Genomic DNA, 72,089 nt, shown 5'->3' with positions numbered 1-72,089 from the left:
GGTGAGGTTGCGCACCACCCCAAGCCAGACTTCAGTCTTGGCCATTGTGGAAACCCAGCCCTTGCCTTAAGAAGTTGTCTGAAGTATCCAATCAGGTTAAGCTAATCAAGGGAAACTAAGGGGAAACTAATCAAGGAAAGAAGCAACTTGGACTTAAGGGCAAATTTCCTGGCACTTAGAACAATTAACCAGTGGAACAGCTTTCCTTCAGAAGTTGTGGAGTGTTTCATCACTGGAGGTTTTTAAGAAGAGAATGAACAGCCACCTGTCTGAAATGGTCCGGCCAGCTTCAGGGTTGACAATAGGGTCTCCTGCTTGAGTAGATGCTTGGATCCCTTGGAGGTAACGGATAAACATCAGACTATCATTGATATAAACCCAGCCTTTTGGATTCAGGAGTGCCTTGTTCATTTGTTAACATATTCTTCTTGAATACTTAATACAAAGATTATCCATAGGCATGTGTGTCACAGACAGGGTGTGCCTAGATCTAAGGTTCTTTGAATGGTAAAATACCCATTGTTTATATGGTTCTTTATTATTCCATAGGCGTAACTATCCATTTGGAAACCTGCTACCATCATATTTTGCATTGGGCATCTTTTTCTTATCTAAACTTTAGGAACATGCTGTGTCCTACAGAATAAAGTCCCTTGGAATAAGGCCTTCGGATCACCCTTGAAAGCACCAAGATACCATTCCAAAAAACACTTAGTAAATGGCTGTCGGGCTCCATTAGCAATGATAGATAAACTGAGCCCATCAGCACATTTGCAGCAGCCGCTGAAGCTTGACACTTTATACTTCCGGGATTGTGCATTGGCAGAGCGGGATGGTTGATGGTGACGAGAGGGAGAATCCGGAAACCCCCTGTCCTTTGGGGCTTTTGGAATTGACTGTAGTGCTGCAATGGATGATGGGGAGGAATCTGAGTATATAGTTTACTTGTGAGTAGGTAAGGTTCATAGGCGAAGGATATATTGCAGAGATAGGAAACAATGGATATATTAGGTATAACTGGATGATGACCTAAAGGGTAAGTGAAGGGCTAATTAGGGGCGAGTACAGGAGATAGGAGCCTTTAGTTGGGTGTGTTTATCCCTTTAAATAGCATTGGAAAGCAGAAGCTTCAAATGCTAACCTAGACCAGATTGTATGCTGTTCTTGCCGGATGGGAAGTTTGTTGTTTGACATTAAATACCTTGAAACCTGCTTTCTGCTGTTGTATGGTGGTTTGTGTGCAAATCTGCTTTCCAAAGACCGGCTGAGAATGGCACTTTAAGACCTGAGAGATCCTTGGTGCTCTATGAGCTTGATTGTTTTCTTAGAGGTTTTTCATTGCCCAAACATGTTAACATCATCAATACCAGAGGATGTTACTAGCACTGTTACCAGCACTAGCACCGATGATGTTACTAGTATGAGTAATGAAACATCTGCAAGAAAACGATCAAGTTCAGAAAACACCAAGGACGCCTCATTTCAACCCTGAGCTACAAATATTCTCCTTTATTGGTACTTTAAGCTCTGAGCAGGAGCTTAGCTTGAAGTTTCTACTTCATTGAAATTTATAACAGATAGCAGATAATCAGAGTTGGAAGGGACCTTGTAGGTCATCTAGTCCAACCCCCCGCCCAAGCAGGAGACTACACCATTTCTGACAAATGGCAGTCCAATCTCTTCTTGAAAGTCTCAACTGATGGCGCTCCCACACTTCCGAGGCCAAGCTGTTTCATTAGTTAATTGTTCTCACTGTCAGAAAGTTTCTCCTTATTTCCAGGTTAAATCTCTCCTTGTTCAGTTTCTATCCATTATTCCTTGTCTGGCCTACAGGAGCTTTAGAAAATAGCTTGATCCCTTCCTTTCTATGGCAGCCCCATAAATATTGGTAGACCTCTATCATGTCTCCCCTGGTCCTTCTCTTTACTAGACTAGCCAAGCCCAGTTCCTGCAACCGTTCATTGTACGTTTTAGTCTCCAGTCCCCTAATCATCCTGGTTGCTCTTCTCTGTACTTTTTCTAGAGTCTCAACATCTTTTTTATAATGTGGTGAGCAAAACTGGATGCAGTACTCAAGGTGTGGTCTTACTAAGGCTTTATAGAGTGGTATTAGTACTTCCCTTGATCTTGATTGTATCCCTCTGTTAATACAGTTTAGGATTGCATTAGCTTTTTTGGCTGCTGCTGCACACTGCTGGCTCATATTTAGCTGGTTGTCCACTAAGACTCCAAGATCCCTCTTACAGCTACTGTTATTGAGCCTGGCTTCACCCAGTCTATATGTGTACTTTGGGTTTTTTTTGCCTAAGTGTAGGACTTTACTTTTCTCTACATTGAATTTCATTTTATTAGATATGGCCCAGTGTTCTAGTTTGTCAAGATCCATCTGGGTCTTGAGCCTATCTTCTTGGGTGTTATCTATTCCTGCCAGCTTAGTATCATCTGCAAATTTGATAAGTTCCCCTTCTATTCTCTCATCTAAGTTGTTAATGAAGATATTGAAGAGTACTGGGCCTAAGACAGAACCTTGTGGCACCCCACTGCTTACTTCCCTCCATGTAGACTTAGACCCATTAAAGACTACTCATTGAGTATGGTTTGCCAGCCAGTTGTGAGTCCATCTAGTGGTGGTGCTATGCATTCCACTTTTTTCTAGCTTACTAAGAAGTAGGTTGTGGTCTACTTTGTCGAATGCTTTGCTGAAATCTAAATATATTATGTCCACAGTATTTTGCTGGTCTACTAATTTAGTCACTGTGTTGGAGAATGAAATAAGATTGGTTTGGCATGATCCGTTCTTAACAAACCCATGCTGACTGCTAGTTATTACTTTACTTGTTTCTAGATGTTGGCAGATCTGTTTTTTTATTATCTTTTCCAGTATCTTCCTGGGTATTGATATTAGGCTGATTGGTCTTTCCTGGGTCTGTTTTTTCCCCTTTTTTGAAGATGGGATCCACATCAGCTCTTTTCCAGTCCTCTGGTAATTCCCCAGTGCTCCAGGATTTTTGAAAGATATGGTGCAGTGGTTCTGAGATGACTTCTACCAGCTCCTTTTAAACTCTGGGATGTAATCCACCAGGCCCTGGTGATTTGTTTTCATCAAGATCAGACAGGTGTCCTCTTACTATTATTTTGCTTATTTTTACTTTTATTTCTGGTCTGTTTACTATTTATTATTTATATAGGTAGTCCTTGACTTATGTCCACAACAGAGCCCAAAATTTGTGTTGTCAAGTGAGTTTTGCCCCAACCTTTCTTACCACAATTGGTAAGTGAATCACTGCGATGTTAATTTAGTAAATTTATTTGGTTGTTAAATGAATCTGGCTTCTCCATTGACTTTGCTGGTCAAAAGGTCACAAAAGGCAATGATATGACCCTGGGAGATTTTAATCATCATAAACATGAACCAATTGTCAAGCATCTGAATGTTGATCACATGACCACGAGGATGCTGCAACAGTCATAAGTGTGAAAAACAGTCATCTCACTTTTTTCAGTGCCATTGTAACTTCAAACAATCACTAAATGAACTTTTTTAAGTCAAGGACTGACTATTAGACTGTGACACCTTGCCACTTGGGACTTCTTCCATTTGAAGAAAGAAAGAAAGAGAGAGAGAGAGAGAGAGAAAGATGGAGAGACAGGCAGAGACAGGCAGACAGAGACACACACAGAGAGAGAGAGGGAGAGATGGGGAGAAACAGACAGACAAACAGAAAGAGAGAGACACAGAGAGAGAGAGTGGGAGAGGGAGAGAGAGAGAGAGAGATTATTTTAATTTTTGGAGGTGGCAGAAGACTGGTACAATTTTTTGCTATCATTTTTTTCATTACTCTAAAGCCGCCCAGGCTGTTTACACTTTCCACTTTGAATACCCTCCTTAAGTTCCAGCATGATGTCTTCTCTTGAAGTCTTCAAACTGCAGGAAGATGAGAATGAAATGCAAGGCATTTGCAAATATCCCTTGTCCGGCATACAAGTAGATAAGTGGAGGAGCATCATAGTCCACCCATTCACAAAAAGAATTCACCCAAATAATTATTTTTTCTTTGAAAGCATCTTCAATTGAAAATTCTGTTTTCACAGGCTGAATAAGAAATTGGTAAATATATATATCCTTTGGAATCCATTGGAAATTAATACATTAGTGAGTGTGTTAATTTCCAATGTATTAATTTCCAACGGATTCCAAAGGAACACAATTACCAACCTAATCCTAAGGGAGACCACCCCCCAAAAAACTGAGACAGGACAATGGTATCACCCTCCTCCCCTACATCAAAGGCACCACAGATAAAATCAGCAAAATTCTCCACAAACACAATATCAGGACAGCCTTCAGCACTGACCAAAAAATAGCCAACATCCTGAGAAACCCCAAGGACAAAATCCAGCTAGAAAACCAAGGAGTTTATGAAATACCATGCAACAATTGCCCAGCCACATACATTGGACAAACCAACAGGAGAATAAATGCACGCATCGCAGAACACAAGAATGCAGTCCGAAAAGAATAAAATACTTCCTCCCTTTTTCAGCACCTTACAGCCACAGGACATGAAATTAATTTTGAGGGAACCAAATTAATTTCCAATACTGAACACTTCAACAAGAAAATAATCAGGGAAGCCATTGAAATAGAGAAACACTCCCATAACATGAATAAATGGGATGATACCTCCCACCTACCAGACAGCCCTTATCAACAAACGAGTCCCAGCCACAAAAACCAACACCGGACCCAAAACAACATATGATGCCACCACCAATCTCCCTCACCAGACTCAAACCCAAACCCATCCCATAGATGAAAGGCAACCACCATCCAGAAACCAGACCACGGCTCCATCACCAGCTGCCACACACACCGACCCCCAAACTAAGCAAACTGACACATGCTATGAACACATAGCCAGACCTCAAACTCGGAGCCAAACCAAAACCCAGAATGTTACATCACAGACATCCGCTCAGGATATCACATTACGGAACTCAGGAGGTTACACCACAAAACCTCAGGATGTTACAACATAGCCAACGACCCAGAAGATAACAGCACAAGACCCAGGATGTCACAACAATAGAACTCAGAAGGTCATCACACAGCCCAATACCCAGGTCATTACAACACAGGAGGATGATAAACACACAGCCAGCACCTCTGCCACACAGGTTCTTGTGAAAAAGCCAACCAATCTGCAAACATCAAGTCCATCAACCAATCAACAAATAACACCACAGCCAACCAGCCCGCTTACAACAGAACCAGCACACCACACCTCCCCACCAGTAATTGTAGAGAGACGGCAACTCCGATCACGCTTTGCTCACACAAGCATGAAGCCGAAAGCACCAGCCTGAAGATGGTGAGTGGGACCTCGTCGAAACATATATAAAATGAGAACTCAGATTATTGTGGGCAATATGCTGACTCTGTAAAACCGCTTAGAGAGTGCTGTAAAGCACTATAAAGCAGTATATAGGTCTAAGTACTATTGCTATTGCTAACAATAACCTATTCCATAAAGGTAGAGTTTTTCAGATTTCTTAAGTGAATATTTCTGGTGTTTGAAAAAAAATATACACAACAATTGGATAACCTTGAACCTTGATCAGTGTTTGGAGTTTATCTTGTTGGATTGACAAGGTATAAAAAAGTAAGTTTATAAAACCAAAGTATATAACCTGGTTTTGTGCTGCTATAAAGAGTTAAACTCAACAGAGTAATTTCCTGATAACAATAATAATAACATGCTTTGTTCTTCAGTTTCTTTTCATCTTGGCAAAAGTGTTGGTGTGCATCAGTGATATAAGGTATAAGTTAGCTAGGGCAATTACCCATTACTATTGAGTGGCTGAGTGGTCCCTTGAGCAAACTCAAGCATAATTTGTGCATAAGATATCTTAATGCTAAAGATGTAGGAGCTCCTTTCCTCCTGCTTCTGTAGGAGAAGCGGCGGGGGGGAAGAGATAACTTTATTTTAACTCCTGGTTAGTGCTTGGTCTGTTAATTCAACTTAACTTTTTTCCTTCTTGACTTTTAAACCCTTCTTCTTGACTTTTGTTTCCTACACAGAGATTCGTGTAACAAGGAAGTCAGAGGTCACAAGAGGTTATGCCTAGAGAGGAACAGAGCAGTTTCTTTCTTATAAGAAACATGGCCACTAGTCTCAAGAGATAAGTAAAGCTTCACATTAATTGATTTATCCTGGTTCTCTCTAGGTCAGTGTTTCTCAACCTTGGCAGCTTTACAAAGTATGGGCTTCAATTCTCAAGAAGCCCACATTTCTTCAAGCTGCTAAAGTGTTATTTACAATTAGTATGTGAAATAACTTTTTTAAAAAAATCAAATGTGTTTGCTGTGGTAGATATTTCACTAGCATCGTTTAACACAGAGAGCCGTGTGCTTAATCCCTGCTATTTTATCTATAACTCACATCTTTCTTATTCTTCAATATAGTGGACATGTGATAGTTTGCAAGGTGGAAAATGCAACATTGTGATACAAGTTCCACTATTTTGTGCATGATTCAACATGACATACATGTACAAAAGGAACAGGGCTTGCGTTGGGATGTTGCATCTGTCACTTCCTCACCAGCAATCAATGCCCAGATGAGCAAAGATTAACCTCTTGATTAACACTAGATCAACAATCAAGAAGTAAATGATACCCAATAAAGGAATTACCAGCTCAGACAAATAAGCTAACAGTAAACAACAGTCTAAACAAGGAACCACCAAAAACACTTCTTTGAACATAATAGGGAAAGCCACCTCCACTGCTTTCTAGTACTGATGTTATTACCTAGTTTGGTAAGGAAACACCTGCAAGAAATCAAACTCAAAGAGAAACCCACAGTTACCCACATTACTATTGTTTATTGGGATTAAGAATTTTTGTTTTTGTAATATTTTTTACTTTTTGAAATTCAAAGCTGGTCTTGGTAAAATTGAGATAAGTTATAGGTAGCATAGAAATATATAATGTAAGGAGGCAGTAATACCATAGAGATTGTGTAGTCCAAGCCTGCCAAGGGGAAAAATCTATTACTATAACACACCTGAGATAGTTATCTATTGAAACATATTCAGCAAATCAAAATCTACTCTCCCAAGGAATTTGTTTCATTGCTGAGCAGTTCTTACCATTATAATGTCCAAACAAAATCTATTTCCCTGTAATTCAAATTATTTATTGATGTTTTTTCTTATAACAGCACTGAAAAAGTCTATCCTATCTCCCCAAACTGTCTATAACTCACAACAATTCTTCATAAGTTCATAAAATGTCCCTTATCATTTGGTTGCTCCATTTTGTTCATGCCCTTCCTAAAATGTGGGCAGAGCAGGATAAAATATTATTAGTATATTTAGTAAATTATTCTTTTTTCTGTTCAAAAATTTTAATGTTAATTATATAAAATGACAGAGTCCTTTGTAACATGGAATGTTAGAAGAGTAGCATATTTTGCTAAGTATACATAAATTTTAGCTACGTTAAGTAGATAGGAACACAAACTGTTGGGGGATTTTTTTGCACTAGATGAATTTCTATCTAAATAGAAGTGTTTCTATTTTAATGCATAGATTTACTAAACTAATTGTTGAAGAAATATCAGAAGAAGACTGTTTCCTAATTTTCTCAGTGGCAGATGGAATGATCAATGTTAGCACTCTGAAACTGATATCATCCAACTATAGACTCTCCAAAATAAGTACATAATTATTCTCAACACTTTTGTGCTAAACCAATAGACCATAGAATTGCTAGAAGTGATTTACGTCACACTGGATTTCTGGCTTTTAATTTCCCACCATCTAAATTATATTCTCATAGTAATTTACTAGATTACGTATCATAAATGCTTTGCTAGATCTGAATTTAATTTAGATTATATTTGGTATTTTATTAATTCTTCCTGGTATATACTTCATATACTGGACATGCTTTAAGACAGATGACTTCTAGATTACTCGTTCTTGGTTACTTAAAATGAAAGCATGTGAAATAAAAGCTATTATGATTTCAAAACATGCTCCTGTGATGGTTATTGCTCCATTTGATCAACATTTACATACATTCTTTAAAAGCATCTTAAATCTATCCCTGTTGAATGATACATTCTGTTAACAGATGGAAGATTCTCTTAACAGATGGAAAAGGAAATGATAGATTTTTTTCATCTTAACTGAGACTTGGTTGCCTCCCTATCTTTGATATGGAATACCAGCGCAGCATTCATTTAGAGTCTTCAGAAATGGAGTGACATTTAAGTTGAAGTAATAAATAAATAAATATCACATGCTTCCTATAAAAAAAGTATCTACAACTGGTTAAAGTTTTAGAGCAGAAATTTTTATTATGTTGCAAAAGACATCAACATTTAGAAAAAAGAGCAAAATCTAAAAATTGTTTGGCTTCTAGACTTAATCAAGTTAAGCAATATAATATTGTATCACTTCTCAGAATACGAATGGACATGTTCTTTACTAGTTTCATTAATCAATGTGTTTTATTTTAAATGGTGTAATGCTACTTTTTAATCAACAGAAGATGAATTAGATTATTTTTTAACAGAATGTGAGCTTATTACATGTGTCAGGTTACTTAGTTAATTTCTTTCAAAAAACGAAGAAATCACAACTTTATGTAAAACTATGGTGCTAGCCTAAATCATTGATTGGTAGAGATGTATATTGGATTTTAATCTTGCTCTTGCTCTCTTCCTCCCTCCCTCTCTCTCCCTCTCCTTCTCCCTCTCCCTCCTTCCCTCTCTCTCTCTGACTGTCTCTCCTCCCCACACCTCTCCAATGTATAGTGGTCTTTCCAATAAACCCATGCCTTTCAATCAATCATATAACATCTGTATTTGGCAAGAAAAGAAGCTATGATTGACAATCCAGGCACAATTATTATGTAAATATGGAACAGATGTCCACAAGATTCAAGGATGTGAAAAGAGTGGCCAAAAGTCCATTGTTTCAAAAAGGCAGGAGGAAAAATCCTAGAATTAAAACTCTGGAGCAGACACATACGTACATCTTTACATATATATCTTTATATGTGTGTGTCTTTCTCTATAGTAAAACAACTTGACTATTCATACCAAGTCTTTTGAATGTCTGTGGTTAACTAGTTGACCAAGAAGGAACAGAAGTTCTGAAGAGTATGCATTAATATGCCTTAGAGTGGGATGTCACCATGTTGGAAAATAATTCTTTATTTTCTAATCACAGAGTGGGTATTCAAAAAATGAGCAGGTCATTCAGAAATACAAGGAAGAATGAAAATGGTAGTTAATTGAATGATAATAGGTTTGATTCTCCCTTCTCCTGAATATATGGTTAAGCTTATGTATACATAGAAATAGAAAAGAAATTAATTTAAAAGCCGAATTATTTGATAGATGAAATAGTTCAGAAAAAATATGAAAATGGGAAAAAAAGTAATATGGGATATATGGACGATGAGAGAATGTGAAGACATATCTTTATTTGTGGTGTCAAGAGTAGATCTTAGGAGGAAAACTCCTAAGGAAGAAAAAAAGGAGAGGAGAGGCAAAATAACTACAACAAAGAAAAAAAAAACAACCCCCCTACAATCAAAATAGAACAATTGTAGAAAGAAAAGGCTTGATTTTAGAAGTTAAACATACATAGCAGAAAACCAAAGTAGCAGAACTGGTATATCTTTGTAGAATGTTTATCAAAGACAAGATAATACATAGTAGAAAGGTGGTGGATGATTTCTGATCTGCAGCAAGGAATTAATGTTTATTAAAATAATTGAAAATGTATCTGAATAAGAGTATGCTTTTGTTTGCGTACTTTGTTATATATTTTGTCTGTGTACTTTGTTATTGCATAGGCTGAATGCAGTCTGAATAAATATCTAAAAACTTCATGTGTAAAGCAGAAAATATAGAGTCAAGAAGGAATGCCTGCTGAATAAACATGGATTAATCCACAAATGAATGACCAGTATGAAAGAAGTGTTTGGAGGTTGATTTGGTCATTTGTAGAGCGGGAAAATGCCCTCAATCAATCCACTGATTAAGTGTTTTCATATGTATTGGTACTCCAAAATAAATCTGATGAAAGCAGTATAAGTAAGTACTCCTCTTATTGTTGGAGGAGCAGGCACAAAAACATCCAGGAAGGTGATTGAAGCCTGGGAAATGGATCCCTCATCACTCAACAGGATTTATCACCAGCTTATCAAGTATTTAGGAGGTGAGGGCTTGGCAGCACAAGGAAACAACAGCCAACATTTTAATAGCCAGCCGTCAGAAGAAGAAGAAGAACTTTATTGTCATTGTACAAGTACAACGAAGCTGTGGATGCACCCCAGCAACTGTTTGCAATACAATAAAACCAGAGTATTTAAAGATGAAGATAAAAAAAATAGAGTACCTGCTTCTCCATTTGCAATTAGAGAGTACAATATCTACGAATATACACAAAATATACATCCAACACTGACTGTGGCGCTTTGCCGAGTGTAATACATAAGAGATGGATTGTACTGTAATATGTTATTATACATCTGAATGAGGTATTGCGATTTGACATCCTTTCACATCTTAATAAGGTAGTGACTTTGTATTTATTTGCAGTTCAGACGGCCCAGGGAAAGAAACTATTTGTTAGTCTAATGGTGTGGGATTTTATTGACCCAAAGCGCCATCCAGATGGCAGCAGATCAAAAAGATAATTGCGAGGGTGTGAGGGGTCTTCTATCATGGCCTTGGTTCTGCTTTGACAGCGGGACCTGGCTAAGTCTTCCAGGGAGGGCAGAGGGCAACCAATGATCTTTTGAGCTGTGTTTATCACCCTCTGTATCAACACCAGTGGTGGGATTCAATTTTTTTTACTACCGGTTCTGTGGGTGTGGCTTGGTGGACGGAGTATGGCTTGGTGGGCATGGCTTGGTGGGCATGGTAGGGGAAGGATACTGTAAAATCCCCATTCTCTCCCCACCCCACGAACCTGCTTTCCAGCTCCGTTCCCCTCTACAGGGCAACAAAAGAAGATCCAGCTGATCATCTGGGACTTGGAAGCCAGAGAATAGATGGGGGAGGGGCCAGTCAGATGTGGTATTCCGAACTGCTCAAAATTTCTGCTACCAGTTCTCCATAACTGGTTAGAACCTGCTGAATATCACTTCTGATCAACACCCTAATCAACATCAAAAAAGCCACATACAACACACATCATATAAATATCACACATAGAATAGCCCTAAGCACACACTCTCCAGAGAGAAGTTCCTTGAGGATGGGCTCCAGCATGAATCCAAAAACTCAGATGACTAAGCCTCTGGTTCCAATGACTGACCCTAACTGGATTCTGCAATGTTATCCTTGAATACATATATTTGCCTTTGTTCTCTCAAGCATGTATAAAGTATTTACTACGGTGTAAATAAATACTATGGGATTTTCTCTATGGGGATTTCTTCTGAGTCAATTTACAGCTTTGCAAAAAGGCTCATATAGCACTTTATAAACTAACATAGGGATAATTTTTTTCCTCAGGTTTTTATAAAAGAAATTGGATTCCACTAAGATTTCTAGTACGTTAAGGGCCAATTTTACATCTATGCTGTGGGCAACTATAGAAACTTCACTGCATAAAAGCAGACATAATGTTGAGCACATCAAAAGCTGAAAGATTTTATTCCAAGCATTCCTAGCACAGGTGCAACTTCTACCAGAAACTCTACATAGTTGATGTCTATCTGTGCAGTATTAGCTACATTGGCTTAGATAGATTTTTGTGCTGATTCAGTATGATTCTGTACAAGAATCTGAACTACTAACTGTCAAAGCAAATAGGCAGAAGGTAAGAGTCAATGGAATTCAAAGTGGGCTGAACTTAGATCTCTTGTGGCCATGAAGGGATTTGAGACTGATGACATGTTTGACCCTTCCTTTGGATTCAGCCTGCTCATCTCCTACACAATCTTTGTGAAATGAACCTACACTCAGACTGTCCCACTTATTAGGAGTGATTGTGATATTGCATTGAAAAATTACTATAAGTTATCTCTCCTCCTTCATTTCAGTAACAGAACCTAGAATAGTTATAGCTCTAGGGAATAACTTGGAAAATATAATTTTCTGCTAAATCATTGATTCAAAAAGGAAGTGTTGTTCCCTCTTTGGAAGTTAATCAGATACTGAAAAGTAATTCTCTGGAAAGCTTTCCAGGACAGCTTTTTTTCCCTCACACCAAACCCATCATCAATATGGTTCAGCTCTGAATTCTCATCAATTATTCAAAGACATTTAAGCAAGCTAAGCAAATATGTAAAAATGTTTCAGATATTTCGTCTATATTTTTAAGCATTGTAAAGTAGCATTGTAAAGTAGCTTCATTAGCTTGATTCTTTAAACCAGTCTAGGAAAAAAATGGGAAGGAGAGCAGAGGAAGGGTTTTTTTAAAGAGTTTGATTGATCACAGCCAAGATGATCCACCTTGTGAGAAAATGCCCACCCTTAGGAAAAACCAAAACATGTGGAGATTTTGTAAACAAAAGAAAGAAAGAAAAAAAGTTCTTTATTGGCATGGAACAAAATGCAGTAATGACTATAAGCTCTCAGCCAAAGACATTGAGAGTCCTAAGCATTTAAAGAAATAAAGATTGCATGAAAAAGGACAGGATGCAAAAGCTCTCATAAGGATTTACTTATGATTTTAAGATGAAAGGGCAACAATTAAATAACATGAACTTTCATCCTTTCTACTCCTTAAAAAGTTCCTACAGTCTACATAATGCTTAAAAAATACTGTAATTCCAGGATCCATATTCCTTTATTCCCTCCATTACTCAGTGAGTAATGATTTTCATCATACTTTCCCATAAAATATCATGACAGAGTTTTGTTATCTGTCCGCTGAATAATTCCTCTTCAGGGTCATTGACTCACTGGACACTCTTCAGAATCATTGACTCAATAGGACACTCATCCATGACTTTTGCACAATCACTGTGGTGCTACAGGCCAAAAGTCTGGTTAATTCTTATATCAAATGTACTATGAAAATAATAAACCTATTTTAATGCAATAAAAGTTTAGGCCCTGGTAAGGTGCCTACATCCCATAAGCCCTAAGAAGAAGACATGGAAGCAACAAGAACAATTGTATTACATACAAAAACATCTGAAGCCATTCAGTAAAAGGAAGCCCACAATACTTTACTAGACTTAAGTAGGACATCTAACTGAATCCTTCCTTTAGTGTTTTAAAATGTGTTGACTGAACCATTGAGATACCAGTGTTTTTCTTCACCTAGCTTTTGAAATTCTGCTTCCTGAAACAGCCTGCTTTATCTTTTGGAGGACATGCATATCAGAAACTTTATATGTAGTAATAATATTGGTTAACATGATATCTGATGTTTTTTCTTTTCATCCATTGACAACTAGAGATCTGATCTTATCCTGACATCTGAACTGTCTGCAAAAGAATCCTGGATCAATAAATTATCCTTCAATGTAAACACGTTTAGAACCACCAAATTATTGGAAAGTGTGCTTAATATCAAGTTATTAGTTAACTTGGCTCAAATGTTGGCCTCTAACTCACATGAATGGTTGTTCTTATTGGATCAGCAAGGAACGAGAAAAGAATACATATGCATGAATCTTGTAGGCACATGTATTAATATGGAAATGGGGTAGATAGACTTGCTTGACATTAATTGTCCAAAATTATATGAAATATTTTAAATTCAGCAACTCTAATCTGTTTGCCACATATGTAATTCACTATTAACTAGAGATGGTAGGTTATCCATTAGGGTTTTTTTTTTAATCCTCTCTCACACATACTCGTACAATAAAAAACTTTTTTTCCTGTGAGCGAGAATGACATATGATGGGAGAGCAGAAGAAGCTGCTGTCATAACAAAAAGGAATATATTATTATTTATTGGACAAAAATAAGTACATAGATCTTGGATTACTATATTGGGTGACAAATGCTGGATAAGATTTTGTAAATATTGCAGAAAGATACCACTGAATTCATTCTACAGTGAACCATTCTGGAATTCACCTTTACAAAGAAGAACTGGAATTTTCCTTCAGTATGATAGGATATGCATTTGATCCATCATCAGTTGAGTGCAAAGAGGTTGCAAGGCTAAGCAGATTGAATATGGCTAGTAATTCAATGTACATGAGCAATGAAAGTGCCAGAGAACAGAGGAGACCAGTCTTAGAAAGAGAGAGAGAGAGAGAGAGAGAGAGAGACAGAAAGAGACAAGAAAAAGAGAGACAGAGAGAGATGGAAAGAGAGATAGAGACAGATAGAGAGAGAAACTGGGAGCATCAGTTTATGAAACAATGAAAATTACCCTAACAAGTAAGAAATGATTTCATTAAAAACAATAGCAATTAGACTTATATACTGCTTCGTATTGTTTTACAGCACTCTCTAAGTGGTTTACAGAGTCAGCAAATTGCCCCCAACAACCTGGGTCCTTATTTTACTGACCTCAGAAGGATGGAGCTGATGAGAATCGAACCCCTGGCAGTGACTGCTGAGTTAGCCTGCAATACTACATTCTAACCACCGTGCCACCACAGCTCTACAAGGCCCTTGTATGATTTATAAGAAAGTCAAATACATTTGGAACTGTAAATTGTTAAGGATTGGGTCCCTTCCAGCTGAACTTTCATCCTCTCATTTTCAATCATAAGTTCACCAACAGCTTAGTAGGCAGACTCCTATTCAGTTGGTTATTAACATACAAACTCATTGTTTTCAATGTTTTTGCCTTGTATGCTGTAAAAAAAGTTTGGAAGATTTTTTGGGGGTGGGTGGGATGGGGGAGATCTGTGTCTCTCTATGTCTATGTATACACATACATACCCAGAAATGCTCCCATGCATATTACAAGTTTTTAGTGGACCGTACGCAGTGTCAAACCCATTCAACTATGTTTTCCAAATAATGTTTTTTCAAAGCCTGGATAGTTTGAAGAAGCATTAGAATGACCCTATGGGACTGGGAAGCCTCCGATCAAAGTTCAGTTTAAAGAGATTCTGGTTCCTCAGTTGCTAGAGGCATGTCCAATCCTTGACCTTACCAGACTCCATACATAATTCACACAAAACTATCTAGCTGCAGATCTTCCTTTCATTAGCTTGCTGAGAAGCAGCTTGGGTGGGGGAGACGAAATGCAGGTTGGGAGCACAATGGCACCATGAAGCAGCAGTCTCAGATGTTGTGCAAGCTATTCCCTTGACCCAATCCTCGCTTTTTGTATTCTCTATAAATTCCTCTTACCATAACTTCTCTGCCTCCTTTCCCTTCACACATTAAGCTCAAGAGTAGGGGTTACCAATAGTGGCTTTGATGGAATTTTAGTTTGGTTACATTAAGGGGTAGGCCTACCACCTTGTTACCACCATCACTTCTTTTCACACCACAATCCCACTACTGTAATCTTGGAATACAATATTGGATGACAAATGCTGGCTAGGTTTTTGTAAACATTGCAGGAAGATACCATTGAATTCACTTTTCAATGGATAGTTTCCACTTCTATTTTGGCAAGGATCATCATCTCTCTCTCCTTCTCTTTTGCATTGCTGTGCACAGGGAAGTCCCACTCATGAATAAACAGGCAGAATTTATTCAGATATGTGCAGAGATCATGCAAACCTGAAGGGTATGACTCACATTATTAACGTACTTCTGCTCAGCGTTCTTGAGATGTGCCAGTGTCTTGAGCTTCTAGTCAATTACAGGTTTATCAAACCACAGAATACAATGAAGATGTGTGAATCAATGCTATGTAACCTTAGGTCAGAGTTAGAGATGGGAAATTCGGCTGTATTTTAGTAGTTCAGGAGAAAATCTGGGGGGGTGGGGTGGGGGGAATTCTGTCTGCCATTCTAGAGCACTATAGCAAGCAGGAAGGATCTAAGGATTGAGGTTGTTTCTTTTATATAAATGGAAGGGTTGTTTCTTTTATATATATGGAAGGGTAACTCAATAAGTCCATGTGATTCCTATTCCCATTTGTGAGAGACATCAAATCAATTCCAAGGAAGACTGTCATTTCTTGGAGAACCACAGCCCAGCTATTTTCTCTGTTCCGGAGCTTTTCCCTAAAGGAAGATACCATCTTGATTTAAGCACAGCAAATCAGATGGTGCCTCTTCATTTCATCCTTTATCCAAAATTATTGTCAGGCAGATATTTTTTTGAACAGAAAATTGTGCTTTTTCTTTTTGTCAAACACGCAACTTTGTAGCCCTTACCATAAGAAATGTTGTCCATTTCTTTCTTTCTTTTTTAAAAAAAAATCATTTTAGCACTTAATGTGGCTGCTTCTGGCACCTGGTCAAATCTGGCACTGTACAGCACAGGAAGTCAGTGCGGAGGGGAGAATGCCTAACTCATCCTTTCAGTTTTGTCAGTGTGAGGGAATGCTGGATGGTACACAATCCGGGACTCTGAAGGAAGAACTAAACCTATATTAATTGGATCTCCTAATCTTCGTTTCCCTTGCTTGGAATGGAAATTTCAACTACCTCAGTCCTGAGAAGATGAACATCAGTTAGAAGATATTCCAGTATATTTATATTTATATTTATATATATATATATATATATATTCCCCTATCATTTCGTGGAAACAAATTAGAAGAGGCAATCCATATCATACTACTCAGCAGGCTAATGTACACATAATACTCCCAGGTACTGTAATTTGCATGCTTTTGGTGGACAACAATTCTCTTTAGGAGAGATGAATGGGTTGAAGGGGCAGTAAAGAATATTTTGGTTACACTTTTGCTGAACTATCTTTTATTGATATTTATTTGTGAGCGCTCGAATGTGATGCATTATTGCTATTCATAAGCATACTCAATAGCTACAGGGAAAACTCCTGCCCAAGCACAGCTTATCTCTGTGCTACAATAAACTCATAAGAATTATTAATACATCTCAACATAAAATTGATACTACTGCTGTTGAAGAATACATGTAATATTAATAAAGAGCTATAAAAAGCATCTTGGTTTAGGGTAAGATATTTTGCAGTATGTTGATTTTTTTTTTTTTGTAAAAAAAATGAATACTTGTTATTTAACAAGACAGAAACATCTCATAATGTCGATACTGATCAGAGGAGCTTTTTCATCCAAAATAAAGCACTTTAGACAAGACTGCTGTACTCACTTTCCTAAATACAGTTTACTGAATGCAGTAATTATAAGTTCTTATTTCAGAGTAAGAATGTAAAATATTGTGCCATTCAAACTGATGTTGTACCATCCAAGTACATATGTTTGATGATGCAAAGGATATTCCAATGAATACAGTAATGTAAAATCTATTTTTAATACATTATTTCTTTAGCAAACATCTCATAAATCTAGTTCTATGAGATGTGGTCAACTTTTGAAACTGCAGTGATAAAGCCATAAAAATAGTAACTATGAAAACCAACCTGGAGAAAACCCCAATAATTAGAATTCAGTGGCAGATATGAAGTTGTCAGAAGTTAATTTGGTCCCAGAGAAGTCAAAATAGGCAAATGTCAAACACTTCAAATTATTTGCTGATATTTTTAATTTTTTCCAATTCTACAGATGTCTGAAACAGAGACAGACATAGGGAAAGTTAGAACACAGAGCTTTGAAAATGATCAGAGAACAACTTCCGTGTTGCTGAAAGAAGGTAAGTTTCTTTGTTTTTTCTGGAATTATTAAGATTAGCATTATTACTATTATTACCCTAAAATGTTGAGAAACCAGAGAATAAGGTTTGATAAAAACAAACCAAAAAAGCTTTCAGAAGGCTCACAAGAAATAAACTTAAGTTTCTAGGACTAACTAGAATAAAGCAAATACAACAATGTTGGTCATCATTTCTTATTCCTCAGAAAAATCTAAATTTTCCAACCTATATCTCTTTTTTTGTAACTATTATGCTTTCTTCATGCTATAATGTGTGTATTTTATTTTAAAAGTTGACCAGTTTATATTTTCTCAGATACCAAATATTTAGCAAATAAACGTTTTTTTAATTCATTTATTTAAATTTTATCCACCATTCTTCTGAAAGATCAAGGTTTTATTAATTATATATATATTGTTTGATATGGGCTACATACTTGGTATATTTTGGAGCATCTCCATTTTTGCTAAAAGCTTTCTTGTTTTACTGTTTTGGTTGTATTTGTTTTGATGTGCTCTGGCCAGTTTTGCTGTTATGAATGAAACCCCTGTTGCTTTTGTACGTATATCTGAATAAAAGGATGTCCCAAAGATTGCAGTTTTTAAAAAGTATTTGTTTCCAAGCATACAAGTATATATTTGTTATATTTTTGGCATGTTGGCATCAATTAACAAGTTCATTCAACATACAGTGGTAATTTGGTACCCAATTTGGTTCTCAACCTATTTTGACATGAAAATTTTGTCCTGGTACTCATTGTTTGTTTGGTACTCAACACACAAGCTAGAACTTGTTGGTGCTGGTTGCCTTGTAACTTATTATATTATTCCTTATGGGAAAAATTGTTTGGTACTCATCATTTTTGGTAGTCATCACACCTCCCGGAACCAATTAATGATGAGTACCACTGTACAATTATTATTTTGGAGAAATGTGAAGTAACATGTTAGATCTGAGATAGATATAAAAGTTATCTCTCAAGGTGTTTGCATCCTTGCAATAAATGTGTAAACATTAATTATTTTGATCAGCAGGGCAAATTTGTGAAAAGCATTAGGTTTTTACCTCTTCCAACTTCAATTCATTAATAAAATGAATTTTGAAAGTGACTAAAAGTGGAGGTGGGGGAGGTAAGGAAAGGGGAATGCCAAATTGACCCCAAGTTTAATCATAGTATCTAGCTAATGGAACAAATTAAATATAATTCAGTTTTGTTCTCTTTGTGAAGCTAAAAATACACATATTAACAGAGGAGGAATTTGAATTTTTCATGCTTAGCTATTTTGGGCTGCTGTTGATCCTGACAGTCATTGCTAACGTCATCAGTGATGTTTAGATAAGCACCCTAAATCTAGAAAGAATCCTTAAAGTTTCTCGATACAGTGAATCAGGCACATGGCCCAGGAGATTATGGTGTTAATTTCTATAAGAAATATGGCAAAATCCCTGTAAAAGTACCAGAGTTCCTTAGCTAGAAGGTTTCAATAGCAACAATTTTTAGATGAACCAAATGTCTTTATGACTTTTCAACATAGAGGCAAACTGGATATGTGCATAGTCAAAGGAGCATAGGTTTGTTTATTTGTTCATTCAAAAGTTGTTCATTTATAGGTTTGCCCATTTCAAACAGCTGTCTCTGGTAAGGCCACTTAATGGTAAGGCATATAATTTAAGTCAAGATTTAAATTCCCCAGGTTAGTACAGATTAGCTAGAACCGTGTGGATGAGCTAGATAGACTATTTTCCAGATTTACACAAAAGGAGCTTTTTATTTCAATGTCATCTCATTATGTATTTCTTCACTTGTGCTTCACAATATTGTATGGTACCAGGTCACAATATTGGTCAATGTTCCTACTGTACAATTTTGCTATGTGGGTCTGTGTTTTTCCCCAAGAATCCCTATTCAATGTATAATATAATTCTGTATGGAAATATAAAAACCTAGAACCACGCTGTTCACCAAAAGAGATGTTTTTGAAATATAAAAATATTTTTTTATTTAAAAATGTATAATATAATTCCAATATTTACTAAGATAACATTTATACACATTTGGCCAAATTTGAACAATTTATTATTGTGAAGGCTGGAAACTAAATGAAAACCAGGAGGCAATAAGTTAGGAAGGGACTAACAAAAAAAAAAAAAAACAGAGATCCCCTTCCCCCATATATTTTTTTATTTATTTATGCTCGTCACACATTATTTTGAAATATTCATTTTCAGGACTCACAGAAAAAGAGGAGTTGTGTAGTAGAATTTGATCCTGTCTGCTAAGAAGGAAAGCTGTATGTTCTTTTAGCATCCAATTTTAAGGGAAAGTTATTTTTATTCATGGTTTTATATTGATTATTTGTGCCGTCTAAAAGAAGCATCCAGGAACCACATACAATAGAAATAAGAGGCTGAAAAGGTATGGAATGAAATGCCCTGCAGTTTCAGATCTTAGAGATTTTTTCACAAAACACACTGGGTGTATTCTTAGCACAGCTATTGTGTACAATAGTAAATGTTTGTGATCTTTACGAGATAACCTTTAAGTGTTTATCAGCGAAGCAGGTCATCACCTCTTATTCTCTATTTGCATTAGAATTACTAATGTGAACACTTACAGATATTTATCCAGAAGAACAGACAAGAACCCAGAAATATGAGACACGATCTACCAAAGGTTATACACTTTGAAGTCCATTGATTTCAAATAAAGGAAAGGAACTTAAATCTGGGGAAAGAGAGTTATGATGGGTGTCTTTCAGGGCTTCACCACCAGATCAAGTAGGCAACTCAATATTGAGAGTAGGCTACAGTTTATGGGTCGTCCACTAGTGTAATGCAACAAGTCATTATAGGAAGTAACACTGAAACATCAAAGCCAAAAATGAACCTACAGTATTTTTGATAATGCCAAAGTCAGTGATGTAAAATTAAGGATGAAACTGCAGACAATCTTATTAATGGCTATAGTCAAATTGCTCGTTTTATAGCACCATAATAGGACTGCTAAAAATTGTTTATTGGAATTTATATATTTTTAAAAACCCACTGGAATTATATGTTTCAAAACTGTCAAGCGCCAGGGAAATCAGGAAATTCAGACAGTTGAAATGGGTGTAAAATAAACAAGCATAGAAATATTTTATGAGTTGACAAAGATTTATTGCAAGCTTAAGTTCTCTCCAAGAATCTGAACTACCAACAGTCAAGGGAAATTTACAGGAGTTAAGGACAGAGAGAAAAATCAGGGAGGGCTGTACTTAGATCACTTGTGGGCACACAGGGACTCATAAGGGATTCAGTCTGTTAAATGAAAAACCAGTTGATAAAACTCATGATTTATAAATTGAGACCAACAGTTTATGGAGGAAAAAACATCAATTGTCATATCGAATGTGTCAGTGTAATACCAAAAGGATTAAGCAAACATTTAGTTATACTTGTAGAAAATGTAAAAAACAAACAATTATATGGATTAGTAGAAAAGAGCTTCAAAAATACCATAGCAGTGCCAGCATCATATGAACTTGCAGCTGTTAATGATGTTTCTTAAGCTGAACAAGAAACATCATTAACAGCTGCAAGTTCATATGATGCTGGCATTGCTATGGTATTTTTGAAGCTCTTTTCTACTAATCCATATAATTGTACAATACAGGTAGTCATATGATGCTGGCATTGCTATGGTATTTTGAAGCTTTTTTCTACTAATCCATATAATTGTACAATACAGGTAGTCTTTGACTTACAACCATAACTGAACCCAATTATGATTGGTACAATCCAACTGAACCTATTGTGTAATTGAATTACACAATCTAAGTTGTGGTAGAGATTGTTGGGGCCAACATTCTGACACTGTAAATCACTTAGAGAGGGCTGTAAAGTACTGTGCAGTGGGATATACAGTAAGCCTAAGTGCTATTGCTATTACTATGTGAGCTGTTCTAAGTAAAGTTGCCTTCTGCAATTGATTGATGGTGAATTTGTCAATGTCAATGGTGTTCAAGTGGTGCTCCAGTAGTTTTGGGATTGCAGTATTATTATTGGTCACTATCTTTGCTTTCTTTTGCCGCAGTTTTTCTACTTTCAGGTCTTTGTATTTTGTCTTTCTCTTCTATTCTGTAGGTTTTTTTTTAAATTAAAATAGGGGGCAAACTGCAGCCAAAAACTGGTGTTGCTTATCCTGGGGAGCCAAAATCCTGGGAAAGAGCCTTGCCAGCTTCAGGCCTCTGTCTGAGTGACTTAATCAATGCAAGCCTTGCTTTAAATTGTTAAAAAAAGAGATTAAAAGACTTCTTTCCAATAGGCACAGAGTCTATCAAATGTAACATGCTTCCCGCTTGCTGCTATTAATTGCAGTTTTATAAGCGGAGTAGTTGTTAAATTCTGCAATGCATTCTCCTGGGAAAGAGAGAGTTTTTAAGTCCATACAGAAAGAAAGAACAATATTCCAATAGCTGGAAAGTGCTACAAATGCTTTTGTTGGCATGGCACCAACTGGACCACTGGACTGGATATTGGACTGGATATTGCTAACCAAGTACAGTGCACCAGTGTTGCCCAGGTTACTGGTTAGGAAGCACCACAATACACAGAGCCTTGCAGGGTCTTATACAGTTCCCAACAGAGAGTAAAAAGGGCCCGCTTATCCCTTAGAATGATGTCATTTAGAGCAGTTTGAAAACAGTTCCCTAAAGTTGGAAGATGGTTTCTGGAGCTGAAACTGCTTTTTGGCATTGAACAATAGAATGATAGGGGATGTGGTGAGCCACCAGTGGGAAGCCACCCCACTAATTGACAGTCAGTAGAAGGGAGCAATACACAAACACACAAAATCTGAATCTTCGAGACAGAAGCATTGTTTCTAGGACATTGTAACTGCTTTGGTGCTGCCCTACAACAACATGGAGGTTGACACAGAGAAAGAAGGTAGATTCATACATAGGAATGGTGTGCTTGTCTTTCTGTCAATGTGTCTATCATCTATCTATCTATCTATCTATCTATCTATCTATCTATCTATCATCTATCTATCTATCTACCTACCTACCTATCTATCTATCTCTCATCTTTCGACCATCTATCTATCATCTCTATCTATCTTTCAATCATATCTATCTGTCTATCTATCTATCTATCTATCTATCTATCTATCTATCTATCTATCTATCTATCTATCATCTATCTAATCATCCACCCTCCACTCATCCTAGGTCTGGGAGAGCAGGGAAACATGAGAAAGAGACTTAGCATAACTTGGTTTTAACTATGCTGAGTCGATCTTTGGCAGGCTTCAAAGATTCTGTTATGATAACAATAGCTCTAATAATAGTACTTAGATTTCTACACCACTTCACAGTGCCCTCTCTAAGTAGTTTACAGAGTCAGAATATTGCCCCCAACAATCTGGGTCCTCATTTTACTGACCTCAGAAGGATTGAAGGCTGAGTCAACCTTGAGCTGATGAGACCCGAACTGCCAAACTACTGGCAGCTGGTGATCAGCAGAAGTAGCCTACAGTTCTGCATTCTAACCACTGTGCCACCTCTGTGTAGCTCTGATACCTACTATTAATAAAGATCTTTCAGAATTCCTAATGGTTCCTGTTTCCTGCGCTTTTATTTATTTCCGGAATTTATTATTTTCACCAATAACTTAAAGTGGCAAACAGATAACAGATTACAGATAATCAGAGTTGGAAGGGATCTTATAGGTCATCCAGTCCAAACCCCTGCCCAAGCAGGAGACCCTACACCATTTCTGACAAATGGCAGTCCAATCTCTTCTTGAAAGTCTCAAGTGATGGCTCTTCAATCATAACCAACATACCTGCCTTTTCCTATTTTGCCCACAATAGCAACCAGGTGAGGTGAGCTGAGAGAGAGTGTCACCCAGCTGACTTTTATGGCTATCGGCTAAGGCTGGACTAGAATGTATGGTCTTCCACTTTCTAGTCTGGTGCCTTAAGAGCCCCTAGACCGAACTGGCTCCCAAATTGTTTAAGAACTTGCCTGGCTCAAACTGTTTGAACTTGCATACCTCAAACAACTCGACATGCAGTAATATTCAATACACAATGGATATTTCCATAATTCACTTAAAATATACAAATATTAAAAGAATGTAGAGCAGGAGTTATAGGCCTACAGAATATCTAATTCCAGCAGTGGGTATTAAGAAGTCCAGCTCTAATCCTCAACTATTTCCTACAAAATGGTTTGGAAATAGAATGTTGGACAAACCACCTGCATCAGAAATGGTCTAAAAAGTTAAAAGGATATCCACCACCATGGAATTGACCTGCCTCCCACTTTTTACTTAGAAATCTAAAAATCAATGGGACTTCAACTGTCATCCTGACAGATATACACTCACCCACTCGTGTTGACATCTCAGTAATTCATGAATTTGTTTATCATCTGTATTCAGCTCCTGAGGCTGTGCTTTTCTTTTGGTGTTAAAGGTGGTGAGGTAGAGATGAATAGACCTTTTTGGTGGTGGTAGAATTCCAATTATTAGAATCTTCCTGAGAGTAAATAGCTTGACCTGCTCTATTTTAAAAAGCTGTGGTTGCACAGTGGTTAAAATGCAGTATTGCAGGCTAATTCTGCTGACTTCCAGCAGTTCAATTCTCACTGGCTCAAGGTTGACTCAACCTTCCATCCTCCCTAGATCGGTAAAATGAGGACCCAGATTGTTGGGGGCAATATGCTAATTTTATAAACTATTTAGAGAGGGCTGTGAAACACTGCAAAACAATATATAAGTCTAAGTGCTAAGTGCTATCATGCTGTACATTCTCCAGGCTTTTACTTTGTTTTTAAAGTATTCTTTTGCTACAAAATTGTATTCTGTTTTAAATCTACCAAAGCTCATAAAATTCATTCTTATTCTTAAGGTACAATCTGAAATGCATGACATAGAAGGAAAAGAGACAGGGAAGGAGGAAAAAAAAACACATTCTTTAATGTAGATCTTTTTTGCATTTTGTTTTGTCTTATTTTGTGTTTGAATGTTGTTTTAATTGGATTGATAAAATGCCCTGGTGATTTTCTTTTTTAAGCTGCAAGACAGCAGAGAAGTATTTTATAAATAAATGAGGTAAATGGTCAAAAGTAATTGGCTGCTTATTTATTACATTGTCCCCCCACCCCCCAAAAAATGTTAAAGAACTCTGATTGACATTACAGCTTTGTACAAATTGCTGCCTTTTCTTTTCCTGACTTTGAGTTTTTAAATGATACTTTTATTGTACTGTACCATGTCATTTTATTGGATTGAACATTGTAAATAGAGGTGAGATTTTATGCTACAGTATTTGCAAATTGGAAGGTGTCTGGGATGCAGGGCTATACAGAAATATTGTATGTGTAGTAAATAAATAATTGCTAGCAAAGGTTATCTCTAGCTTTGCTGGGAAAATACTTGCAAGAGCTTTGCATTGTTGATGGAAGGGCTTAAGTGCCAAGTTTCTATGAAATTTAAAAGATTACTTACTGGAGACAGAAAAACAATTTAATGCATGTTGCTGCATGTATAATTAAAAGGAAAATTTGTAGCATGGCTTCTTATATTATTTATTAATGAATTACTCAAGCCTATAAATAATAAAGCTGATATTAATCTTGAACCATTAAATGACCGTGTTGGAATAGAAGACCATGTGTCTTTGTTTTATTATTTAATATATACCTAATGAGTAAATTGTTTTTGTAAGATGATGAGTAGGTTTTCGTCAAACCATGCAACTTTATATATTGGGGTTGACAATCTGTTATCCTGCACATAATTGGCTTCTAAAGTTAGAGAACAGAAACTTAGATTATTCAGAGTATGGTACTTGGGAGATATTGGCCTGATGTGCCAAACCCTTTGGTATTGTCTTTACCATTTAGTGGGAAATGCTGCACATAGGAGGACTCAACTAAGGCTGGCAACATCTGTCATTTTAGCATAAGTCTATTCATACACTAAGGTATTATCAATATGAATCCCAAAGCATGACTGATTGCATGACTAATAACAAAGGATACAGGAGGAGTATGAAGTTCTGAGTGGAGAACAGATCATATTATTTGGTAGTATCAAAAATTGATTTTGGAAAAGAACAGATTTGGAAAAACAAATTGAAAGAACCAAGAGTGAAAGCAAGGGACATGATAAAGATCACTTCCAAAGACAAAATCAAAAGGAGCAGTATTAGGGAGCTTCTGTGTCATTCAGTGTTTTCTGAATCCCTTGGATGTATGTGGTTTCTTCTGCAAGGATTTGTCCTCCTTATTGCAGTAGAGATATAGGTCTAACTCCCAGTGGCATGGTGATTCTTGGTGAATAAGTAAATAAGCACCACAATAAAACAAGGAGACAGTTCACATTCTCAAAGATGTAGCAGAAGACAAAGATAGTATAATCCTTCATGGGATTAGAATTTCATGATGGAAAAAGAACTCTACTATCTACAATTATCCTTCATATGTTGGAAGGCAAATCTCTCTGCTAAAGAACTGAATGAGTCCATGAAGAAACTCTAGCACACTTCTTCCTCTTACTGAGAGTATTTACACCAAGACAAATTCCTTGTGTGTCCAATCACACTTGGCCAATTAAATATTCTATTATTTTTATTATTTTTCTATTATTATTCTCACCACTATTTTAATCACCACATCCTCTCCTTCTTTCTCTCATAACCAACTTCCTTCTCTCACATCCTCTCCTTCTTTCTTTACTACATTTCATCTGGGACTAAATGTTCAGTCTCCTACTAAGGTCAAAACCTGGTGTCCTCCAGAAACCGATGAGTTCAAACCCCATCAGCACCAGATAGCAATGACAATAGCAAGGGACTATGGGAGTTAGCCAGAAGGAATCCAAGTTGCCCAACACTAATTTCTCATTACTGACAGTCATCTAGAGTGCAACAGAAGCTGTGCTCCATTTTCAGCTACAAAATTTTCTAACAGAGAATGTTATCAAATATAACCTCTAGACTGTGGAATAAATGAGATACTTCATGTATCTGCAAAACAGAAGTGAATTTAGTCACTTCTATTATAGTTTAAAATGGCCTTAGTTGCAATTTCAACCAGCTAGTCTAGAAGCAACATTGTTCTAGGATGCCCAGCTTGCTGCTAGCAGTTCTCAGTCCCATTTCTACTGGAACTAGAGTACAGCCTATAGATGATCAAGATTGTTGATTCTGGAAGTGTCACTTTGATCTGGAAGAAATGCAGAATATCTAATCATGATAAATGACAATCCCCCACCTATTTTAGAAACATGCTTTTCCTGAGTTCTAAATCAAGCAAAGTGTGTCTACAAATACCATGAAGGAAGCTTATGCCTTCCCTCCCACATGTGATTTGAAGTGTGTAGGGAATTAAATGCCAGAATAGGCTGTGTTCTGTGTGCTCAGAACTTAGGAACTAAGTAATTTGTATGCCTGTAAACAGAATTCTTTATTGGCCAAGTGTGATTGGACAACTTCTGTGAATGTTGACAGAATAACAGAATATTACAAAAATGAGGGCACCTTGGAGGTTTCCATTGAAATCCCCTGGTCCTTCTATTCCTTCTTTTCATTTAACAAGACATATCCAATTCCAGCAACCGTTCTTCGTATATTTTAGCTTCCAGTCCCTTAATCATCTTTGTTGCTCTTCTCTGTACTCATTCTAGAATCTCAACCCCTTGATGAGAATGTAGGCCATAATATTTCATAGGATCCATATTTCTAAAGTCTTGTTTTACATGTAACATTGGACTGAACATCACATGGATTGTGCCAGTCAGGCTAGAACACAATGTGGCTTATTTGGTTTCACCCTACTATGTTGAGTGAAGCCAATCTATTGTTTGAAATGAATTCAACAAACCTCAAGTTGAACTATAGCTTAGTGCAGCATGTGACTCAGGCTAACATGGAAGCTTAGACATTCTGAAGCAAATAAATATGCAGAAGACTTAATAAATTGCTGCAATCAGGCTGGTTCATCATCCTTCAAATCAGGCAACCTCAAATGAATTTCTGGCTTGACTAACTTGCTGTATTCAAATGTTTTAGTCTATACTTTTCTTATATACAGTGCAGAGAAAAGAGGTTCTTCCAAGTGTAAATGAAACAAATATAACCGCAACTCAGGAGTGCAATTTTCCACAATTTGCTCCAGCCATGCCTTGCAAGGTACCTCTGGTCACCATGATGAACTACTTTTTAATCATATCTTAAAATAAGATCATGTAAAAATAAATAAAATGTTGAACTAAGCAGTGGTTTTACAGTATGACCCAGCAGCATTACTTACATTAGTCCATTTTACCACTTATGATAGCAGTAATGGGACTAAAAGCCAATAAAAGTGGTCTATTCTTTCAAAGATTGGCTTTTAGGATTTATTCTAAATATTATCAAGCGAATCAAAAGCTGTCATTACAGTGTCTAAAGAGCCTTCATACCTTGTAAGCAAACAGTGTGACTTTGACGAATAATCATTAATGTGCCGGTGTGAAGCCAGAGCCAAGAAAAAGGAAGCAAAGTAGAAACCTGCTATTTCACTTTAAATAAGTCATTAAAATAATTTTAACTAGATTTAAAATGAAACAGTTTTATATGTAAAATGGCTTAATTTATACCTTTTGATCCCATTACATATAATACTTAGGCAGCTGAAAAAGTGTCTGGGTACCAGAACAAGATGTTCAGTTGCATTTTTGTGTAATATCCCCGTTGTGTAGAAAATGTCAGACATTGTATTGTTAGGACTCTTCTACAGGCAGAAAGGAATATAAGCAATAATAAATAGAGAATGGCTCGAACAAGAAGATTCACAAGGTGCATTCATTCTCTTTCTTTCCTTGTTAGCTTTTCATAGGAACAAGTGGAACTATCTTATATAGAACCAGGCCATTGATCTGTTTTGTCTAGTGTTGTTGTGTTGACAACAACCAACAATTGCTCTCTAGAAAGATGAGGATTTCGATTGTATTCAAAACAATTGTTTAACTCTGAACAATGAACCTCTTGGGTGCTTTTCTCATGCTTCCAGGCTTAAAGTGTCTATCTCCCTTCAAAAGTAGAATCAATATCTCCTAAAAATATAATAGACTATATCATAACATGCTCGCTAGTCCATCCTTTGCATCTCAAAGCCTATCTTCAATGTCCATATGCTTCTTTGAAGTCAGTAAATGGCTGTCTGATCATGAAAGTCTCTCTCCATACTGTCCCCAAAACTGGTGATAATTCTCAGTCAGATGAAGAGCCTATTTGGTTCTGTGTAAAGTCCCCCTTTTACATATACTTCCTCTAAACACTCAGAGTGTCAGCATTCCAACTAAGCAGTCTCGAAGCTTCTAAGTGAAATATGGCTTCCAAGGCTGACACCCAAGAGGGGGTCATGAGAACATGGAAGAGTGAAGTTAGCATATGATGTTCATTATTTGTCTTTGTTTTTTTTTCACTCAGATAATTCAGAAAGCAGATTTTGGAAGGAAAATTTAAAAAGGGTACTGATTTGGAGCAGAGATCTATTTGGGACTTTTTACCTCTGATTGACTGTACTCTTTCTTTGCTCTATGTAGTGTTTTATAGAAATGGAAATTCTAATTGATTACAAATGATTACCTTATATACCTTTTCTAAGTAAAGGACAATAGGAAGCACACTTAAATATCCATTGTTGCAAACAGAGGCTTTTAAGAACTAGAAGACTGATGTCACACTCGCGATGTAGGTTGCCATCATGTGACATATCGTGATGTTTTTCCCCTTTTCAGAGGTGGAGTGGGCGTGGCCTGTGTGTGTGACACATCCAGCCTGCAGGTCACCACTTTGACACCCCTGATCTAGAAGTACCTTGCAATAAGAGCTAGCCAGCTGTTCTTTTCATCCCTTACAATTGAGTATGCAACTGTTCAGAACATACAGATCTTTCATAATGTCAACTCAAAAAATATTTCTATGGTCTTTTTAGAGTTGCCAACAGAAAGGGAGGTGGAAGCAATGGGCAGCTTGCATTCCATAAATACTTTCAAAGATAATTTCTAGGTGACAAAAGTTTCTGCCGTGCAAAATTCTAACTGGAGAGTATGATTGATGACTCTTGGCTATGGTTGTGTCCCATTGGCGAATATGAATTATGATACACCCAGGGGGTGGGGGAAAACCAAGGTCAAAGGTGACAATGAATGATGTGCCTCAGAGTCAGCTACACCCAGGCAGCACCAGCATGTTTACTCCTAATAAATCTTCTTTAAGTTTTGGAAGTTTGGCTAGAGACTCATGATTTAAATGGGGGTAACTGCCAGACCCTGACACATAGCTTCTCACGTCTTTCTCCTGCCTCTTGAATTCCATTGCTGATTTTGGTTTTTTTTAATGAAATGGAATGAATTCATTTATACCAAATGAATATCTTGTCTCATAGAGGTCCAGTAGGGGTTCGTAGAAAATAATAATAAAAATGATGGGTAGCAGTGGTGGGATTCAATATTTTTTACTACCGGTTCTGTGGGCATGGCTTGATGGGCGTGGCAGGGGAAGGATACTGTAATATCTCCAGTCAGAAGTGGGATTTGTCGGTTCTCCGAACTACTCAAAATTTCCGCTACCAGTTCTCCAGAACTGGTCAGAACCTGCTGAATACCACCTCTCATAGTAGGTATAATACAGTATTCTGTTTCCAGGTTCTGTTTGCTGAGGAATAGAAATGGTGGTTCTTGTAATGTAAACATATGCTGATCTATGATAATAAGGAGTTATTCAAGGTTAACTAGCATGGGTTAGCTTTTTCAAACAATGTACTTATAAATATGGCCACTTCTATCTTAATTGTTCCAATGCATGTCAGTTCAGATTTTTTGAGTAGCCCAAGTTTTGACACTAATGTAATACTTGTAAATATTTTCCATGTCTATATTTTTACTGATTTTTACTGATGCATGTTTTGTTTTGTTAATGCAAAGATATTCCCCTTTCAATACATCATCGTAATGCACTCTGAGATTACACTTGCTATTCTCCAGAATACTGCCAGTCATTCCATTAATGTATGAGAAAATCTGCATATCAAGGCCTTTGTTGCTGGCAAGAGAACAGGCTTCTGCCTCTCATCAAACTGGAACATTGTTCCCTCAACCATTTTCCCACCTTTGATTTGCAAGTTTGATCAAAACTCACTCCTTGACTTATGACCACAACTGAGCCCAAAATTTCTGGTATTAAGTGAGACACTTGTGGTGAATTTTGCCCCCATTTTATGACCTTTCTTGCCATGGTTGTTGAGTGAATCACTTCAGTTGTCAATTTGATAACATGATTGTTAAGTGAATCAGGCTTCCCCATTGACTTTGCTTGTCAGAAATTCACAAAAGATGATCACATGATCCCGGGTCATTGCGACCATGAGTCAGTTACCAAGCATCTGAATTTTGATCATTGCACCCAACAGTCATAAGTCATAACTTTTTTTCAGTGCTGTTGTAATTTCAAATGGTCACTAAATGAGCTATTGTAAGTTGAGGACTTCCTGCAATTGTTTAGTGAATTTGGGTCACAGATTAGGTTGATTCTGTCTCAGAATGAATGTTTCTCCATTATAAGTATTTGAAATGACAAGAATTCCTTTAAACTCAGTTGTGTTTATTTGTGTCCATTGCCTAGTAACTTCTCTGCTTCATTCAAAATTGTATCTCAGTGTTGGGGGGGGGGGGCTTTCATTTTAATAGAAATATTTCCTAAATTGAGGCTCCATAATATGAAAGACAAGCTATTTTTTAGAGCACCCCAAAAATCGCTTTTTTGCAATGGAGGAAGCCAGCATGGCAAATTTTCGATTCAAATCTCTTCACCCACAAAGATAATTGACTAATATTAGCAATAGCAATAGTACTTAGACTTATATACCACTTCACGGTGCTTTACAGACCTCTCTAAGTGGTTTACAGAGTCAGCATATTTCCTCCAACAATCTGGGTCCTCATTTCACCCACCTTGGAAGGATGGAAGGCTGAGTCAGCCTTGAACCTGGTGAGATTCAAACTGCCAAATTGCAGGCAGGCAGCAGGCAGCAGAAGTAGCCTGCAATATTGCACTCTACAGTGGTGGTATTCAAATTTTTTACTACCAGTTATGTGGGTGTGGCATGGTGGGCATGGTTTGGCTTGCTGGGTGTGGCATGGCTTGGTGGGCATGGCTTGGTGGGCATGGCAGGGGAAGGATACTGCAAAATCTCCATTTCCACCTCACTCCATGGGAAGGATACTATAAAATCCCCATTCCCTCCCCACCCACTAACCTGCTTTCCAGCTCCATTCTGTGCATGGCAACAAAAGAAAACCCAGATGATCAGTTGGGACTCTGATCATCTGGGACTTGGGAGGCAGCAAATAGATGGGGGCAGGGCCAACCACAGGTGGTATTTACCGGTTCTCTGAACTACTCAAAATTTCTGGTTTGAGCTTCTTCGGCGACGGACCAAAATCCATGATTGTGTGTGATTTCAATTGGTGCTCACCGCCAGAGCGCCCTGAGCCAGCTGGATTCAGGGCTAAGCCATCCCGTAGAGGTGGTGAAGAGGGAGGAGACCACCAGCAGGGTCAAGGAGAGCTGCATCTCTCCTCCTCAGCTGGCCATTACTCCCTTTCCTGAAGGCTGTTGCTGTGGTGGTCAGAAATGGCCACCTCAAAGAAGAACTTGACTGGAAAAGAATGTGCAGGAGGAAGATAAGAAGAGAAAGTTTTGGTTGACTGAGTTAAACTGAAAAAAAACAACAATGTAAGGAACCCTGGAATTTGAACTATAAAAAATAACATTGTTCCCAAAGAAGATTTTGAAGCAGCGAAGGAAAGAGGGAAGGGAAAGGATTTGGCTTCTTTTTTTCTTCCCTTCCTTATACTGACATCTAAGAGATTTAAGTAAGAAATTGACAAAAATCCACGTTGACATCAATAGGCATTTAAGCTGAAAATAAAATGTCAAAGGGATAATAAAGACTTTTGGATACTCAAAAACCTTTAAATGCAGGAAAGGAGAGAAAAGGAAAGAATAAAAGGGCGGGATCTGGAAAAATGGAGGAGACTGCCTGGAACTAAAAGGAACTTACAGTGAAACCTTAACAAGATTCCTAAAATATACATTCTAACTGAAACTTTGTAACAAAATAATAGAACCCCAGGAAGAGAAAGTGGAAAAAAGAAGCAAGAAGCAAGAAGCTTTGGATTATTTGGATTACTTGGTGATTTTTGGATTTTGGGCTATTAAATTTAAATGACTACAATCAATCAGATGGTTGTTTAAAAGTGTTTAAAATGGCATCACTTTTAGAAGAACTGAAAATGGAACTTAAAAAACAGAAAAGATGCAGAAGGTGGTTCTTTTGGCTTCGTATTTCAATGGAGATCTGGAACTATGAGAAACAACAAGAAATGCTTGTAGAACAAGAAGGTTGGGACAAAGAAGAAGCCATCTTTAATGATCAAGTAATTTTATGGGGGGGGGGGGGAAGGAAAGGGAGGAAAGAGTGAAAAGTTTAAGATTTGAAAAAACAACCAAAAAAAAAAGAAAATAATAATTACAATATTAGGAAGCAACAGAAGGGATGATCACAGAAGAGAGAATTAGAAGTAGACAGACAAGGGGGCCAAAAGGGGAGGGAGAAGAAGAGAGGGAAGAAGAAAAGGAAAAGAAGTTATAAAAGACAGAAACAAGATATAGAGAAACAGGGAAGAGTATAAGGATTGAAAGTATAAGCCTACTTTCACAAGGAAGTGGGATATTCAATTGAAAAGAAATGTTAAAGATGTTAAGATTCTAATTAATATTAATGATAGAGTTGAATTGGAATGGAATGAGTGTTTTATTTACTATTGTTAGAGAGAGAGAGAGAGAGAGAGAGAGAGAGAGAGAGAGAGAGAGAGAGAGAGAGAGAGAGAGATTTAAGAACAGTGTGTATTTTAAGAATGTACCAAGCAGAATTCGATTGGAAGTTATGTACCATATTGAATGTTATAATTTTAAAGGCATAAATTGAAGTTTAAATAAGAGTTGAATGGTTAAAGTAAAAGATATAAAGGTGTCATATTCCAATTAGTAAGTACAGGGGAAAATTTGTTTAATGAGAAAAGATAATATGAAATTGAAACAGGACAGACAAAAGTACAAATACAACGATTGGAAAGACATTGAAACTTAGAAAAAGATATATAGTTGAATTTAAATATGAGATAATTAAAAATAAGGTTGAGAAAACCAAGGGAGGGGAAAATTATGGAAAAATGTTACAACAGTAATAAGATATGGAATAGAACACAAAGATGAATATGAAATTGAGTTTGTGTCTGTGATAACCCGGGATCATGCTATTCCCCCAAAAATATGTTTTATTCGTATTATGTTTTTGTGAAAACCCAAATAAAATTTATATTAAAAAAAAATTCCGCTACTGGTTCTCTAGAACCTGTCAGAACTGGCTGAATACTACCTCTGGCACTCTAACCACTGCACCACCATGGCTCCTCATTTGATAACCAGACCCATTCAAATTTTAGGATTCCACCTTTTATGTTAGCTACACGTTTCCTTCACCATGAGCTTATTAAAAAAGCAGCCATCTATTTTAATTTTCCACAATGTCCTGGACTAAAAGAATATCAGGAACATTGTGGGAAATTCAAATGATTGCTTATGACTGACCACCACCAGAGAGAATGACCAATGGTCTGAGACAGAGAATGAATTAACAGAAATAGCCAGGTACTCAGGCTTGCAATGTCAAATGCTGATTCAGCAAAAGCAGATTGTTGCATAAATGCCTGCGATGCCGAGCACCACAAAGAAAAAAAGGGAAGGAAAAATACAGATGTGAGGTTTTTTTCCCCCCATTGCTCATCCATGTTAATGTGATAGTATATACTCCAAACAGATACAGGTAGTCATTGACTTCCAAGCACAACTGAGTCCAAAATTTATGTTGCTAAGTGAAACATTTCTTCAGGGAGTTTTGCCCCATTTTATGACCTTTCTTGCCACAGTTGTTAAGCAAATCATCGCAGTTGTTAAGTTAGTAAAATGGTTGTTAAGTGAATCTGAATTCCCATTGGCTTTGCTTGTCAGAGGGTTGGCAAAAGGATATCACATGACCCTGGAATGAAGCAACTGTCATCAACTACCGTGAAGCAGTTGCCAACTGTCATCAACTGCCGTGAACCAGTTGCCAAACATTTAAATTTTGATCACATGACCCCATGGTTGTAAGTGTGAAAAATGGCCATGTCATTTTGTTCACTGCCATTATAACTTTGAACGGTCATTAAATGAACTGTGGTAAGTCAAGGACTACCTGTAATGGGAGCTAGGAAATAAGGAAGCAATTTGAAGCAAAACAGATATTTTCAGCATTTTTAATAGTACTTTTTTTCCGCACTTTGCTAACAAAATCCACTGGAGTTCAAGAGCACAAATTTACATCTGATAGAATAATGGCATTGACATTGATATTACACCAAAGCTGTTTTAAATATAATCTTTCTCTGTAACACCACTTTTCACGTCACCACTCACACAGAAAGGGCTTGATCCTGTTTCCATTAAGGTCAACCACAAAGGTTCTCATTTCATTCGTGAGAGAAAAGGATTGAGGATTAAATATGGGGTGCAAAATTGGTCTTGCCTTGAGTCTTTGGGTTGACATTGTTCCCTGAAGCAGCAAAGAATGTTCATTACATCCACTTCAAGAATTACCAGATAAATATTGTTGCTTTGCATTATTTAGCCATTGACTCAAGCCATTGCTGCAGTTGCCTTCTGTTCTTCGAAATACTTGAAGCCACATGTGTTATTAAGACTTTTCAGGGAGAAAGAGCTAATCGTTTGCAGTGCTTTGTATGTGTAAGATTCGGTGGCTTATTCAGCTGCCTTCTTAACTGCATCCGGTCTTATTTAGAATTTGACAACCTTCTCTCTGTGTGTACAGACAATAGTGAAATCAGTGTGGGGTTACATCAAGGTGATGGAATAGCAGCAGAAGCCCATATCAACAAAGCCAGCATGATCTAAAAGAAAATGCATAGGATAATTTATTGAAAGGAGTGTGTCAATTTATTGAAAGGAGTGTGTGTGTGTATTTTGCAGAGGACAAATTTCTATGTAAAGATACCCAATATTATTCCAGTCCAAATTTGATTTACTGATTAAGAGGCATAAGAAGACAGAACAAGGGCCTTGAAGTTGTTCAAAAGCAAACTGAGCTGACACCCAGGCCACCTGGGTTCAGTCTTCTCCTCTATGGTGTGATGCATTCTAATATATTTAATTAGGTTCTAATATGCACTGATGTTGCTTAGCTAACATATGCTAATTTTATGCAATGTGGTTTGTCCTCTTTTTAGATGCTTCATATCTTCTTTTGTGATAATGTGCAAGAAGTCATCTTATTTGCAACTGGTGTCTTGCTGTTTGCCTTTACCAAAGTATTCTGGAACTTTTTAATACTGTTCTTTTACACCTTGAAGGAAACTTCACTTGAGGATTCTAAATAAATTTCCCAAGAGTATTTTCCCTTATGAAACATGAATTTAATCTTGATGATCTTGCAAACAAATGAATGGGTTCACTTCCAGTTGTGAAAATATTTAACAGTAAGCAACATTTATATTGAGAGAAACTGCATAGGAAAAAATGAGTGTGGTTTTTAAAAATGGAAGAAGAAAATCAATATCTTGTGCTCTGCTGATGACAATACTGATAGTCAAAATGCAAATGATCTAAAAGCCCTAATAATGAAAGTTAAGTAGCACAGCAAAAAAGGGACTAAAATGAGATAGATAGATAGATCTGTAGATAGGTAGGTAGGTAGAGGTAGTAGTAGAGGTAGAGGTAGATAGATATATAGATATAGATAGATAGATAGATAAAGGTCAAGATTTCCCTTGTCCAGTCATATCCAATTCTAGGAGATGGTGCTCATCTGCATTTCCTAGCTGAGGGAGCCAGTGTTGTCCAAAGATGCTTTCATGGTCATGTGGCCAGCATGATTATACATCAAGGCACACAGAACACTGTGTATAATTCCATAGAAGTGGTACCTATTTATCTACTTGCATTTGCATGCTTTCGAACTGCTAAGTTGGCAGGAGCTGGGGCAAGAACGAGAGCTCACGCTATCACATGCCACTTAGGTTTCAACTGCCAATATTCTGGTCAACTGGCCCAGCATCTTAATTGCTAGGCTACTGAATCAGAATAGAGCTAGAAGGGACCTTGGAGGCCTTCTAGTCCAGCCCCCTGCTCAATCAGGAGATTCTATAAAAGAGCCATGGTAGCACAGTGATTAGAATGCAGTACTGCAAGCTAACTCACTGCTCACTCCAGGAGTTTGAATCTGAGCGGCTCAGGGTTGACTCAGCCTTCCATCCTTCTGAGGTCAATAAAATGAGGACCCCAATTGTTGGGGGCAATATGCTGACTCTGTAAACCACTTAGAGAGGTCTCTAAAGCACTGTGAAGCAGTATATAAGTCTAAGTGCTATTGCTATACCATTTCAGACAAGTGACTGTCCAGTGTCTTCTTAAAAACCTCCAGTGATGAAGCACCCACAACATCTGAAGGCAAGTTATTCCATTGGTTAGTTGTTCTCACTGTTAGGAAGTTTCTCATCAATTCCAGATTGCTTCTCCCCTTGATTAGATTCCATCCATTTTTTTGTGTCCTGACTTTTGGTACTTTGAAAAATAAATTATCCCCCTCCTCTTTGTGGCAGCCTCTCAAATACTGGAATACTGATATGTCCCCCAAGTCCTTCTTTTCCCTAGACTAGCCAACCCCAAATCCTGCAACTATTCTTCATATGTTTTAGTCTCCAGGCCTTTACTGTATTCCCCTAAAATTATATATAAGGAAGATCAAATATAAACAGATCCAGCTTCCAGACTTAGAATTAAAACTGTATTGGTGGACAGCTTCTGCTGATAGGATAGATTATCAACAACAAAGGAACCAGTAGCAAGAAATACGGCATAGACTGACATTTAATAAAATAGCATTGAAGGTTTTGGAAAAGATATTTAGAAGGCATGTTATGTTTAAACCTACCATGATCTAAACCCAGAATAGTTTTTCCTGTGACTTGCTAGATCTTGAAGGAATAGAAAATGTTGGTGCTTTTTAACTTGGCACCAACATTTTCTATAGAGAATATCATAGATAGTCAATAGCAATAGCAATAATAGATTTATATACTGCTTCATAGTGCTTTCCAGCACTCTCTAAGCAGTTTACAGAAGTCAGCATATTGCCCCAAACAATATGGGTCCTCGTTTTATTGATCTCAGAAGGATAGGAGGCTAAGCCAACTGTGAGCCCATTAGGATCAAACTCCAGACTGTGGGAAGAGTTAGCATGCCCATATGCATTCTAACCACTGCACCACCAAACTCCAGACTGTGGGCAGAGTTAGCATGCCCATATGCATTCTAACCACTGCACCACCAGGGCTCTTCAGAAAACAAACAAATGGATCCTCAAAATCCACAACATTAACACAAATTTCTTACTTGAGGCCCAAATTACCAGAGTCAAATTATCGTGTTTCAGATACATTATGGGAAGATCTGGCTGTATGAAGAAAAATGTAACACTGGATGCACCCTTGGAAAATCGGAAGGATATCCTGGGGAAATCTCAATGTAATTGCTAAGAGTTAACATCAACAGGATGGCACATAATCAGTAATCACTTTGCTTTTGTAGCTTCCATCAACTGAACATTTAAAATTGTTGGCTTGGAAAAAGATGCACACTCTAAAACAATTCTGGTTCAAGTTAAGGACATCATGTTCTTAAATCAAACTATAAGGATAACAGCTACCCCAAGAATATGTAAATGTTTTGATTTATCGCATATTATATAAAATGATAAGGAAGTTTAATCAGTGTGAAAAAAACAGTTACTTATTTATCGTACTTCAGATGTAATTTTCAATTAGTAGCTTGAAAAGGGAACCGAAAAATTGAAATTTGATTTTAAGGCATAGCCTATTTTAAAATCTAATTTCCATTTGTGTTTTGAAGTGTTTACAAGTTTTTTGCAGCCTTGTGGGCATGAGAAAAGGTTGGAGATAGGATTTCTTTTTTAACCTGGAAGTGGACTTAAGAGAATCCTACCATGTTGGTTGAGAAATCTCTACCTGAAAAAGAAGTTGGGTTGAGTCTTGAAAGATAAGGCATGACTTCTTTAAGTCATTTCTTGGCAAATATTAGATTCCTGGCATTCCACATTTTAATTGTTAAGATTAATCTTAGATTAATTTTTAATTTTTTAAAATCTTAGTTAAATTAATTAAAATTAATTAATTAATTACAATTTTAATTAGTTAAAAAAACAGAGCAATCTAACCTTAAATTTTAATTTTAGCTTTAAAGCCCCAAACTGAACCCCCAACATAAAGACTCAGGCTTATGATCTGAATTGTGGTGCAGCCTCTATTTTCAATTATCCAGATACAACTCAAGCTAATTCATAAGACTATATAAATAGCTTTATGCTTCTTGGAGGATGCTTCTTGAAGGATGCAAATTCAATGTTTTAGTGCAATGAAAATGAGATGTAATGTGGTTTCAGGGGCAAATATCAGAATTTCAAGGGTCATGAAGTCTGTCATTATATAAACAAACTATACTATGAGTCAGATTTATCTTTCAAAATATGCCATTCATTAAAGATTACCCACTAGCCAACTTAAAAACCCATCTTATGCAAGCCAAATGTTTTGTGTGTGACTACTAGCCAGACCTGACATTAGGACCCTTACTGATATAGTGGTTAGAATTCAATATTGCAAACTAACTCTGTCCACAGCCTTGAGCTTGATCCTGGCTCTATTTTAGCTATAGAATTCAACTCTCCTTGTACTACTAACTGACTACTACTAACTTTCTATGGAATCACATTCTTGTTTTGACTCACCCATCACTCAGAAAAATTCACCTGTTTTCTTTCTCTACTTGTTCTTATACGATTTGCTGAAAGAGATTAGGTATTTTTTTCAACAATGAATATAATGTTATTTAAAATCAGATATAAACTGCTGTGGTTGTTATTAGCCTGTGAATTATAACCATGTGAAACTTACTGGTTTTGACTTTTTCTTTTTTAAAAAAAAAACCCAAGCAGCCTAGCCCTCCCCCCCTCCCCCCCAATTCACAAATTATAAATAACGACACTAGTAACATGTCACAGGAAACCTGTTCACACCACTATTTTTATGAAACAATAAGTTCCATATGGATGACAAATGTCATTGGGATTGCATTACGAGTGGAATAAAATGCTTGGTAAATAAAGTGTTAATCTCTTCCTTCCTAAATGAATCATTTAAAAAAGCTATTAAGCTAAGGAAAATGAGCATAGTTTTCTAGTAATGACTTCTCTTCTTCAGAAGGAAATTGGTAAAAATCCCTGATTGTAGATATATATCCCTAAAGACATAGGACTTTAAGGAACCTGGCTGGGTGAAGGAAAGAAATGATCTTTGTTATATATCTATCTCAGTATAATTTACTTGTGTACTTGTATACGCGGTATATTTAACGATATGCTTGGATGAACCCTTCTATTTAAAATCCCCCTAGTTTTATGTTTTCAGTCTGGTGCTTAAAAGCAACATTCTTCCTTTTTTTAAAAAAAGATACACTTCAATAGATGTATATAGACACATGTGCTAAATATAAGTACCATTTGATTCATAAGTGCACATAATTCAGATTCTGATTGTTAATAAAAATGCATTTCTAACCATCAAATTCAAGTCTATTATTCTAAGTTAATTGCATTTGCCCCAAAGAGACTTGAAACTGGATGTCAGCCTATTTGTGTCAGTTTCATTTTAGTCATCAGTCAATCTTGTCTTTCCTTTTTTTCACATCCCATATATTGATCAAATAGATTTGTTAGCACGCCTGTTCAGCTTTGGAGAGAGGGGAAGGGGTTTATGTTATCCATCAGAGTTATTTGATTACCACATTAGTTTATATTTATCTTAATTGATATTTCCATAGCAAATAGATGCACTTTTTGATGGGCCCATAAGATTCCTATTAAATATAAATCACCTAATATGTTTCTTGGATGTGGATCTTGTTGAGAGAGGAAAATCTCTCTCAGCACATGAAAAAGATTAGAGTCTCCCTGTGCATCATTTTTGCTAGTAAGAAACAATCATTTTTCGTGGTTGCTGGCCAGATTGATAATAAGACAACGTCCTTGTGATATCATTAGAAAAACCTCAGTAGCTAATTGATAGCTTTATAATTTATTTTGCTGAAGACTCCTTTGTAACCAAAAACTGCTCACTGACTTCTATGCAAAGAGCTTGTATTGTTATTTCCGTTTTTGGCAAGGAAAATGAAAAGCAATTAAAAGAAACAAAACAAAAAATTCTTATAAACTCTTTTTTTAAAAAAAAATCTAATCTTTTTTTTTAAAAAAAATCATTTAAACTGAAATTAGTTAAATGAAATGTAGATAATGGAATTTGTTCCCCTTTTGTTACATTAAAAATACAATTTTGACCATAATTTCTAGGTGGACTCTGGGGGAGAGAGTCATTGAATGTTTTGGGGACCACTTGCAATGCTGGGTCTCAAGATTGTGCACTCTTACTATACACAATCTAAGAAGGAGGGGGAGGAGGAGGAGGCAGAATTTGCCATTCTTTATGATCAGAAGAACAACTTACCGTAAGCTGCAGTTCTATAGGAACAGATCCAAGTATATATCATGATGCATTCATTGGGATATGTTTAATATTTATGTACCATGTAAAATGCTGCTTTTCGTATTGAAGCCTATGGGACTTTTAGGTGCACACCTAATTTTGTCATCATATCTACTTTGCTGATTTTCTTCTTTTTAATTGTTGTTAAAAAAAAGTAAAAGCATTAAAGAGTTAGAGAAGATACAGAATAATCAGGATTTTTTTTTAAAAAAAAATAAATACTTAAATATTCTTAGTTCTAAAGTAGATAAGAAAATGTGTTGATGTGTCAATTTTTCACCCAATGCCATTTCCCACAATTTTATTTACTATCCAACTAAAGGGTATTCTGTAGCATTATGTCTGTTTGCTAAAAACAGAAATTTTATAAATATAACAAATTTGCAAAAGTTTTAGGAAAAAATAAAGAGTTGATCAACTAGAGGATTAATTGGAAAGATTTCTGAGTGATTTCTCAATTTCTCCCCCCACCCCAAATAAGTTAAATCTAACTGAAGATCCAACTGAAAATATTTTTCAGAAACAACTCTTTTAACTTACTGGAAAGCATTGCTTCAAATATATAGTTGACTGATTTCTATGGACTGAAATGAAGAATTTTTTTTTTATCCATTCAGAAAGAAGCATTTTCTGGGTGGTTCAATATATATATATGAAATGAGAGAGAGAGAGAGAGAGAGAGAGAGAGAGAGAGACATGTGGCATAGAACACTCAATGTTCCTACAAAATCAGACATCAAATAACAACACTTACTGTATTCCCATTTCTTATCTTCAGAGCTCATTTAAGCCCTTCAGTATTTGAGCAAAGAGAACATCCATACGTGCAATGAATGGTGGTGAAAATGATCCTTACAATGATAGAAAAACAAAGAAAGAGAGAATTATTGTTCCATGAAAGACATTTCAAGACCACCCATCAAAAAAAAAAAAAAGTAGCTTAAAATCTGTAATAAAGATGCCTGGTATGAAAATTGTCACACTCCTTAAGCCTCAACTGACTTTAATAAGATACTCACATGCGCAAAAGTTTTTTGTGAAAGCTAAAGGTACACATATAAACAATCCCAAAAGATAGATGCTTTGGATTAGGAGACAAGTACCAAGGAAAAAAGGGATTCCCTTGCATTGTAATCTAAAAATTCAAGGTTCCAGGAGAGTCAACAATGAGAAAGTTTCAGTAACAAAAAATTGTTCTAATGGCACAATTGTATTTGACTTTCTTTCATCTTGCTTATGACCATAACATTTCATTCATCTATGTTGTAGATTTGATTAACAAGGAAAACATATTTGGCTTTTGGTGATGTTTATTCTCTAAACTGTACCAAAAAGATCAAAATAAGATATCAATTACCTTCTCCTTTATTGGTAGAGTTCAAGTTATGCTCAGTCTATGTCTGTATTAATACCATCATTATATAGATAATTATATGCTGGTATAAAACCACCATTTTAAAAACCCCAAACAGATAACTTTGATGAGACGCTAAGGAAATTTTTTTAAAAAATATAATAATATTAATATTAAACTGTATGTTTGTTTTTAGCCTTGTATGTTGCCGAGAGTCACTTCATTGTAAAATCAGTGATCATATAAATATAATTTATAAATAAATAAGTGGTAATAGCAATAGCACTTAGACTTATATACTGCTTTATAGTATTTTACAGCCCTCTCTAAGCATTTACAGAGTCAGCCTATTTCTTCCAACAATCTGGGTCCTCATTTTACCCACCTTGGAAGTGCAGATTCTAGAAAAGAAATAATCACAATAATCAATAAATGCACGAGTCTGAAGCTTGGCCACTTCAAACCTTATCTCCATCCTCATGACAGTATGAATAGTACTTGCAAAATATATTAAATGTTAACTTTTAATTTAGTGAGTCTACTTTTCTTTTTCTTTTTACTTCAACAGCCATAGGGAAGAGATAAGTGAATCATTTTGCTTCATTGAAGCTGAATTCATTTCCCAATTCAAGTACAAGTGGCAGAGGAGCCATTTCTATGATTTGCAGAAGGGCAGAATTAGCAAAAGTTATAGAACACCATTAGTAGTCAGCAGCCCATATAGTATTTGTAGAGCTACTATAGTAAAAAGTTCTCTGGGTGATACATGAAATATAGCAGCAGTCCAGAGGTAGTATTCAGCAGGTTCTCACCAGTTCTGGAGAACCTGTAGCAGAAATTTTGAGTAGTTTGGAGAAATGGCAAATACCACTTCTGACTGCCCCGCCCCCATCTAGTCTCTTCCTCCTGAGTCCCGGCTGATTGGCTGGGTCTTCTTTTGTTGCCCTGCACAGGAGAACGGGGCTGGGAAGCAGGTTAGTGGGGTGGGGAGGGAATGGGGATTTTGCAGTATCCTTCCCCTGCCACGCCCACCAAACCATGTCCACCAAGCCATGCCCATCATGCCATGCCATGCCATGCCCACAGAATCGGTAGTAAAAAAATTTTGAATCCCACCACTGCAGCAGTGCCCAACCTTTTTGACTGCAGAGCCTGGTGGTGCTGCATGGTGGTGGTGGGGAGAGAGTGGGTTTGCACAGTCAACCTAATCCTGCACATGTGCAAAGGAAGTTTGTGCAGCCTGGTTCTTCCCAACAGGCTGTGACCCAGTAGCGGTCCTCAGCCCTGCAGTTGGGGACCCCTGCAATATAGAGCTGATATACTTGGAAATCAAGAAAAGATGTGAATATTTAAGAGTAAAGATGTTTATTTTATTTATTTATGAAATTTGTATGCCACCCATCTCTCCATCAGCTTACAGTATCATAAATAACAGAATAAAATAGCCAGATGATTAAAACATTAAAGCATCAGACATCAAAAGCTAAAGCATTAAAATCAATATTAAAACAGATAAAAAGAAAAGATGTGCAGTTGGAATGAAGGTGTATTAGTCTACTAGACCCCTCCAAAATGGGATGCCCATTATTATGCTACATATTAGGTGCTTTAGGAAAATAAATATCATAAAAGGCAGCATTCAACAGAAGACCCATGCTTTCCCAATTATTTGGCCAATTCCTTCCCCAAACAATGAACATGGTTTAGGGGGATTCACAAGCTAGCAGTTGTGAGTCTCCCTACACTTGCTTAGGTTTTTCTTCTGCCTCTTTCCAAAATTATATCTGACTTCCCCTTCCATTCCTCCCCAAGAAACATAAATGGTAATAAACCATAACTGATAGTGGACCCAATGAGTGCAAATTGTAGGGAAATGGATTTTGACTAAATACAGTAAAAATAAGTAGAATAAGTTTGCCCTGGTAAATTATTTTTTGCTGGTGATTTTTTTTTTTTTGCAGTTAACTCTCAAGAGATGCTGTACTTACAGCTTGCATTGCAAATGTTGGCATCAAGAAGAGGAATGGGTTAACTGCCCTTCCCTTCAGCTCTATGTTCTTAATTATGATGCTATCCAGAAGAAAAAAGGATCAGGGGTGACTTCCATGTTTAAATACCTGGTTTATTTCTTTCTTTCAGGTCAGTCCCATTCTTATTTCTAGGACTGTACAGCTCTGTTTTATATTCCCTTGGAGAAGCCAGTATGTACAGATTTTAAGGCATGGTTCTTTTGAAGATTTGGTGATCTTGTTTGAGTATTCACTGGTTTGAAAAGAAGTGTTATATTGACTTGTATTTTAAGTATTATAAATTTAATCTCCTCTCTTATAAAATTTATATCAATATCTACATCTATCTGTCTATCATCTATATCTATCATCTAGCTACCTCTCTACCTACCTACCTATCTACCTATGTATCATCTATCTCTATCTATCTATCTATCTATCTATCTATCTATCTATCTATCTATCTATCTATCTATCATCTATCTATCTACCTACTTATCTACCTACCTACCTATCATCTATATCTATCATCTGTCTACCTCTCTACTTATCTACCTACCTATCATCTATATCTATCTATAATCTCTCTCTCTCTCTCTCTCATCCCATTGGATAGAATGATATAACTCAAAAGCTGCTTTGAGTGTCACAGTAAAGATTTCTGGAGATATGATTAACATTGAATGTTATGCCTCAGTATCCAAATCATTTGGTCATCCATTTGATTGATTTGAAAGGTACTACTTGTTACCTAGTCCCTGCAGGCTATTGAAAGTCAGCCCATGGAAATGGAGAAAAGTAAAAGTTTTGTGGGACTGTACTTAAACCTCTGATTTTATTCATGTATTATTATATTTTTGGAATGATATATAAACCATTTCCTATTGCTGTCTTCTGGAATATTTTCTCAACTCCCCCATTTAGCAAACAGTCTGGAATTCCACATGCTCTCCCATCTGTCCCTACTTAACTTCTAAGGTCAGCCAGGTGATGCTACCTGCTGAAACTCCACAAAGTATGTTAGGAAGTCATTCACCTATTTTTATGAAAAAATGAGCTGGTCTGCCAACAAAATTTGTAGCAGGCAAAATCACATGGGAGCAGAAAATCTTTCATGGAGTCTTCTACCATATAAATAATCCTTGATTTGCAGCAATGAGTCTGCAGTAAGTCTGTTTAGTGACCATCTGAAGTTACAACAGCAGTGAAAAAAGTGACTTATGATTATTTTTCACATTTATGACATGTGATCTACATTCGGATGCTTGACAACTGCTTCACATTTATGACAGTTTCAATGTCCCAGAGTCATGTGATCCCTTTTTGCAATCTCCTGAGAAGCAAAGTCAATGGGGGAAACCAAACTCACTTAATCACTGTAATACTAATTTAACAATTGCCATGATTCACTTCACAAATATGACAAGAAAATATGTAAAATGGGGCAAAATTCACTTAACACATTTTTTTCACTTAGCGACATTAATTTTGGATTCAGTTTTGATCCTAAATTGAGGACTAAATGTTTGTTTGTAGGGCTTTCAAGAAAGCTTGAGGTCAAACTGGTTAGCCCAAGGGTCTTCCAACTTGGCAAGTTTAAGACTTGTGGACTTCAACTCCCAGAATTCCTCAGCTAACATGATTGGAGGAGGAATTCTGGGAGTTGAAGTCCACAAGTTTTAAAGCTGTCAAGTTTGAAAACCCCTGGGTTAGCCAATGAAATCTCTTTCAGTATCGGCCATCTATCTTCCCTTATCTGTGCATCATTGAAAAACCATGCAACTCCATCACTTGAAATAGCCAAACAGAGTTTGGAGATAGATCTCTGGAAGAGGGCCTGAAATGGGTTGGGTTCTGAAATGGAGACCATCAGCGAGTTAGGAACTGCTCATACTGATTGTGTTTTGCCAGATGGAGTTATCCCTAGTTTTTTGCAGCTTTGTGTCCTTTCATAACTGCATATGTTCTATTCCTTTTATAGTCCTTGGTGTGGATGTTCTCTAAATCAGGGGTCTCCAACCTTGGCTACTTTTAAGACTTGTGCACTTCAACTACCAGAGTTCCTCAGACAGCTTTGCTAAATGATTTCATGTGACACCCCATTTCCCCCGATCAATTGCAGAGAGAAGTAAATGCTTTCCACAAGTCCTTGTTAGGAACTGGAAGTAACTTGGGCTGTATTTCTGGAATCTAACCCCTCCCCATGCCACCTCACCCTCCCCTCAAGAACTCTTTTCTTCTGTCAATCGAAGGCAAAGTACTCATGTGATGTAATTTAGAATAGAGCTTTCTTTCTTTTCATTTTTTTCCCCAAGAAAAGCTTTCAATCTGGAAAAGCTTTGGAAACTCTGGGGGGAAAGCTTAGCTCAAAGCAAAGAGAGAGAGAGAGAGTCTGTACTGACAGCTTGATCCTGGAGAGAGGTGGCTGGGCTGTTGTCTAACAGGTCCTCTGGGCCTTGATGAGGCAGTCACAGAGGAAGGAGTCATATTAAGTGAATGTGTGCTGCCAGGGCTCAAGGAGCAATTACCATTATGCTGCACAGTTCACTCTTCACTATTGCTAGTTCCTTCAATAAAACCCCTGCTCACTTGGCAATTGGAGCTTGTCATCTAACAATATTTCTCATGCACAATACACATAGTAAAATGCCCTTGTGTTTTAAACACATTTGGAGATGTGAACAATAGTAGTTAGACTGACAGCAAAAAAGGGCTTGCTTGGAATATAGATCAGGAACAAAGAAGGGGAGAAAGGGGATGATCCTACTCCAAATGGGGATTCAGATTGCGTTTTGCTCAAACATATACTTTCTCTCTCTTAACTTCTCTCACTCAAACATGCATATTAGGTGTGATTTATATATGACAGGCCTTATTCTGATTTCCGCCTATCAGTAGTACATGCTTTTCAATAGTATTGTTGACCATTTAACTAACATTCAAGTAAATTCATAGCTGAAAAAAATTAGGCTGTGCAACAGGTGGATGTCTATGGAGATTTTCAGTCATCCAGGTCATGGATATCCCAAAGGTGCTTTTTCAAGAAGCCAACTGAACTTTCTGTTCTGTTTCTTCTTTGAAGTCATTTCACTTCTCATGAAAGAAGTTTCTTGGATGAGAAGCAAAATGTCTTTTTAAAAAAGAAAGTTTTTTAAAGTTCAGTTTAAAAAAAGTTCAGTTGCCTCTTGAAAAAGCACCTTTGGGAAAACAGGTGGAAGTTGGGCTTTCCAGCTTTGCTTTCTGGAAAATATCTCATCTGAAGCAAAGGTTACGTGAAAATGGTAGAGATTGAGCAGTTGGGATGCAATAAAGATGGCAGATAGCTGAAAGCAAAGTCTTCATTTTTAAATAGTCTTGGCTGCAGAAATGGCAGAAATGATAGAGGTTTTCGAGACTCTTTGTAAGCTTAGGGAATAAAAATCAGTGTGGTTTCATCTCCACTGCCCCATATTTTTAGATACCATTATGAAATTGTTTTTAATTTTCCAGAATGAGGTAAAGAGAGATGTCAATGCCAGTCATCTGCTCAAGATACCAGACTTTATCGAAGTTTGCATCAACTTCTACTAAATATATTCAAATGTCTTATTTTTAGAAATGGGATGAATGAATTGTATTTTCATTCTTAAACAATATTAACTTAGCCATGGCTTAGTCAGTCCAAATTTCTGGATTCACGTCACTCAGTAGTTTTAAATGTGATTGAGTTACATTTAGTGTGTCATCTGAGCAATGCTTTTAGAGCTTAATCCAAAGAAGAAAGAGATGATCAGCCACAAGGCAAAACAGGGATCAGGTGTTCAGTCTATGCTTGGTGAGATAAAGCCCCTCTTGAAAATAAAATAATAAATAAAATAGAGTCATTATTTACTCAAGAGGAAAAATATTTCAAATCCATTGGGAAAAATCTTTATTGGGACTACTCTGACTTACAAAATTGTTGCAATACATTTGGAATTCTTGCTGGATCCAATCTGGGTCAGTCACCAGGACCTTACATTTTGTCTTCCAAGTTTCAGACTCATGCTAGAGCCCATTTTCAGGGAATTTCTATCTAATACAGCATGCACTGTTTTATGTGTGGTATTTATATGGTGCCTGTTGTAAGTGGCTTTTTAGATGCTGATTGGGGTGTGTTGATGGCTGGCTTTTAAATCATTGGCTGTTGTTTGCTTGTGCTGCTCATTTCTTATCATATTATACTTGATATGCTGGTGGTAAATCAGCATTCTTTTTGACTGACAAGGGGCCTGTTTCCAAGGCTTCAATCACTTCTATGGTTGCTTTTGTGCCTGTTCATCCAACAATCTTAATAGGTGTAAAGTTGAATGTGTGTCCTTGTTCATTGCAGTCTGAGACTACCAATGAGTTTGGTTCTTCTTATCTGACTGCTGGCTTGTGTTCTTGCAATGGGTTATTGTAGCTTCCTCTCCATCTGTCCTACATAGTCACAGTCCATGATTATCCATGCAGAGACGATCCATGCAGGAGATTCAATAGGTTACATTGGAAGTATCTCCCACCTCCAAGTGATCTTTACAATCCATAATTTGTTCCTGTATGGTAGCCTCTGGGCAGTCTGCAATGCCCACTTACAGATCTTGGAAGCTGCATTCTACAGCTGTGTGCCATGTTGTTTCTTGTTTCTTCCTTTCTCTCCCCACCATGTTGCACAGGCATCTTATGACAAATGATTATGGTTACCCATTCTACTTGAATTGTTCATGTAGCTGCTGTTCTCCAACTGTTTGGCTTGCTGGGTACTACAGTGGGCTCTCACTCTGCCATATAATGTTCTAATACAACTCTTTTTGTGTGACAGTGGATGGTTGCTGCTGAAATTCAGAATGTATGGAGTGTTGGTGGCCTTATGATAGAATGTCCTTTATAAAGCTTGAATGACTAAATTTCTGCTTCTGGTGTCTGAACCAGATTGGATCTTGCAGCATTGTCCTGGGATATGTATACTGGCCTTCATTCATTTGGAATTCTTGCTTCTCAAACAAGATGGCTTTAGGTGGGAAAAGAGAAGAGAAGTGACACATGTAGTCCTTAACAATTTATGACCACAATGGAGCCCAAAATTTCTATTGTAGGACAGTTGTTCAGTGAGTTTTATGACCTTTTTTGCCATAGTTGTTAAATGAATGACTGCAGTTCAGTCGTGGGATTCAAAATATTTTACTACCAGTTCTGTGGGCATGGCTTGATGGGCGTGGCAGGGGAAGGATAATGTAAAATTTCCAGTTAGAGGTGGCATTTGCCGATTCTCCAAACTACTCAAAATTTTTGCTACCAGTTCTCCAGAACTGGTCAGAACCTGCTGAATACCCACCTCTGCTGCAGTTGTTGAGTTAGTAACATGGCTATTAAATTAATCTGGCTTCCCCAATGACTTTGCTTGCCAGAAGGTCACAAAGTTGATCACATGACCCTGGGGCACTGCAACCATCATAAATACATGCCAGTTGCCAAATGTCCAACTTATGATCACATGACAATGGGAATGCTTGCAATGGTTGTAAGTGTGGAAAAGAATCATAAATCACTTTTTTCAGTGCCACTGTAACTTTGAATGAATACAACAAATAGCTGTAAGTCAAGATTATCTATAAATACCTGTAAAGAAAGCATGTCGGATCCTGGAGACCTACAAAATGGGTATCAGATTTAGAATTGTGCTAAGTAGTTTGGCATATCCTCTAGCTTTCTAGCAAGAAGTAGTCAGCAAAGGCTATCAGGTTTATCAATCTTGGAATTAGAAATTCCAACAGTTAAAGTAAAAAAATGTTTCTTTTTTAAATCAAAGTTTTTGTTTTTTACAACAAACATACAAACAAAACATAAAAACATAAAACCCTCTTTCAATTATATACATACAGTGTGTCAGTTGGTTACAATCTTTTGTGCTATCCTTTTTTTTAACCATTACTCACAAGTTATATAAATTCTCACCTTATCAATCTAGCTTGTGCTTATATAATATCAATTATTAAAGATTCATTTGACTAAACTATTTTTCCATCATTTTATACGAGATACTCTAAATTTAATTATGATTTAATTTTATACTTTCATCCAATGGTTATATATTTTATACTGTATTCTATATCAATCTATTAACTTTTATTGTAAGGCTTACTAATCTATTTCTTTACCATGTCTTTAACCATTGATAAAATAAATCCCATATCATCTAAAATGGTTTATCCTCTTGTTCTCTAATTTCAAATGTCAATTTACTCATTTTGGCACAGTCCATGATTTTTGTAATAATTTCCTCCTGCATAGATATTTTTTCATTTTTCCAATTCTTAGCAAATACAATTCTAGCTGCTGTTAAAACATTTACAATCAAATATTTCAATTCTTTACTATATATTTCCGGTATGATTCCCAATAAAAATATCTCAGGTTTAAAGTCTATGTGTTGTTTTATCATTTTTTCCAACCATGTGTAGATTATAGTCCAATATCTTTTTGCATCTGAGCATGTCCACCACATATGGTAATATGAACCAGGTATCTGATGACATTTTCAACATTTATTCTTGAACATCCTCACAATTCTCATCGTGGGTAAGTGCCACTTGTAAAACATCTTATACAAATTTTCTTTATATGCAGTTCACATTGTCATTTTATAATTTTGAGGTCACAATTTTTGCCATTTATCCAAGTCAATCCCATATTCAAAATTTTTCCTCCGCGCAATCATTGTTTCTTTTACTTGTTCTTCCTCTACTTTAAACTCCAGCAAATGTCCATATTTTTTTAAAATTACTTTTTCATCAGTACCTGTCAAAATTTTACCTAAATCAGTCAAATTATCATAAATACCTTCTGTTTTAACATCTTTATCAAATCTAGATTGTATTTGCAAATATGAAAGCCAATTCATTTTTTAAAGCTTCTGTTAATTCCATCATTGTTATGTTACTTTCTAACATTATTTCAATATCTTTGGGTATCTGGGGCAAATTTGCTTCCTATAGGTATTGTTGAATTCTTTCTTCCTGAATATTCTCTTGATGGTACAGTTTTCCATAATAATCTTGAATAATTTTTTTCTACTTTGCATTTCCATAGCATACATGTCCTTGTTCATTTATCAATTGATTTATCCTTCTCAAATCTCTTTCCTTTCTCAATTTATATGCTAGCCATCTGCCTGGTTTACTTGCATCTTCAAAATAATTATGCTTAGCATTTTTAATTTTTTGTGCTATTTCTTCTTTTTCCATTAGCCCCATTTTATGTTTAGTTATGTCCATTTTAATTTTAATGTCCTTTTTTTGTGGACATTTCTGTAGTTCTTTTTCCAGCCTCTTGTAGTCATCTTCCAATATTTTAAAGGTTATTCTCTGTTTTAGATTTCTTTTCCTTGTATAGTCCATTATCAAGCCTCTTGTATAAGCCTTCATCGTGTCCCAAAGGTTCTGTAATGATGTATCCTCTTTTGTATTTTCTTTAAAGAAAAAAGTCAATTCTCTCTCAATTTTCTGTTTAAAATCTTTTTTCCTTTAATATCGTATTATTTAAAGTCCATCTAGATCTCCTTTTTTGTCCTTTCCATACAAGTGTTATTGGATTGTGATCTGCCCAGGTACTTGTTTCTATTTCAATGTCTTGTATGTTAGAAAGCAACTCTGTTGACATCCATATCATATCTATTCTAGACCATGATGCATGTCTATTTGAATAAAAAGTATATTGTTTATTTTCTGCATTTCTCTCTCCATGCATCTTTTAAATTTATCTCATCTTCCATTCGAAAGAAGGATTTTGGTAATGTCTTTCTAGCTTTCTTTGCTATTTTTTGTGTTTTATAGTCCAATTTATCATTTATTATTCTATTAAAATCTCCCATCAGACAAATATTAGCATAGTCCAGTTTAATTATTTTCTTATGTAATTTCCTGTAAAAATCTTCTTGATTATCATTTGGAGTATAAATTTCTATTAAAAGTATCTTTAGATTATTGTCCATTATCTCCACCATCAAAATCCTTCCATCATCATCTGTATATATTTGTTCCAAAGGGATTTTATCTCTAATGTATAATACCACTCCTCTCTTTTTACACTGTGTCAATGCTGTAAATAATTTCCCTAATTTTTGTTGTTTCAATATATAATAATGTTATTTTTTAATATGTACTTCTTGTAGGCAGATTATATTAAATTTTAATTTTCTAACTTATGAAATATTTTTCTTCTTTTAGTAGCTAAATTAAGTCCAAACTTTGTGAGAGACAGCAGATCCCCTGGCTTATGAAACAAGAAAAACCAACCTTTTAAGCTTTTTATTAACAAAGTTATTTATAATACGAGCTGTGAGGTTTCTTTTTAAAAAAAACCTAGGTGCTGAATTCAATTAAATAGGATTACCCAGTAATAGAAGATAATAGTTTATTAATTGGTAAGACTAACAAACATATCAAAATAAACAATCTAACTCCAGGGTAACATTGATAAAAGAAAATACAGTAATAAAATATGTAAATGGTAAATACAAAGAATCAGCATTCAGAGAAATACAACATTTTACAGGATAGCTGTAAAATAATGGGAAGGAATAAGAGCAGTTTGGTTACTTAGGAGAATGAGAATGAGCACCAGATCTACCCTCAGCTATAGAAGCAAACTATATAACTTTTACTAAGTCTGCATTACTAGTTTTACTAATTGTCAACTTATTAATTGTAAAACATTCCTATGGGGGAGGTGGGGTCTGAAGGAGCAGTAAAACCAGAAGTACATTCTACGATTATCTTAAAAAGATTGTAGCCAGGCGACTAGATCTTCTGGCCATGAAAATTCTTTATTGGAGAATGTGATTGATGACACCCAGCCCATGAACATGCTTCATTGAAGAATCTGATTTATGATACACCCTGGGGGGAGGGGGGAAACAGGGTCACAGGTGGCTGTGAATTATGTGTGCCAGAGTTGGAGACATGCTGCTCCTAATAAATCTTTTGGATTCTTTTGAAGCTTGGCTCGGTGCTCATGATTTAATTAGGGCTATCACTGGAACCCTGACATTAATCTTCTCATTGTTCCTATCACCCATCACCTCAAACTTGGGACTGTATGACTGTAACTTTGTTCCTTGTATCTTTATAATTTATATTGACTGTTTTCTAGTATGATTTGATTGCTTATTTGTACCCTATAACTATCATTAAGTGTTGTACCTTATGGTTCTTGATGAATGTATCTTTTCCTTGTGTGTCTAATCACTCTTGGCCAATAAAGAATTCATTCATTCATTCATTCAACTTTGCACCAGTTACTTTCTTAGCCTAATCTACCCCATAAAATTATTGTAAATGGAAATTAGAGAGGCAAATGCTTCTTTGAGCTCCTAGAAAAATAGTCAGGTAATAAACCTGATCCATGGATAACTACACCCAATCTATATCTATCAAACCAATAAATATATACAGGGAAGTAATTATAGTTTGCCGATTCTTCGTATAAGGTTTCCCTTTAGAATAGTTAATGATTCAGTTTAGGTCTCTGAAAGGTCATAGATTTTCCTACCTTGAATATGCCTAATCGATGTTATTATTGGTGACAGTTATTCATGACTGACATTCTTTTCTTTAAAAAATGCATTTGGATCGTCATTTTTAGAATTATATTGAAATTTTTACCTCTGTTTGGTGCTCAAATAAGAAGAAGAACAACCAGAATGTTTAGGGACTAGAGACTAAAACATATGAAGAACAGTTACAGGAACTGGACTTGGGTAGTCTAGTGAAGAGAAGGACCAGGGGAGACATGATAGCAGTTTTCCAATATTTGAGGGGCTGCCACAGAGAGGATGGGTTTAAGCTATTTTCCAAAGCACCAGAAGGCCATGGATGAAAACTGATCAAGGAGAGATTCAATCTAGAAATAAGGAGAAATTTTCTGACTGCAAGACCTATCAGCCAGTGGAACAGCTTGCTCTCAAAAGTTGTGGGAGCGCCATCATTGGAGGCTCTCAAGAAGAGATTGGACTGCCATTTGTCAGAAATGGTGAAGAGTCTCCTGCTTGGGAAGGGGATTGGACTAGATGACCTACAATGTCTCCTCCAACTCTGTTAATCTGTGTTTTTTTATCTGGGCAACCTGGTCTATCCAAATATGGAATGGACCATGCTGCTTACATCTTTAGCCGGAATCCCAGAAGGGTATGGCTAGCTGACGAGAGCTATGAATAGCTTGAAATAGATCTATACTGTTATTCTATTCTATTCCATTCCTTTTATTTCTTTGTCATTAAATATAAATTTCACACAAAAATGCCCAAAGAAGAGTTGCTTATGTGAGATGGGTGGTCAGATAAGTTGAATAAAATAGAATAAATATAAAATACATGTGTGCAACTGCAGCTATCCTTGTCTTTCCTTTTTCAACGACATGCTTTTTAAAAATTTAGAGATATTTTTCCCTGACTGCTAGGGTTTTTCTTTAATAGCTAAAGGTAATTGTAAAGGAAGAAAAAAGGAATATAAACAATATATCGTGACTCTTGACACTCCATTGCTTTCTTAAATGAGAATAATAAAATTTTGCAGATGAACAAAAGAGTGGGAGGAAGCTATCTGATTTACAATGTTTTTGAGATAAAGAACACCATAAAAAAAGAGATCAATGTGAATAATAAACCATTGTTAACTGAGTCATGACATTTCTATTCTTAGGGAAAATCTGAAGAGTAGAAATCTGCAAATGAGCACCTTATGCCATTTTCAAAGTGGGAGGAAGATGTGTAATTATAATTTTTGAAGTGGTGAAAGTTTTATTCTAAATTGCAGGGGAAAATAATTGAAAAACATATCGACATATCAATATTACATAAATTGCTTTAATTTTATTAAGCTGGATGTGGGAGCAAATCTTTTCTTCTTTTTCTTCTTGCCATTTCTCTCCTTCTCCCTCTCTCCCCCCTTTTACAATTTCTTGTTTTGTATGATGTTCTGGCTACAGAATATTCTCCCCGAAAGCCATTTTTATTAGAAAAAGTACAGCAGGAGAACTATAGGAGAGATGAAATGCCTCCAAATGTTAACCCTATCATATATTTATCCTAATTCTTCCAGTAATTTGAGACCTATTAAAAAGGTTCCCCTTTTCAAAATGGATTTCACCACTTGTTTCTCAAGGGTCTAACTTCCAGTGCCTTTTCCTGACACATTTAACGTATGCAAAATTAATGTCAATTATTTTAATTAAACAAGTGAAAAAAAAAAAAAGCTTTCTCCCAAAAGTCAAAGTTAACATGGCATGAAGTCCTTAAATTTTTCTTAATCAAAGTGTTCTGACCAAGGCTTCTGAGACCGTAATTATGCACATGCTTATTTTAAAAACAAGTCTTGTTTTATTGCAGTGCAGGGAATTATTTTCATTCCCAGCTGGTAATGAATCTCAAACAGTCCCTCAAGATAAGCACCCACCTTTCTTTCCTGTGAAGTGCTGCCAATAACAGAAGTGCCAAATGAACTAGAAAAAAAAAACCAAAATACAAAGAGCTTCAAGAATGAATCTGAACCAAACAAATGACTTTGCTTCCTGTAAAGGTTTCGTCATCTTTGCCTGTCCTTTATATCCTGTGGGAGGGGCAATCACCTCCCAGCCTTACTCCTGAGACACCCCTTTTGTTTCAGCTGCTCTCACCTTCTAGCAGCTTTGCACACACATGCACTGAGAACAAGTTCCCCTGGATCCTCTGCTTCACTGCTGTCAGACTCTGAAGGCTCCGGAGGCAGCACCCCACTCCCAGATGGTCCTGGCCCCATCTCTGCATCGGGCACAGGACCCTCATCTGAGTCCTCTCCAGACTCCTGGACTGATCCCCTTTCTTCCCCACTATCTGATTCCACTGCTGTCTGCACAGGCTGAGGGAGAACCACAACACAAGGGGACAAAGGAGTCACGACTGTAGTCACTGACAAAATAGTTTCATCCTATTCATACTTAAAAGTAGCTGTGCAGATTACCAGTCAAGAATTAAAGGAAATATAAACTGACTTGCAAAGTATGTTGGTCCTTGCTCTTTGTGGACAGATTACAGGTTGTCCTCGACTTACAACAGTTCACTTAGTGACAACAGCACTGAAAAAACTGACCGTTTTTCACCCTTTTGACCATTGCAGCATCCTCATGGTCATATGATCAAAATTCAGGTGCTTGGCAACTGCATTTATGATGGTGGCAGTGTTCCTTATGACCATTTTTCGCACTTATGACCATTGCAGCATCCTCGTGGTCATGTGATTTACATTGGGATGCTTGACAACTGTCTCACATTTATGACAGTTGCAATGACCCAGGGTTATGTGATTCACTAAACAAATGTGACAAGAAAAGTTGTAAAATGGGGTGAAACTCAATTAACAAATTGCACGCTTAGCAACATAATTTTGGGGCTCAATTGTGGTAGTAAGTTGAGGACTGTGTATATTTAGCTGCAGTTTTATGCACAAAAAGGAAACACTCTATCCTTCTAGATTTGCAAGATATCCTAATATAACCCCTAAAGCCAGGAACCATCATAAAGCACTTGGGAAAGGTGTTTTTTTTTCATGTTCTGTTCCAAATCAGAAAAAGAAATGTTGCAAAAAAGGGAGGGAAATAACAACATTGGAGATAGACTGCCGTTGCTGTTGCCACTTCTTTAGTTAGCTGCAAATAATTTACTTAATAGTTTATTTAATAATTGTTTGATAAGTTTCATTACCTGCAAATTATTTATGATATGATATATAACCTGTCACTTCGTTATTTAACACTGAGAGCTTATGCACCAGAGACAAATTCCTTGTGAGTCCAATTGCACTTGGCCAATAAAGAATTCTATTCTATTCTATTCTATTCTATTCTATTCTATTCTATTCTATTCTATTCTACTCTACTCTACTCTACTCTATTCTCTCAAAGGTGCTTTTTCAAAAGGCAACTGGACTTTCTGGTTTTTCTTTGAAGACATTTCGTTTCTCATCCAAGAAGCTTCTTCAACTCTGAAACTTCTTCAGAGTTGAAGAAGCTTTTTCGATGAGAAGTGAAAAGTCTTCAAAGAAAAACCAGAAAGTCCAGTTGCCTTTTGAAAAAGCACCCTTGGGACAACCATGATCTGGATGACTGAGAATCTCCATAGATTTTTCTGTTCTATTCTATTCTATTCTATTCTATTCTATTCTATTCTATTCTATTCTATTCTATTCTATTCTTATTCCTATTCATTTAGCCTGTGACATTCATACATGGATTCACAATACATATTAACATTTCACTTAGATTAGTAAAACACAATAAAATATAAATGTTAAAAAGATCTATGTTCAAACACCAATGTCTAGGCCATTTATCCATTGAACCACAGCATCATTTATATTTTTTAAAAAAGCAGATACTGGATACAGTATATGCCCTCAGCTTATAGCCAGTCATGATATATTTGATGTAGACAGTAGTGCAGACACATAAAGTGCCTAAGCACTCAATCCACGGCAGCACACCCAAAGCAAGCTATGAAAAGGATGACCATACATCAAAGCATCTCAGGAACAAGCACAGATTATTACACAGCATTATCATGGCACATAAACCAATTAAAGCCCTTTAAGAGATCATAAGTAAACCAAAACATCCACTAGCCCAAGAAAACAAAAACATGGAGTCATCTACAATATACAGTGGAAGGACTGTAACAGCCACTATATAGGATAGATAGGCGGAAGACTAGCAGAACACATTCATGAACACCAACTAGAAGTCAGAAGTCATGATTGAAACTTCTTAATCTTACAATACATGAATAGTCAATCCTAGCTTTAACTGGTGAAACTGAGCATTCTGAACCAAGCTAAATCCAAAAAACATTACAGGATTTCTGGAAACTTGACTCTCAGCCAAATTAATCATTAATAGGTGCATAGAAATAAACCACATTTACACACCATTGAAAAAGGCAATACAAAGCTAAAAAGGAAACAAAAAGACACAATCTGTCCAGCAGCCAACATCCAGATAAGCAGGGATTAATACCAGACAAACAATCAAGCAGAAAGCAATACCCTAATCAAGGAAACTACCAAGGAGAAAACCGTACCCCTACCAATGCTGGCAGGGCAAGCTTTTGTATACAAATAGGAAGCAAATCCTTCAGTTGCTTAAATTGATGATGTTACCTAGTTAGGTAATTAAACATCTGCAAACAAGCACAGAGAGCATCAAGGACTCCACATAATATTTTATTCCTATAGATACCCTCTGCAAGCATTCATGAACGATACAATTATAAGTGGGCCCTGGGGTTGAACAGAGGACTAATTGCATAAGGAAATGAGACCTGTAACTGTGCACTGCTTTCTCTCAGCCACACTATTTTCTGAAAGAGACAGTGGAAATCTGCTTGCCATAGCAAGTTGCTTGTTGTAATGATTGTAACAAAACTTGTTTATCATTACTTTTTGGAAGCTTTTCAGAACAAGAACTTGACAGTTAAATGCACTTTATTTGCATTCTTCAACAAACAAAAGAACCCTTGAATGACAGATCTCTCTCTTTCTCTCTCTCCCTTCACCCTTTTTTCCTCCGATGGTGTTGTGATGGGGAATTTAGGTTAAATGTAGGCCTTTTATATTACCCTTTCAATGGTACTTGAAGGATAAAGTTTAGCATGATACACTGAGCTGACTATGGATATAGAAAATGCTACTCTTGTATATTTCCTTCCAGTATCCTAGTACTATTCCTCCCAGTATCCTAGTACTATTGAATACTTGTGTATCTTTCAGGAATGAGTTTGCTAGATTTGGGGCACATTTTGAACAAAGGAATTTATATCTGGTTTAAATAGGTAGAACTTTATTTTCAAGAGATCACTTAATACTGGATTGATTATTGCCAATTCAGGCTGGAACAGAGATGGACCCTGTGGTATCTAAAGAAAATAACACAAGATATTGATTCTTGAGCATAAGTAAAATCCTTACTGAACATCTGTGTAGTGACAATGTGGAAGACTACTGTGATTCAAAGATTTTAGTGAAGGGGTATCAAACTCGATTTCATTGAGGGCTGCATCAGGGTTGCATTTGACCTTGGGGGCTGGGGTGGGCATGGCCAGGGTGGGTGTAGACAGCTTGACATCACTTATGTTGGGAGCACCTTCTGTTGAGGGCACCTGTGGTGACCTGAGCACTCTGCCAGCAAAAATGGGCTCCTGAGCTCCCTTTTCAGCTGTGACGGCCTCCTGCAGCTCTCAACCAGTGAAAATGCAGCTTGGTTGGCCAGTCCTTCGCAATTTCCAGGGCAGCCCCACAGGCCAGATCTAAGTACCCCTCAAGCTACACCTGGGCCACAGACCTTGAGTTCAACACCCCTATTTTAATGACTTATTTTGATTTCTCCTTCATATTCAAAAAAGATCTAGAAGTATAGGGTTCATTCTGGGTTATTTGATCTGCTTGTTTTCTCAACTGCTTGATGAATAATGGGAAAGGGGGATTTTCACACAGATGTAGATTGTTTAGGTTAATTTTCAGAACCATTCTTCCTATCCAGAGTTATGGACTAACCAGGCAAGGTCATGTCTTGCAGTCTCCAGGCTATGGAAGCAGGACCCTGAAGTCTTTGTCCTAGGCTTTAATAGAAAGCTTCTCTGAAATTGCATATTAAGCTTTGAGCCTCTGTGCACCAAGGGGCTTGGAGATATCTCTGCTGCTTGAAACAGGCTCCTAACAGCTGAAAGGAGAGCATATTGCTTCGTATGAAATGCTTTCTTTATGGTTTTGTTTAACTTGCTTGCTACAGTTAAGCAATTAATCTTTATTCAGTGGCATACTTTTGTCTTCAGATCTAAAAGAATCAATAGCCTGGGCATTTGATCACTGACCTGGCAGTTGGTACAACAATATGCTAGAGGAAAGGGACTATGATGAGAAAACTCATAAATGACTTCTGAAAAACCCTTTGGACAATTGACTCCAAAATCTGGTAATGAAGAGTTCAGTCAACAGAAGAATTCAGAATGAGGGGCAGTCTCCAACTTGGCAACTTTGAGATTTATGGACTTCATCTCCCAGAATTCGTCTGGCAGCCTTGACTAGCTGGAAGTTGAAGACCACAAGTTGCCAAGTTTGAAGACCTCAAAAAAGGATAAGTTGAATTGTAGAACACCCAAACTCCATCCAAATATTAAAATTTCATAATACTGCAAAAAGACAGACAAGCTCAGGTTCAACTTATCTGAATCTTGGTTATTAGGGTGTTCATAGAATTTGGCTATTTATTTGCAACATAACAAGTATGTAGCTCAAATCCAAACTTCTAATTATTAATCAAATGATGGCTTTAGATAAAAAATTTATCTCTCATGATTCCATCTGAAGGGTCAAAGAAGTATTTTATTAGCGTTAAACAGTGGCATTTGCTATAACAAGATAGAGTATGGTTTTGACTATCAGATGCTACGATATTTGTTGTTAGGTATCAGGTTACCAGAAATCTGTGTATGCTCCCCAAATGTTACCTATGCTTTTGAATTATTATAGATCATTGTTTCATGATTGGCCAAAATCTGCTTGGATTTTTTTTAAATTTACTGGAAAAGCAAAATGCAATTTTTTTGCAGTAACTTCCCAACTTTATAAGAGCCAATGTCATTTTGGCTATGTTACATTATTATGATAATGGGGGATTTACACTAATATGGGAAATGTGGGGAAAAGGTTACAACTATCTGAATCAAGTAATTTTGATTTCTCCTCATCATTCTAGAACATCAATTAGCAAGCAAAGATGACAAATCTATGAAAAGTATTGTTCTCAGCTCAGTATCGGAGTTTAGCATCACAGATGTGCCATCCATAGACACCAGAAGTGACAGGAAACTCTCAGATTCTACCACGTCTTCATTATCATCACTTCAGAAATGTGAAACACAATTCAGCTACCTCGAAGATGCTGCATCAAGCCACGAAAGAGACAATAATGGTATGTTTTGCTGACAAAGCAGATTTTCACAAATCTTCTATATAAATCCCTTTAGTTATCCTTGGTTGTGTACATCAAAACGGAAATGGGATTTTGGAGATGGGTTTGACGTTCCATTTTGTGGAGGTTAGATGCTGTGTGATTCAGATTTATATGAAATGGATTTGTGGGTCTGAAGCTCTGAAGCCTCATATGAAAACCCTAAGAAAACCTCTGTTCATGTTGGAAACTGTAGGCAAGACAGTTAGGAAAATGTTGATATTTTAGTCAAACTTTTGTCTGAATGTGTGCAATGACAAAATCTTCTCACTGTAATGACGGCAATTCAGATTTCTGCATTCTTCTTCTTCTTGACATCTTGCAAAACTAAATGAGGGAAAATGTATCCCGGACCATTTTAGACGTTTTCTTTTTTGCCTAAAATACGAATCAGACTTTGTATATTAACTGTTATACAATCTTAGTTTGGAAACAACCTGTAAGTTTTTTTAATGAAAATTGGCTATTTTAAATACTATTTTCACTCGTAATTGAATGGTCTGAACTGAGAAATTCTTCACTTGTAACCTTTCATTGCTTTGCATAATAATACAAATCTATGGTAAAATACAAATTCACTGACTTTCTTGCTCTACAAAATATGTTTTAAATGCAGGCTAACCCTTTGATTCCTAGACAGGAAAGATACAAAATATTATAGTAAAGCATTTGGCATACTTTTAGCTCAGAGATTAAATCCTTCTGATCTCGCTGTTTATAAATCATAGTACAAAGGATTGTTATTGAATAGTGATCACATCCATCACTAAACTGTACTAAATTTGGTTTGGTGCAATAAATCGTAGTGTTCAGAAACAGCCATTGGGGTCAGGTCTATTTTATGGTTTGCAAACTTCCTATTTATAAGTAGTACAGAGTTTTTATTTAATTGGATTCATATAGATAGTTTGTGTAGGCACCAATTTGCAAAATATGACTCCAGGCAACTAAAAGATTAAAAAGTAAACAAGATAACAGTAGACATAAAAGAAAGATAAGAGTAATGTGAAATATAAAACAGCATGATCAGAGGCCAAAATGGCAACATATTCAAATTTCTAAAGAATTTTTCAGTTAGGTTCATCCAATGTCTTAATCCACTGGAGCGTGAAGTTAACCCCCAGCAATAGCCTATGGTCCGGAAAGGTGTGTGCCACAATAAAGCATTGTGTACAGATCTGCTATGCTATGGTGTGTACAATCCTTAGAAAGTCAAGAATCCTCACAATCTCCATGCCAATGACCTCGCCCAACAAATTCATGTAGATGGAGAGAAAGTTAAGGAATTCCACAATGTAGGGGTCTAAGGCTGCCTACAAGTTGATATGAATTGGCTTTGGAGGAGGAAGGTGAGCCACCACAAGATCAAGATCCTTCATTCCCAGGGCCAAAGACAATCCAGGAGGATATCATGATAGCATTAAAAGCTACTATGGATGCACTACCCTCATCTACACCCTGCCAAAGATATCTAAAAGTGTAATCCATGCTATGTCTGTTCTTTATCCTGATCTGAGACCAGAGAACTTAGAGACAGATGACAATTGTCCAGAACTGTTAAATCCAGAAATGAATTTTTGATGAGGGAATAGACCACCATATACTATATTTACAAGCGAATAGAACAATTTTTCTCTCAGTGATCAATACCGCTGCAAATTATCTCATGAGAAGAAGTATCATTCAATAGAGGCATAGATCTAATGCTTAGGTCACTGCATTCACAACCCTAAGGTCCAATAGAATCAAAGTCTTCCCAGATAATCATGCTAGATCATGCCTTAGTTCCGCAGGACCTGTGCAGCTGTAGTCCAACTAATATTTCAGGTAGTTTTATCTGACAAATGCCTGAAATAGTCTTCATAGGAATGTGAATATGTTCCTCAGGAGGGACTGGGTCACCTTGCAAGCCCCTGACTGGCTATAAGTAGAAATGATAAGATTTGTCCTGCTGTCACTGCTGCCTTAATTAGTATTACTGTGGGTAATTTTGCTGAATAATGACTTAAAAAGCTCCCCAGATGTTATGAAAGATGCAGTCACGTATTCCAATACCTGAGCATAGGTTATTATAAGGGTTATTATATTGAATAGATTCACCAATAGAAATACTGTCTCAAATATTCAACCCCAGTTTAAGGGATTATTTAATTTAAACATCAGCCAGAACTAATTGGAACTGCCTTTAATTAAAACGCCCTGTAAACTATATAAACAAACAAACAACGTGCTTGATAATGAGCTACAGTAGCTCAGTGGTTAGAGTGCAGTACTGCAGGCTCCTTCTGCTGACTGCCGGCTACCTGCAATTTGGCAGTTCAAATCTCACCAGGCTCAAGGTTGACTTCAGCCTTCTATCCTTCCAAGGTGGGTAAATGAGGAGCCAGATTGTTGGGGGCAATATGCAGGTAGCCGGCAGTCAGTCTAGCTAAAATAGTCCCTTGAGATTACTTAATACACTTCACACATAATATAAGGAAGGGACATGCTTCATTGCAGTTTCATTAGTGGTCTTAAAAAGAAGAAACAAAAGCATTCAATTTAAATTCAGGATTTGCCTATGTGTTGAAGGATTCATTGAATCCACCAATATGTTTTACTATACTATTTATTTTATGACGACACTCATTGTGAGCTGTTAACCTCACAGTTAATTAAAGACCCTGGTCACTGTGGCTAGTTTTACTTAAAACACTTAATACCAGATTCTGATGATTCCATTTCCGTAAGTGTGGCCAAATTTTATCATGTTACATGTAAGACGTGCAACAGTTTGTTTGATTGGTTTACCTAATTGGATAATCCATATCAGTTTTTATGTATATCAGGTGTTTTATGGACTGGTCATTGACCCATATAAAATTCACTCTCTTTCTCATGATATACATATGTATTGATTTACAGGGAGAGCTGGATCTTCTAGAAATGCCTTAAGTTTTCAATAAATGCCCTAAACCTATGATTCTTCAAAAATGATTTTTATAAAAAAAATTGTTTAGTTCTTCAATTATTCAATAACTTTCACTTTGAATTAAACTGAAGGTAAACTCCATTCAAGCTCATGGAATTGCATTTTTTATTCTACTGAAACACCCAAGAAAGATGCTTATAGACTGCATTAGCAGAAAGGCTAGTTGATATTGAATTTCAAATTATTCCTTGTCCGCCTAACCCCAGGATGAGTAGGGGAAAGAAACCAGGACAAAATCCTACATAAATCCCATCTTCTTCACTGTGTCAGCCTAGGGTTGCAACTTTGGATAAAACAAATACTAGAAATAACATATTCCCAGGAAATAACTACCCGTGATATTTTTCTCCAAAATCAAATAGCCTGTAAAATAAGATATCTCAGTGGTCTCTATCTATCTACAAGTGGCAGCAATTCTTTCACCATTTGTGTGTACCTGTGTACACATTTTGTGTGTGTGCACAGATGCACACAAAAACACATTCCTCCCCCTTCATTTAGCAGAAACATTGAAGAAGAGGAGGAGATGGAAGCTGGACAAAGATGGGGGAAGTAAAGGCATAGATGCACTAGATGAAGAAGTTGAAGACAAAAGAAGGAGAGTATTGAGAGTGCAAAATTGGGTAGAGATGAATAAAGGGAAGTGATAACTGGAGAGGGGAGAAAAAAAAGATGATTAAGCTGCAAAAAAGGTTCAATTCACCAGGCAAACTGAAAACAGTAGCTAATTTTCAAAGGTATTGATGCATCGAGACTGTCATTTGCATTATTTTGTTTTCAATAGTTTCTTCTATTGTTATCAGCAAACATAAGAGGACTCAGTAAATTTGGAAGCAATTATTTGTGGGGGAAAATAAATATACTGTAAATATGGAAGAAGTGTTGCACATGCATTACAGCAACAATGCACAACTTGAAGTCCAGCACTGTAGGAATTCAAATTAAAATATTCCTGTTAGATGGCTATTCAGCTTCTACTTGAATGTACAATATGATCAGGGAATTTCCTGTCTTTCTGGGTAATTTATTTTAATTTTGAATGTTAGAAATCTACTTGTTGTCCTAGATCTTTTTTTGTTCTGGACTACTTTAAAGTGTGTTCTGACCAATTTTTGAGAATGGCTCGTCAATGAAATTTCAAGGGTGCCCTCCCCCATAAGTTGTACACTCTTACATTTAACTTAATTCCTGGAATGATGAGAAAACTTACATTGGTTTCTATGAACTATAAACAGCTCCACTTATTCCAACTTTAGGTAGCCACGAGGTTCATGGAAGTAACTTTCCAGAACTAAGTGAAATTTGTGTTATCTAATAGGAAACATGGGGGCAAATAAGATTTATTTTTGATGAATAATGGTTTGCATGAATAATAATAGTCACACTTTACAACCGTAATTCTTACAGAAAACTTGATAAAAGAAAGCAAAATCTTGGTTTTGGAAATAATCTAAAATGAATCAATCAAATACACAGGCCAAATAAAAAACAAAGATTTGATGCAACTTAATGATCCCTTTGGAACAAAGAATTTAATTCACTTTGCAGAAATGATTCAGTTCACGTCATGAAGAACTATTGATAGAAATCCCTTCAAAAATTGGACTATTTGAATCAGCAGCTGGGGAGAAGGAACTCTGGCATAAGGAAGAAAGGACCAATGGTCAAAAGCAACTGAGGTCAAGAAAATGTAGAGTGAAGTAAATCTGACAACAGTCTGTAGAGATTCTCAGTCACCCAGGTCATCTCAGTCATCCAGGTCTGTGAGGAATATAAACCCTTCCATTCCACACTATCCTGTCAGAGTTGAAGAAGCTTCTTGAATGAGAAGCGAAATGTCTTCAAAAGGAAAAGCAAGTCCAGTTGCCACCTGAAAAAATACCTTTGGGTCAATCTGACAACATTATTAAATATAGTTCCTGTTGTTATAATTTATCTACTGATGGAGAAGGGAGATCATTTTTCTTATTGAGATAAACGCATGAATTACGTTTTTTGTGAGCAGCCAGACAGGCAGAAGACAAAAAAGAAAGTTTGCATCTGAATTTACATCTAATTTATTTTTACGTATAGGAATAAATACCTAGAAATAAATGCTCAGTTGCTAATATTTATTGTTTATTAAACATTTAAGTAGTGGGAGGAGGGAGGAAGAAGTGATACATGAAAATCTTGCAAAAAAAAGAAAAGAATTATATCCATTACCATAGTTTCATGGCGTGTGGTCTGACGGAGATTTAAAAGCATCTTTAATGTAAGGCACAGTGTATGTTCCATTGGAACATCACTTTCTTATTAAAATGTTGTCTTTTTGTGTGGTCCTTCCTGCAAATAATGGGAAGACCTTAAGAGCAATATCCATTCTCTGATTAAAATTATGCAGATGCCAACAAGGTTAATAAACTGAGAAGCGTGCATATTATTAAGAAAACAGATCTTACATTTCAAGTCAGAATTGAAAAGATGCTTAACTTCAGATTTGATTTTCTTCTATTTGAGTGCCAAGGCAGGCGGGGGTGGGGGTGGGAGGAAAAACTTAATAAATATATGTTACCTAAAAGAGGAGAACTTTAATTACACCATGGACTACTGGATAAAATGATTACGTTTTCTACACTGTAAATTTCATACAATTAAATGCAGTAGTGTCACCTTATAACATGTTTCAATTTGATAATTATTTCAGTTCATTTACTCAGAAAAAAATATCAGCATGAATTTACTTAGTATCTCCCAAATCTAGTCATTTTCATTCTCTCAGACTGACTTGGGAGTTACTTGTGCTTGTCTGAACTTAAATAGATCCTGACAAATTTAGATGAGTATTAAAATTGATAATATTATGGATGATAGCTTACCAATAAAAATTAATTAAATGCTGTGCTTCTTGGTGTTATTATCTGATATTATAAAACTTGATTTTAATGTAATATTTGGGATACTTAAGGAAGCTTTTGACTAACAGAAAGTTCCTGGGGATGAACTGCTTTTTTATTCTGATGTTAAGGGGGTTATTGGTATATAATGTGAATTGGGTTAAGAAATTTAATCAAAGAGTGTTTATAGATACTAGTAAACCAAATGGTACTTCCCTGTAGTGTAGATAATTAGGAAGGGGGATTCAAGTCTAGGCAAGTGATGACAATGGTAATTGGCAGTATACTTAGGTTAAAATGGACCAAACTTTGTGACAATCTATGCAACCAATCACAGAAAGAACTTGTTTGCCTGCCCCATGGCTAAATAAAGGACACTAAATCTTGAACACCACTTTGGAATAATGATTACCTGCAACAGCCTAGAAAAAGACTCGGAGCTATAGTCTCACCTTAGGCATGAAAACCAGCTGGGTGACTTTGGGCCAATCACTGCAGTGGTGGATTCAAATTTTTTTACTACCGGTTCTGTGGTTGTGGCAGGGGAAGGATACTGTAAAATCTCCAGTCAGAGGTTGTATTTGCCGTTTCTCCAAACTACTCAAAATTTCTGCTACCAGTTCTCCAGAACTGGTCAGAACCTGATGAATACCACCTCTGAATCACTTTTTCACAGTCCAACCATCTCAATGGGTTGTTGTGGGTAAAATAAGAAGAGGAAGCAATATTAGGTATGTTCATTGTCTTGGGTTATTTATCAAAATAATAAAGGCAGGCTATAAATATAATCTCTTGCTCCCTGGGAATTTTACAAACTTATTAAAAGAGTTAAGATGCAATTAAGATTCTTGGGATCATCTTCCAGGAGATTCTTTTTCTTCCTAGCATTTTTCCTGCAAGTACAGGGTCTGCTTTGTCCAAATCAACTGATTATTGATCCATTAGTTGCAAAAGAATTGACTGACCAACTGATCCCCCACATCATGGACTGAGAGAGGTTGATTGGCCCAAAGTCCCTCAGCTGGCTTTCATGGCCAAGGTGAGACTGTTTTCTAGCCCAATGCTTTAACTCAGAGGTCTTCAAACTTGAAAGCTTTAAGACTTGTGGACTTCAACTCCCAAAACTCCTCCTCCAGTCACATTAGCTCAGAAATTCTGGGAGTTGAAGTCCATAAGTCTTACACTTGCCAAGTTGGAAGACCCTTGCCTTAACTACTAACCAAACTGGCTCATTCTCATTTAAACAGGAAAATAGTTGACCTGTCAAGCCTGGTTTTTTAAAAAAATTGCTCTCCATTTCTGATGCAGGACTCATGCATTAGTACTTTTCTTGATACGATAATTTAATTTGAATTGTTTTAATTTAACATTCTCTATGACATCTCCTTTAGCAACTTTTTTTTAATGGGAAGTTAGTCTGCACAGAACCAAGGAGATGTTTTAAGCATAGTAAAAGGGAGTCTGGGAATCAGGAGCCCAGCATGTAGGGAGAAAAGTTTAATCCACATGGTATACTGATTCTGCCTATGATTACACTTAAATAGATGCTTAGTACAGTACACATTCCTTTCACAATCTTTGTTTCTATATCAATCCAGTTTTTTATGGCTGCAATAAATAAGATTCCTATAGATAAAAGGGACTTCCTGCTGAGCAGTGGCATTTAATTGTGCTGGTTAAAATGTTTCCGGTGATTCATTGCATAAGAAGTGTGTGAATCCATTATTATTATTATTATTATTATTATTATTATTATTATTATTATTATTATTAGTATTATTAGTATTATTATTGTTGTTGTTGTTGTTGTTGTTGTTGTTATTTTAACGTAAAGAATCTATCGCAATGTGAATGGATTCCCATTTCTCTTTTGAATCTCACTCTTTGCCCTTTTCCTTTTGAAAACAGATGAATGTGCCACCCTCATCCTGGCCTGCTTATTCTGCCAGTTTTGGGAGTTTCTGTTCATGTTGCCTGACGTCTGTGAAAACTGGCTGATCGATACGTGCTGTCCTTCCTACAGATATCACCAAACCTCAAGCGACACTTCCAACAATGGTGACTGCAGCTGCAGCTGTGACATTGATTGCAGCATCCTTGAGTCTTGTCAGGAAAGTGGGGAATGTCTTGAACTGGCTCTGGAAGTCTCACAAGTCTGTTTTCATTAGAGTAAAAATACTGGTTCCCTCGAACCACCCTTGAGGAAACCAAAGGATGGATTGATTTAAACCATAGTATCAAGCATACAGCAACATGTTTTCCAGCTTCACCTGTTGAAATGCATCTTGTTTTAAACCCTGTGCAGTCTGTATAGCTTGGGCCCTCTCCCTATAAATTTAAGATGAGAAACTGGATGAGCAACTGTCTTGTAATGGGGTTTAAGAATCATGTATGTAATATTCCAGAGTGAGAAATATAGATATTGTTTTCCTTTTCTGATGAAACTCAACTTTGGGAAACTAAAGGCAGCTTGGCAAGTAGCATATTTAAGACAATTCCCCCACCATAAATATTTCTTCACCCAACATATAATTAATAAAATATGCTGAATTTAGTACTGTAAGATTTAATGACAGCCCAGAGGTGCTTTTTCAAGAGATAACTGGACTTTTTGGTTTTTCTTTGAAGATGTTTTGCTTCTCATCCAAGAAGCTGAAGAAGATTCTTCTTGGATGAAAAGTGGGGAGTTTTTTGCTTGCTTTTTTTTAAAAGCTACTGATTTAATGGAGCATCTATCTATCAGATAACTCCATCTCAAATATCATTTGCAGAGAGCAAATTATAAAGGAGGATTAAGGCTGAATATGCCTTAATTTGACGCAGCATGGGATGTCCCAATTTATTAATACATCAGTCCAATTGCTTGCAATTTTTTGGCAAATTTTATTTACAATTGATTCTGTATGTCCTGGAGAAATGCTTGTCTTATTTTAGGACCTCCACCAACTTATCTTCCTAATGGATTTTATATATAAACATATTCCACATTGTTGGTGATTATTAATAATGAATGATGTTATGTCCTTTTATAATTAAAATTTCATTTTTACGGTCTCTTACGACACACCCACACGCACATACTTTATTTCAGTCAGAAAATTTAATGAATTAGAAAGAAGGCTAGGCATAATTACAGTAAATGGACATTTAAACATATTTTGAGTGTATTGTAAAGAACATGTATTTTTACTATGGTTCTGAAAGCTGTGAGCCTAAGATTTTCATTGTGCACCAAGAGATTATGGCAGCATGATGCTTCTTCACAGTGTTGGTTCAACAGAAAATAAGGCCCCATTATCACGTTTTAAAAAACTTTCACCGGTGTATGTATGGATATATATATATATATATATATATATATATATATATATATATATATATATATATATATATATATATATATATATATATGTTATTCAGCTTTGTTCAGGTATTTTTCCACGTCATTATAGTTGTGCTTTTAAAGTTGTACCAACATTTCAGCAGAATCTCATCTGCCATCATCAGACGAACACAGCCTGATGATGGCAGGCAGATGAGATTCTTCCAAAACGTAAAGCACAACTATATATATTGATTTTCACAATTGTATCATAAGGAATGGATTTTGGATGCCATTATACTGTTGCAAAATAAATTGAATTTCAGAGATGAACCAACGAGACTTTGTTTTTGATGTTGTTAAAAGTGACAGATTCCACCCCGTGTAAATTTTGTCTGTGTGGCATGAAATACCCACACTCAGCAAAAAGGAAGACAAAATGTGATCATTCAGAAGACTAGTTTATAAACTAGCTCAGGCAGCCATCTTATTTTGTGGATCTATATTTCTTAACAAGAGATAAGCTTGCTTATCTGTATGTTCTAGTGCACATTTTATAGAAACACAGTCAGCAACTGACAAAAATCCTGAGCCAAAGGCAGATCATAAAGCCAGCAGTTAAGAAGGAGAATACTACTAATACCCAACTTCCTTTTTACAATCCTGTAAACCATAATTCAGGGAAGAGTCAGGGTGACTGGATAGAACTGAGCATTTCCTGGCTGGATACCCTTCCTAATGCCACATGGAGTTCACAGCAAGTATTTTTTGTTTGTGCCCTGGGAGAGAGAAACATCTGTTACTACCTAGGATTGAACTCTCAACTTTCTGAGTGGGAAGCGGGCGTTTTCACCACTAGGCCATCACTCCGCTCAACTATTATTAATTCCTACTTGTGTGTATATATGTCTTAGAGCCAGTGTTGACTCTGGATGCTGTCTGGACAATTCTCTGCAGTTTTCTTGGCAAGATTTTAGAAGTGGTTTCCAATTCCATCCTTCCTAGGGCTGAAAGTGAATGACTGGCCCCAGGTCATCCTGCTGG

The 72,089-nt window shown here is 36.5% G+C and overlaps 1 protein-coding gene across 1 annotated transcript; it reads left to right on the top strand.

Moving 5' to 3' along the window:
* The first annotated feature begins 17,625 nt into the window (after positions 1-17,625).
* Positions 17,626-69,948, top strand: MDFIC2 (MyoD family inhibitor domain containing 2). Its single transcript, XM_026720717.2, has 3 exons — positions 17,626-17,713; positions 61,622-61,837; positions 69,632-69,948. The coding sequence occupies exons 1-3, from the start codon at positions 17,626-17,628 to the stop codon at positions 69,889-69,891; spliced, it is 564 nt and encodes a 187-aa protein (XP_026576502.1). The 3' UTR covers positions 69,892-69,948.
* Positions 69,949-72,089: the final 2,141 nt, after the last annotated feature.

The sequence above is a fragment of the Pseudonaja textilis genome, chromosome 2 (genome assembly GCF_049901715.1).
Source record: "Pseudonaja textilis isolate UNSWEBS1 chromosome 2, rPseTex1.2, whole genome shotgun sequence".
Lineage (NCBI taxonomy): Eukaryota > Metazoa > Chordata > Lepidosauria > Squamata > Elapidae > Pseudonaja > Pseudonaja textilis.
This window is presented reverse-complemented; position numbering and strand designations above follow the sequence as displayed.

Bases quoted from the DNA above. Each gene is read 5' to 3' on its own strand.
- MDFIC2 (XM_026720717.2), top strand. From the start codon at position 17,626: ATGTCTGAAACAGAGACAGACATAGGGAAAGTTAGAACACAGAGCTTT. The intron at 17,714-61,621 runs GTAAGTTTCTTT...TCATCATTCTAG, and splicing joins TTCCGTGTTGCTGAAAGAAG to AACATCAATTAGCAAGCAAA. The intron at 61,838-69,631 runs GTATGTTTTGCT...TTTTGAAAACAG, and splicing joins CCACGAAAGAGACAATAATG to ATGAATGTGCCACCCTCATC.